Source organism: Pinus tabuliformis, chromosome 4_2, assembly GCF_031772625.1.
Source record: "Pinus tabuliformis cultivar Carrire ecotype Pingquan chromosome 4_2, CPIR1, whole genome shotgun sequence".
Classification (NCBI taxonomy): domain Eukaryota; kingdom Viridiplantae; phylum Streptophyta; class Pinopsida; order Pinales; family Pinaceae; genus Pinus; species Pinus tabuliformis.
Window position 1 is genome coordinate 406,518,342 of NC_142304.1, and position 72,089 is coordinate 406,590,430.

Genomic DNA, 72,089 nt, shown 5'->3' on the forward strand with positions numbered 1-72,089 from the left:
TCTAATCTGCATAACTTTTGATCCTATCCTATGCTACCTTAAGAATCTTCTAGATTACCTGCATTTCTTGTTCCATCTCTGCCAACATATTTGGTCCAATCAACACCCTGCTAATTGGATCACTCTAACTGTTGGGAGATTAAAATATGTTGGAAATAATACTGAGAGGGGGGGTGAATCAGTATTATCAAATTCTTTTCAATATATCTTCTTTATTTATACTTTGAATAATTCTTCAAATATTGATCATTACTTTGTATGTCAGTATCATAAAATAATGAGCAGGAACAAGAAAAGCAAATAGTCACACAAAAGAACACCAGATATAAGGTGGAAACCCAATGTGGGTGAAAACCACCTGCTGTAATATGTCTCTATCTTCTTTTAATAAGAAACTCCTTTTACAATGATTTTGTACTAGTGCAGTCCTTTACCAGTACACAAGCTACAACCTGCAGAGAGCTACAACTCTCTCTCTTGTTTTCCAGTCTCTCCTAGAAGGGAGCTACAACCCCCTACTTCTTTTCTTTCAAGGACCACTTTTCATTAATTTTCAGACTGGATCCAAGAGCATCAAAAACCCATCAACTACACTTGCATCATCAATCTCTGATTTCACCAAAGCCAACCCGCATACAGATCTGCAAATATTTCCTTATAACTTTGCAGTTGTTCCATACATCAGACATACCCAGATCATAACATGTGTACAATAAAACATGCATCAATAATTCAGACCCAGATTATTAGATTTATAGATCAAGCGTGTGCCACATACCACTATTCCAGCCTTAAGATTTTGACCCATCAATATAACTTATCCTTCTCCTTACGCTCAGGTTCCTTCTTCATTCAAATCCAGATCTGCACCATAACCCAATCACCATATTCTAGATCTAGCACTTTATCAGATATTCAATAATTCAGAAGATACTTTGCCAAATGATCTCCTTCCTCTTTTATAGCCTTAGTCCTTTCTCAATACCACGGTCCAAAACCATAGGATCAAAAAATTGTTGGACTAATACCATGAACCAACCATGAAAGTACGTGAGATCAACACTTTTGGATGCAATACCACAGACCAAAACCATAGGATCAAAAACTGTCAGACTAATACCATGAACCAACCATGAAAGTGCGTGAGATCAACACTTTTGGATGAAATACCACAGACCAAAACCATAGGATCAAAAACTGTCGGACTAATACCATGAACCAACCATGAAAGTGCGTGAGATCAACACTTTTGGATGCAATACCACGGACCAAAACCATAGGATCAAAAACTGTCGGACTAATACCATGAACCAACCATGAAAGTGCGTGAGATTTTTCTCTACATGAAATAAACTTTTCTCTGCATAAAAGTGCGTGAACATTTCTCTACATGAAATAAACTCTTCTCTGCATAAAAGTGCGTGAACTTTTCTCTACATGAAATAAACTTTTCTATGCATAAAAGTGCGTGAAATTTTCTCTACATGGAATAAACTTTTCTCTGCATAAAAGTGCGTGAACTTTTCTCTACATGGAATAAACTTTTCTCTGCATAAAAGTGCGTGAACTTTTCTCTACATGGAATAAACTTTTCTCTGCATAAAAGTGCGTGAAATTTTCTCTACATGAAGGAAACTTTGTTGCACTATAATTTATCAAATAAATTTGCTGCACTATAATTTATCATTTGTGTGATTTTCCATCAAGGACAACACTTGTCTCATAATGCCAACAATCTCCCCCTTTGGACTTGATGGCAACAATACCAAATCACTCTCCCCCGTTGACATCAAGGGCAAAGGGCGAACCAAGATATTCTCTTTCCTAGAAAGGCATTCCGATGTTCATACTCCCCCTGAGTACCTGTTGAAATCTCTGAATGAGCTCCCCCTTTGTATATGCCAAGGTGTACCAATCTGTTCATGCTACATGCTGAAAGCTCTGCTCTTTCTGAAATGTGTTGTTCATGCTCCCCCTGACTGTAGGAAAGATCTGCAAAAGATGTTCTTCAAGAAGAACCAAGACTTATACATCATGAAAGAGATAGAGGCGTATTGCAGCAATATTCAGACCAGCATCCATGATCTCCTTCTGTACTTCCTCCATAATGCCAACAATGCATGATATGCTCCCCCTGAACCTGTGCCATTCGATCTTCGACCAATGTACGCATATACTTCAGATGAACCTTGCGTACAACCAACAATCATAAGAGATTCAACAACAAGATGATACATCAACAACCCCCAACTTTTGCCTGAGGTATTCAAAGGTCTCCCTAGGCAATGGTTTGGTGAGTATATCAGCAACCTGTTCCTTAGAAGGAACATACTCCAACTTGACCTTTTGTTCAAGCACTTGTTCCTGGAGAAAGTGATACTTGATTGGTATGTGCTTGGTTTTTGAGTGCATGACTGGGTTCTTTGAAATGCTGATTGCACTTGTATTATCACATAAGATGGAGATAGGTGGTGTACAAGTGATTTGAAAATCCTGCAGGGTCTGCATCATCCAAAGGAGTTGAGTGCAGCAAGATGCAGCAGCAACATATTCTGCTTCAGCTGTAGACAAGGCAATCGAACTCTGTTTCTTGCTGAACCAAGATACTAATCTGGAACCCATAAAGAATGCACCACCACTTGTGCTCTTCCTGTCATCCACGCTTCCGGCCCAATCTGCATCAGTATAAGCATGAAGTGTGAGATCTGTATCTCTAGGATACCATAAGCCATAATTTTGAGTCCCTTGAAGATATTTGAAGATTCTCTTTACTGCCTGAAGATGAGTTTCCTTTGGATTTGCCTGAAATCTTCCAACTATTCCCACTGCATGCATGATTTCTAGTCGGGTACCTGTCAAATAAAGTAGACTTCCAATCATAGATCTGTAGGTTGGTTGATGTACTGCTGCTGATTCATCATTTGCACTGAGGCTACATCATGTGACCATGGGTGTACATACTGGTTTTGCATCTTCCATGCCATATTTCTTCAAAATCTGCTTGAGATACTTGGTTTGAGACAAGAAGATCCCTCCTTCCTTTTGTTGGATTTGCAGGCCAAGAAAATATGTCAATTCTCCAAGCAAGGACATTTCGAATTCTTTCTGCATCACCAAGGCAAAGCTTTGACTCATAGATTCTTCATTGCTGCCAAAGATAATGTCATCTACATACACAACAAGTATTAGCAATTTGTCATTTTCCATTTTTATATAAAGATTGCTATCTGCTGATCCTTTTGAAAAACCTTGTTGATGAAGATATTTGTCCAAACAATAGTACCAAGCCCTTGGAGCTTGTTTAAGACCATAGAGAGCCTTTTTCAGTCTGCATACAAGATTTGGATCATTTCCAAGAATGAACCCATCTAGCTGCTCAATGTATACTTCTTCTTCTAAGTCTCCATTCAGAAAGGCTGATTTCACGTCCATTTGAAATACTTTGAACTTTTGAAAGCTTGAGAGAGCAAGGAACATTTGGATGGCCTCAAGTCTTCCAACAGGAGCAAAAGTTTCCTCAAAATCTATTCCTTCTTGTTGCGCATACCCTTTACAAACAAGTCTTGCCTTGTTTCTAATTACTTCCCCATTTTCATTCAACTTATTTTTGAAGACCCATTTTGTCCCTATAACATTCTTATCCTTTGGTCTAGGAACCAACTCCCAAGTGTTGTTCTTTTCAATCTGCTCAAGTTATTCATCCATTGCTTTGACCCAACATTCATCTTTGCATGCCTCTTTTACATTTTGTGGTTCAGTGGAGGAGAGTAATGCCAAATAGCTTGAAGCTTCTGCAATTGTTCTTCTTGTTTGTACACCTGCTTCTTTTTGCCCCAAAATCTGAGATTCTGGATGATTCTTCTGAACGTACCGGGATGGAGTCTTCTCTTCTATTCTTATATGTTCCTCTGGTGCTCCTCGAGGTTCTTCTTCTTCATCATTTTGTCTTTGAGGGTAGTCTTCATCTTCTTCGATATTTTCATGATTTACTTGCCTAGGAATGTATCCCTTTTCATCAACCACTACATCAATGCTGTCAACAATTCTTCCAAGTCTTTTATTGTAGCACTTATAGGCTTTGCTGTGTGGAGAATAACCAAGAAGAATGCCTTCATCTGCTCTAGGTTCAAGTTTGCCAAGTTGCTCATCAGTGTTCTTAATATAGCATTTGCTCACAAATATTTTGAAGTGCTTTACCGAAGGAGTCTCACCATACCATAGCTCATGAGGAGTTTGAGTGCTGTTCACTCGGACATTTGTTTTGTTGAGAATAACAACCGCAGCATGTGCGGCTTCACCCCAGAAAGTTGCGGGAGTTCCAGACTCATCCAGCATAGCACGAGCCATTTGTTGGACTGTTCTATTCATCCTTTCCACCACTCCATTTTGCTGAGGAGTTCTAGCTGTAGAGAATTCTCTTCTTATCCCATGTTCTTCACAGAAATTGAAAAATTCATTTGAGGTAAACTCCCCACCTCTGTCAGACCTGAGGCACTTAATTTTGTAACCTGATTCATTTTCAACCAAGGCTTTGAAGGATTTGAATTTCTCGAATGCTTCGTCTTTGTGCTTCATAAGTCCTAACCAAACAAACCTGGAGAAATCGTCAATGAATAATATCAAGTATTCTTCTCCTCGAGGTGTCCTTTTCCTAAATGGACCACATACATCTGTATGGACTAGCTCAAGAGGCATGCTAGCTGATCCTTCCTTCTTTGGAAATTTAGTTTTGGTTTGCTTTCCAAACTGACATGATTTGCATATGGTGTTGTCTGGAATTTTGATATCTGGAAGACCACGAACTGCCTAATATTTGCATGCTTTCCTTATTTGTGAAAAGCTTAGATGCCCCAACCTCCGGTGCCATAACCAGTGTTCATCATCCTTGCTCAAATAGCATTGTTGTTGTCCTTCTTCAAATATGTATAGATTATTTGGAGTTCTTCTACCTTTGGTCACTGTTTCACCTGTATCAAGATCACGAACACAACATCCGTTTGATCTAAATATCACCTCGGTTCCTTGATCACACATCTGGCTGACACTTAGAAGATTATGCTTCAATCCATCAACATACAAAACATTTCCAGCTTTGACCTTTTCTTTTAACTGAGCAGTGCCTTTTCCTTTTATAGCTGCAGGAGTATCATTTCCAAAAGAAACTTTCTTTCCCTTTTCTAAAGCAGAATATGATTCAAGTTTTTCTTTATCACCTGTCATATGTTTCGAACATCCACTGTCAATGTACCATAGATTTTCTTGTCCTTCTACATAAAATGCTATCCCACATCTTTCTGTTTGTGGTTCCTTTATTCTCCATGTTCTGGTGCTTGAGGCTTGTTCCTTTGTCTGCTGAAACCTGCTCCTGCATTCAGAATCTTCATGACCAAAGTTATTGCAAATAGAACATTCAACTTCATTTTCAAGAGCCGAAAAGTTGTTATAGGTCCTTTTTGTAATCCCCATCATACTTCTTTGTTTTTGAGCTTCTCTAGTCATGATTGTTTTATATGCAACACATTGAGCTGCTTTGTGACCGAAGTTATGGCAAGAGAAACATTGCCCATTGAAGAAACTTCTGCGATTATCAAATCTACTGGCCAAATGATTGTAATTTCTATTGTCATCCATTCTTGAAGCAAATTGAGAAGATTTTACCTGTGGCTGGTTGTAGCTTTTGTTCATCCTTAAGACAGATTGCCCCTGGTTTACCTGATAGTCTTTGTTCATTCTTGATGTAATTCGTCCCTGCTTTACCTGGTGATCTCCATTGTGCTTTTGCTCATTCCTTCTTGCTGCATCAAGATAACTCTTTGAGGTGGATGCTTGAGATGTTTCTCCATTATACCCCAGACCAGTCTTGTTTAGCGGAGAATGTTGTACATTGATGATCTCATCTAGAGTTTCAGATCCTTTGACAAACTTAAGATTAATATCCTTTGTTTTCTCAATTTCTTTTCTAAGGTCAACAATTTCACCTTCTAACTTTTCAAGATATTTTTCCTTTTCATCAATTTGAAATTGTAGAGTATCAATGATCATATTCTTTTCTTCTATACATGTCTTAAGTCTAGAAATCTCTTCATAAAAACTATCCACATCTATAGCATCCATGTAATCATCATCTTCAAATGCCATTAAAAGTTTATAGTCATTACCTCATTCATCTTCATCGCTATTTGATAGACCATCACTGTCTTCATGAGTGTAGTAGCTTTTCTTATTTGCATTTTGTTTCTTGTTCCATCTAGCAGGTTCCTTTCCTTTGTCAATCTTATCCTTATGAGGACATTTGGCAGCATAATGACCTACTCTTCCACAAGCAAAACATTTAAAAGGTAGCTTACCTCTGAACCTTACATTACCCCGTTGAAGATTTCTGACAAAATTTGATTCTTCTTCTTCTTCTGGCACGTGACTTGATTCATAGTAGTCTCCTTTGCCTGAAGCCTTAAAAGTAGCTTCTCTCCTGTCTGATGGACCTCCTTTTCTCATTTCATAAGCAATTAGAATTCCGTGTAGCTGAGACATAGTAAGAGTTCGTAGATTTTCCTTTTCTTCTATTGCAAATACTTTAGATTCAAACTTGGGGGACAATGATCTTAGGACTTTTTCAACCACAACAACCTCTTTTATTTCTTCACCCAAGTTTTTCATACAATTAACAATCTCATCTACCCGAAGGAAATAGTTAGCCACACTTTCATCATTATACATTCTGAGATTCTCATACTGAATCCTGAGGGTTTGAAGTTTTGCACGTTTTACCTGTTCATCTCCTTCGTAGCTCAAAACAATCTTGTCCCATATTTCTTTTGCGGATTTATATTGCATAACCTTCACGAATTCAGATTGAGATAGACATCCTAGAAGAGTATTAACTGCCTTTGCATTTGTTTCATATTTCTTCTTCTCAGCTGAATATGTAGGAGTAGCTGATGGAAAAGTATACCCTGTTTCTATAATGTCCCATACTTCTGTACCCAAAGATTGAAGATAGGCAGTAACTCTTACCTTCCAATATACGAAGTTTGTCCCATCAAAAATCAGTGGCCTGATTGATGCTTCCCTCTCGTAGTTGCTCATGATGTTAGATCTTCCTTCAAGCGATCAAGCTTCTTCAGAAGGACCTGCTCTGATACCAATTATTGGAAATAATACTGAGAGGGGGGGTGAATCAGTATTATCAAATTCTTTTCAATATATCTTCTTTATTTATACTTTGAATAATTCTTCAAATATTGATCATTACTTTGTATGTCAGTATCATAAAATAATGAGCAGGAACAAGAAAAGCAAATAGTCACACAAAAGAACACCAGTTATAAGGTGGAAACCCAATGTGGGTGAAAACCACCTGCTGTAATATGTCTCTATCTTCTTTTAATAAGAAACTGCTTTTACAATGATTTTGTATTGGTGCAGTCCTTTACCAGTACGCAGGCTACAACCTGCAGAGAGCTACAACTCTCTCTCTCGTTTTCTAGTCTCTCCTGGAAGGGAGCTACAACCCCCTACTTCTTTTCTTTCAAGGACCACTTTTCATTAATTTTCAGACTGGATCCAAGAACATCAAAAACCCATCAACTACACTTGCATCATCAATCTCTGATTTCACCAAAGCCAACCCGCATACAGATCTGCAAATATTTCCTTATAACTTTGCAGTTGTTCCATACATCAGACATACCCAGATCATAACATGTGTACAATAAAACATGCATCAATAATTCAAACCCAGATTATTAGATTTATAGATCAAGCGTGTGCCACATACCACTATTCCAGCCTTAATATTTTGACCCATCAATAGAACTTATCCTTCTCCTTACGCTCAGGTTCCTTCTTCATTCAGATCCAGATCTGCACCATAACCCAATCACCATATTCCAGATCTAGCACTTTATCAAATATTCAATAATTCAGAAGATACTTTGCCAAATGATCTCCTTCCTCTTTTATATCCTTAGTCCTTTCTCAATACCACGGGCCAAAACCATAGGATCAAAAAACTGTTGGACTAATACCATGAACCAACCATGAAAGTGCGTGAGATCAACACTTTTGGATGCAAGACCACGGACCAAAACCATAGGATCAAAAACTGTCGGACTAATACCATGAACCAACCATGAAAGTGCGTGAGATCAACACTTTTGGATGCAATACCACTGACCAAAACCATAGGATCAAAAACTGTCGGACTAATGCCATGAACCAACCATGAAAGTGCATGAGATCAACACTTTTGGATGTAATACCACGGACCAAAACCATAGGATCAAAAACTGTCGGACTAATACCATGAACCAACCATGAAAGTGCATGAGATTTTTCTCTACATGAAATAAACTTTTCTATGCATAAAAGTGCGTGAACATTTCTCTACATGAAATAAACTCTTCTCTGCATAAAAGTGCGTGAACTTTTCTCTACATGAAATAAACTTTTCTCTGCATAAAAGTGCGTGAACTTTTCTCTACATGGAATAAACTTTTCTCTGCATAAAAGTGCGTGAACTTTTCTCTACATGGAATAAACTTTTCTCTGCATAAAAGTGAGTGAACTTTTATCTACATGGAATAAACTTTTCTCTGCATAAAAGTGCGTGAACTTTTCTCTACATGAAGGAAACTTTGTTGCACTATAATTTATCAAATAAATTTGCTGCACTATAATTTATCATTTGTGTGATTTTCCATCAAGGACAACACTTGTCTCATAATGCCAACAAAATCTACCCATTCAATGCCTCAAACAGAATAAACTTCAAAGATTAGTAATACCCATTATTGTAAGTGAACTCAACCAATGGAAGATACTCTTCCCACTTGCATTGTTGATGCATCACTTACATCCTCAACATGTCCTCCAATATCCTATTGACCCTCTCTATCTATCCATCTGTTTGCGGACAATAAGTTGTACTAAAGGCCAACTCTTTCCCTAAACCTAGAAACAACTCCTTCCAAAACTTGGAAGTAAACTTAGAATCCCTAACTCACACAATCTTGTTCAGAACACCATGCAGTCTCACTACATCTCTGATGAATACCTGTGCTACATCACTAACTAAATAAGTAGACTTCACTAGAATGAAGTGTGCTACCTTTGTCAACCTGTCCACCACAACCATAATGGAATCATCTTGTTTATATGTCCTCAGAAAACCTGTGATGAAATCCATGTAAATGACCTCCCACTTCCACTCTGGAATCGAAATTGGCTATAGTAATCCACTTGGATGCTTACGCTCTTCCTTTACCTACAGGAAATCTGAACACCTAGCCACAAACTCTGTCACTTCCTTCTTTAAATCTTTCCAATATTAAAACTTCTTCACCATTGTCAATGTCTTTTGATATCCTAGGTGACCTTATTACAGTTTTGCATGAAACTCTCTCAATATAGTCTTCTTGAGCTCAATACTGCCTAGCACATATATCTTGTCCCAAAATATGATCAAGCCATTTTTTGTAAGATTATAGTCCACATCCTAACCACTTGTACCCTGTTGTAACCTGTGCATAAGCTCCATGTACCTATCATCCTATTGACCTGCCTCTAAGATCCAATCATGTAAGTTTGTCCCATAAGAGATCATAATTGCTATATGATTCACCTGTATCTGCCATCTAAGAGAATCTGCAACCCTGCTCTCTTTACCCTTGATGTACATGATCTCAAAGTCAAACTCACTAATTGGGGCCAACTATCTAGCTTACCTGGCATTCAAGTTCTATTGATCGAACAATTATCTCAACCCACTATGATCACTCATCAATACAAACCTCCTGCCAAGAAGATAGTGCCTCCACATCTTCAACAAATGGATGATCGATGCCATCTCAAGATCATGTGTCGGATAATTCTGCTCGTGCTCATTCAATTTCATGACTCATAACACACTACCTATCCTTCTTGAATAAGGACTCCACCAATTCCTCTCTTCCAAGCATATGTGCATACCACAAATTATTTTTCCGGATCTGCAATCTTTAACACTAAAGCATTTGTCAACAATTGCTTCAATTGCTCAAAACTAGTTGCACATTTCTCTATCCATTCAAATTTCTTACCTTTCCTTTGCAATGACGTAATAGGATATGCAATGTGAGAGAAGTTATTTATGAACCTCCTATAGTAACCTACTAACCCCATGAATGATCTTACCTCATCCACATTTCTAGGAGTTTCCCACTCCATGATAGCCCTTATCTTCTTTGGATCCACTGTTATGCCTTCCTTGGAAACAATATATCCCAAGTAATGTTCCTTTGTCTCAAAGAAACTGCATTTGTTAAGCTTGGCATACATATAATGCTCTGTTATCAATCTCAACATTTTTTCTAAATGCTCAGTGTGTTCTTCCTCATTATTAGAAAATATGAAGATGTCATGAGTGAATACAATAACAAACTTGTTCAAATAAGAACGCAAAAAACTATTCATCAAGCACATAAAGGTAGCTGGAGCATTAGTCAAACCAAATAGAACTAAAAAAAGATCATAATGCTCATACCTAGTCTGGAAAGTTGTCTTGTAAATGTTCTCTTCTTTAATGCATACATGATGATATCTTGATCTTAGATCAATCTTCGGGAACACTGTTGCTCCCTTCAGTTGATCGAACAAGTTGCCAATCCTCGGAAATGAATACCTATTCTTGATAGTCACTTTGTTCAACTACATGTAATCTGTAGGTTTTAACCCCATACAGAAATTACCTGCATACGAATTCTAAAACACAGAAAATAAACAATGCAAGAGCATAACACATAAAACACATATACACAGATATTTCCCCTGGATCCCAAAACCAAGACTACCAGCTTGATTTTTCATTATGCTCCTTTCAATGTTACAATACATATTTATACATGCCAAAGCATTCAATACCATGGAACGAAAACCATCGTGTCCAAAACCATGGACCAAAAACCATAGGTAGGTTCACCCAACCTAATATAGGGTCCAAAAAAAAATTTCCTGTGGTGCTACCTCAGACCCCGTAGAGGGTGGCTACCCGCCCCCCTCAAACCCCCTAGTTCACTACGTAGGTTAGTCGTGGAAAGAATATAACACAACCCAACAATCTCCCACTTGTTTTCTTTCCACATGAGAGCTTAGTCATTTTTCCAACCTTGAAATGCCCATTGTTTCTCTACACCAAGAGAACTTCTCAGAGCTCACAAATTGTGTCAATGCATCTGCAGTATTCTTCAAAGTGTCCACCTTTACCAGCAACACCTTTTTGTCTTCTATTATATCCCTCACAAAATGATACTGAACATCAATGTGCTTTGTCTTTGAATGATAAGCAGGGTTCTTTGCCAAGAAAATTGCACTTTGGCTGTCACAGTCTATCCGTATAGCTCCATGTACTAACCCCATACTTAAACACAATCTCTGCAACCAACTGCTTCCTTGCTTACATGAGTGGCTGCCATGTATTCTGCCTCTGTAGTTGATAGTGCCACTACAGATTGTTTCTTAGTCATCCAACTAACTACACCTCCAAATAGGTTAAACACATACCCACTTATAGATCTTCTCTGATCCAGATCTCCAACTCAGTCTGCATCAACAAAGCCACGAATATCCAACACTCTGTCTAATCCTGGTCTTCCTTGGTAGCACAAACCATAATCACTAGTGCCACACAAATACATGAAAACCCGCTTCACTACTGTCCAATGATCCTTCCCTGGTTTTGACATAAACCTGCTCAATATTCCCACTGCATGTGCAATGTCTAGTCTAGTACAGACCATCGCATACATCAAGCTACCAACTGCAACTTGCATATAGAACACGGGACATGTCCTCTTCCTCTTCTTGTGTCTTGGGACACTATTCAGCAGATAGCTTTACACCTACACGAATAGGAACCTTCATCGGTTTACCATCCTGCATATTAAACCTCTACAGTATTGTCTCAACATACTTTCTCTGGTTTAACTAGAGCTTCCTCTTTGCCCAATCTTTCTTAATTTCCATGCCCAAAATATAGTTTGCAGCACCAAGATCTTTCATGTCGAATTTGGAGGACAATTGGGTCTTCAAATCCTGGATAATTTCTTTGTCATTTCCAACCAACAACATATCATCCACATACAAGACCAGATAAATAACATGGTCACCAATTAATTTAAAATACACACAGTGATCTGCTTTGCTTCTGGTAAAGCCAAGTCCCCATATAAATGTATCAAATTTCTGATACCATATCCTTGGTGACTGTTTTAACCCACACAGAGACTTCTTTAACTTGCATACCAGTTCTTTCTTACCCTTCACCACAAAGCCTTCAGGTTGCTTCATGTAGATCTCCTCTTCCAGATCCCAATGAAGAAATTTTGTCTTCACATCCATATGTTCTACCTCAAAATCAAAAGCAACAGCAACAGATAGAAGTAATATAATAGAAGTTACCTTGGCAACAGGAGAAAAAATATCACCAAAATCAATTCTTGGCACCTGGGAATAACCTTTTGCTACCAACCGAGCTTTGTATTTCTCCACCTTTCCTTCTACATTTGTCTTCTTCTTGAACACCCATTTGCTGCCAATGGGCTTCCTTCCAGCAGGCAACTCCACCAAATCCCAAGCCTCATTTTTGTGCAAAGATGCCATTTCATCAACCATGGCCTCTTTCCAGAGTTTTCCATCCTCTGAATCTACTGCTTCCTTCACAGTTTTGGGATCATCATCAGTAATAGATAAAGCAAAATTTGAACAGAAAGCAGATGGACTATACCTTTCTGGCTACCTTCTTTCTCGAATTGAACTTCTCACACCTAGAGTTTGTGGCTCTTTATCTTCTAATTCCTCCTCTGCTATAGAGTCTGATTCTTCCTCCTTTAGCTCAAACTCTATCTTCTCAAGTTCCTTTGGTTGGACTTCATGTTTAATAACATCTTTCACCTCTCTGAACACCACATCTCGGCTGTACACAACCTTCCTTGTTGTTGGGTTCCAAAGCTTATAACCCTTTAAACCATCCTTACACCCAATAAAGATGCACTTTTTAGATTTACTATCTAGCTTGGTTCATTTCTCCTTTGGAACATGTACATATGCATCACATCCAAATACCCTCAGATGTGAAAGAAAGGGTTTCTTACCAGTCCATACCTCTTGTGGAGTTTTATCCTCCAATGTTGATGAAGGTGATCTATTGACCAGGTAACAGGCTGTCTCCACCGCCTCTACCCAGAATTCTTGTCCTAACTTGGCACCACTAAGCATGATTCTTGCCCTTTCCATCAACATCTTGTTCATTCTTTGTGCAACTCCATTTTGCTGAGGTGCATATGGAGTAGTCTTGTGCCATGCTATACCACACTTCTTACAAAATTCTTCAAATTCCTTATTGCAAAACTCTCCACCGTTATCTGTCCTCAATACCTTTATCATCTTCTCTGTTTGGTTTTCCACCAGAGACTTAAATTCTTTAAACCTATCAAAGACTTCATATTTCTTCTTAAGGAAATATATCCATGTATTCCTTGAGAAGTCATCTATAAATGATACATAGTACATAGACTTACCTAGTGATGGAACCTTCACAGGTCCAAACACATCACTGTGCACAAGCTCTAATATCTGTTTCGCCCTCTTACCACCAGAGGGGAAACTCACCCGATTCTGCTTCCCATATACACAATTTTCACAGAAATCAAAATCTAGAGAGCTATTACTCATACCTTCTACCATACCTTTACCATAAAGTATTCGAAGGCCCTTCTCTCCAATATGTCCAAGCCTTTGATGCCACATCATGGTCTTCTCTCCAAAGACCACTAGATTTTCTGCTCCACTTTCAGGAACCACAGAACTATTGTACCCATCAACAACAGTGCTACCTTGCAGCTTGTACAGAGTTCTAGTCTGAACTCCCCACATCAATACCAGTGCTCCTCGAACCATCTTGCAGGTATCCTTCTCGAACATTGTTTTTACACTTGAATCATCCAACTTGCTTACAAAAATCAGATTTCTAGCTAATGCAAGTATATGCAAAACACCCACAAGTGTTCTAACCCTTCCACCTTGCAACTTCAACTTTACTTTTCCATGACCAATGATTCTAGCCTTCCTATCATCCCCTAAGAAGACATCACCACCATCGTATTTATCATACTCACAGAACCAATCTCTATGGGGAGTGAAGTGAAAGGATGCACCTAAGTCAATCAACCATGCCTCATGATCTACATGTGTACTTGAAGAAGCCAAGTACACATCCCCACCTTCTTCTGAGGTGGTTTTCGCCTCTGTAGAAGAAACATTGTCAGATTCCTTTCCTTTTTCAAGAGCTTTAGATTTACAGTGCCTTTTGTAGTGCCCTTCCTTTCTGCATTTCTAGCACACCACCTTTAGAGGTTTTCCTAGAGATTTAGATCTCCCTCTAGATTTATATCTCCCACTCGATGACTTATTTTTCTTTCTGTTCTGGGACCGTCCTCGTATATACAAGGCATCACCATTCTGGCTCTCCATATTTTTCCATCTCATCTCCTCCGTCAGCAAGGATGAGACTATTTCATCAAACTACAAGGTAGTTGCATTGCTACCTATTGCAATAACCAGACTATCCCATGAATCTGGTAGAGAACACAACAAATTGATGCACTTATCTTCATCTGAAATTTTAATATCAACGGATGCTAACTGACTTACCACAATATTAAATGCGTTCAGATGGTCTGTCACCGAGTCTCCATCTTTCATCCTCAGGTTATACAGCGTTTTCCGCAGGAACCGTTTATTCACCAGAGACTTATATTGGTACAAAGTCCCTAACCTGTCCCACAAAGCCTTTGTTGTAGCTTCCCCTGATACATTCAGCAATATTGAATCTGAGACACACAATCGTATTGTTCTCTTTGCCTTCCGATCCAACTTATTCCATTCTTCATCAGACACTCCTGTTGGTTTAGTACCCGGATCTACCACAATCCACTGATCTTTATCCACCAATAGATCCTCCATATTGAGTTTCCACAACTCAAAACTCTGACCATTAAATTTCTCGATCTCTATCTTTCCACTGCCAACGATCTTCTTTCACCACCAGAATCGATCTCGTAGATCTCCCACTGAACACGGTCTACCACAGGCCCGAGCGAAACCCCTCAGCAACAAAGGCATCCCCTTGAAGCCAAAACAACTCTGATACAAAATGTAGGTTTTAACCCCGTACAGAAATTACCTACATACAAGTTCTAAAACACAGAAAATAAACAATGTCAGAGCATAACACATAAAACACATATACACAGAGATTTGCCCCTGGATCCCAAAACTTTCAATGTTACAATACATATTTATACATGCCGAAGCATCCAATACCATGAACCGAAAACCATCATGTCCAAAACCATGGACCGAAAACCATAGGTAGGTTCGCCCAACCTAATATAGGGTCCAAAAAAATTTCCCGGGGCGCTACCCTGGACCCCGTAGAGGAGGGCTACTTGCCTCCCTCAAACCCCCCGGATAGGGGGGTGCTGCCACCCATGCTGTGCAATCAGCGCAACGAAGGGGGGGCTCCACCCCCCCTCTAACCCCCCGATTCACTACGTAGGTTAGTCATGGAAAGAATATAACACAACCCAACATAATCAATGCATAGCCTAAGAGTAGCATCCTTCTTCTTCATAAACAATATTGGTGCACCCCAAGGTGATACACTTGGCCTAATGTATCCCTTGTCAATAATTTCCTTCAATTGCAATGTTAGCTCTACTAACTCTGGTGTGCTCATCGTTTAAGTTGCCTTCAATGTCGGTGTTGCCCCTGGTACCAACTCATTAGAAAATTCCACTTATATGTGAAGCGAAACTCGTAAATATCTACTAGAAACACATCCTGAAACTACTACAAGATCGGGTACCTTCTCAATACCTCTGTGTCCTCAAAATCCTTACCTTTATCACTAACTAATGTTTCCTTCTTCTTAATCTATAGGATTCTATGTTCTCCATTGGCATCCAAGAACTCAATGGATTTGTCATAACAATCTACCTTGCTCCTATCAAGATATATCCAGTCCATAACCAATAGCATGCTATATGATCCCAACAGAAATACATTCAAATTTGATGAGGTAGGCATACCATTCAACTCGAAAGCACAAGCTCTTACCCAGTGATACACTCTCTTCTTTGTACCTATATCCAATTGCACTAACTAGGATTCTGCATGCACTTATTTATTTGAACCACACTTATCAACTAGGCCAATATTGACATAACTATAATTAGATCCACAGTCAATCAAAATGGAAACAACTTGGTCACAAAGCTTACCATCCATCTCAATAACAGTTAGTCGGTGCTATGTCAGCTTGTTATCCAATGCTGCATAAGTTCATAGAATTATCTGCCCAACATTCCAAACTGTTTGCGCCTCGTGTTCTTGTAAACCTAAGACCTACCACCCTAATTATGTGAACAATCCCTCTTAGGATGTTCCTTAACACATGTCCAACACTTCAACCATCTTGTACCATCACCTCTATTCTATTGTTGTGACCCATGTCCCTGCCTAGCTATGTTGAACTTCTTGTATGGTGCAACATTTTCTTTCTCTTATGCATTCTGAGGCCTTGTTCTTTTTGGCTTTCATTTACCTTTAGCTTTATATTTCCCTTTCCATCCTTGTTGAGATTCATTCTTATGCTTTGACTACTCATAACAATGTTTCAATTTCCCAATAACTTCCTCAAGTGACTGAGGCTCATCATACTCAATCCAATCTCTAAATGATAATGGAAATCCACTCACAAATCTCTGAGCTTTATCCTTCTCATACTTAAGATATGGTACATACCTAAATAGCTCCAGGAGCTTAGTCGTATACTCCTCATATGTCATCAATCCCATCTTTAGCTTGAAAAATTCTTTGGCCTTAATGTCGTGGTACCTTTCTAACAAGTACTTCTTCCTAAAAAGTAATTTTAATTCATAACTCAACTCTTTTTCCTGATGTCTCTGACCTGTTTTACATCTTCCCACCATATGTTTGCTTTCCCTTTGAGGTTGAAGATAGCTATTCTAGCCTTCATGTTATTTGTGTATTCATGCAATTCAAAGAACTTCTTCATCCCAAGTAACCAAGCCTTTGCATCCTCCTTCTTCTTTAAATCTCCATCAAATGTAGATGGATTTTCTTTCTTGAACTCATCCGAAAAATATCCCATGTCACTCGTCCTGTAAGGATGATAACGATGACAATCATAGACAATCATAGTGGTTGTTAGAACTAGAAATAGAATAGTACCTATGTCCATAACCTACCCTATCAGAAGTTTCCAAGAACCTGCCATCTCGTATCATATCATCCCTATCCGACCTATGACCACCATGATACCTACTGCCATATGCCCCATTAGTTTTTTCCTCCTTTCCATGGATAATCTGAAGTGGTCCATGTCTCTACAATTATGACAAACTCTAAAGGATTACGACATTGACTTCTGCATGTTTCTCCTGTGCCTGCATTATTCTATCATTGTCTGCTTCCTTCAAGCTTCTCAATGTATTTGCTAAGTCAAAAGAGTGCCCAACACCATGCTGCTCATTTGATCTAGGGAGAGTCTCGTGAACTGTAGTCTACCATATTGCTAGTCATCTTTGATATTCTTCCTGCCAAGCATACCATGTCAGCTAAACCAAAATATAAATGTAATCAACATACCTCAGCACAATTCGGTGACAATATCTCATCTACTAGATCAATCAGATCAGCACAATACATGTATAAACATAATAATAATAACAATATATAGATATCATCCTAACCATAATCCAGTCATCAATGCATGACCATATCAACCACACCTGACGACCCCATGCATGAAAATTACAACCATGTCAATGCATGCATAATCAACATATGTATGACATGCATGCATACACAATACATATAAACACTAACATGCATAAATTGTGCATAACCAACTTATACTCATGATAAACACCTCCAACAACACACTATCCATTTTCACATGGTGACACAAATGCAACCATGACCAACACCATGCATACCCAACCAGTACATAAACCACGAGCATAGAGAACACATATGCAACTGACATGAATGCATGACCAACACACAGGGCCCATCTAGTCTAAGGGGTGAACCATGCTCTAGTACCACTCTGTAACACCCTCCTCCCACACTTACCCAAGTTAACCGATCCACTGGCATAAACATGTGATGAGAGGATACTTGATCTGATTCAACTCACCATGTACAATTAAAGAAGTAAAAATGGAAAAACAAAACAAAACTGACCTTCCACACATGCTACAAAACCTCCAAGAGCCAACCAATCTTTCCAGGTGACCAACCCCTATGGAAACTTAACACTTTACGTACCTAAAGCCTTAGTCGCTCCCATAACATTAGCATGCATGCGACTAGGACCGTCTAGTCACTCCCACAGCAAGGGAATGTCAGTGACTAGGGTATTTTTCAGCTAGTTCTAAGCCGGCGACCCCAAATTTTGTGCCACCTTTTTAGGGTTAGGACTCAAGCTACTTGCCAGAACTTCATGAAACTTTTAAAAATGAAAAATAACATTGAAACAATGATTCTAATGCAAATACTTGAATAAAGACTTCATCTGACCCCTACTAGCCATGCCAGACATTTCATCAAACATGTCACAAATATACAATCTATAGGTCATAAAAACATATATGAGCATAGGGGTCTCATACTTATATGAGAATCGCTAAGAAGCATTGATGCCTTATCAAAATAGCTACATTATCATCTATCAAGTCATATATTCATTGATCATCCATTTACAAATCGAAACAGTATGAGATCCATACATCATCACTATCATAAAACATACTAATAACAAACATATAAACAATAGAAATAAAAGGATACAACAACCATAAAATCCACATATAAACCAGTATATTCACACATGGAATACCAAGCAGAAGAAATTCTTATTAATGAATGAATAAGCAACTAGGTATGGCACTTCCAAAAACCACCTGACCATATATTGGCTAAACCAAATTTTTCTTTCATCCAATCACCCCTGTGCCATATTCCAAGCATGAATGTAGGACTCATAACCAAAACTAAAATAGGGCAACCTGAGGCTAAACTGCCTCACCCTCATCAATAGAACCAAGATTTACCACAATCCACACTAGGTCACTACACCCTAAACAATCACGGATGCCACTGTATTTCTCCACCTACACCATGAGGAATTTTCTTGTCTCCTAGTCTCTAGGATTTACTGCAATCCACACTGGATCACTAGGCTCTAACTGAGAATCCACCCTCCAGGATTTAACGTATATCCTAACATTCACCAGCCAAGGATTCCTAGGCCTGATTGATCTGAAAATGGGGCACTTAGGCTCCTTGTCTAACTTACAAGGACCTCTCCCACTTCCAAATATTCAATATTCCCAAGTCCTTATGATTAACCAATGCTGAATTAATAATGTGCTTCAAAATAAGGTGCATGCTTCGGGTTGTTTTAAGCTATTTATGTGCTATAAATTGATTTTCTTAGACTGATATAAAACCTATAACAGTGAAATAGTGCAACAAATGACAAACACAAATAAGACAACAATTTAGTTAGGAGTTCACCCAAAACTCTTGGGGTATGTCTCCATGAGCTCTAGTCAACTCGACTAGGCTCTCTAGGATTATGGTCTAAGTTCTTTTTACAATCTCTTGGCTCAACTCCACTATTTTACATAGAAACAATGGGCTTAGACACCATTTTATCCCTGGATCTTGAATCTCTTGGCTTTCTGGCTCTTGGCTCTCGCTCTCACTCTCAGCTCTAGCTCTGACTCTTGGCTCTCGCTTTGTCTCTTCGGCTCTGGCTCTGGCTCTAGCTCTTTAGATCTAGCTTATTTCTTTGCCTCTGCTTCCTACTTTGGCTTAGCCTTCTATGCTCCCATCTCAGCACTGCCCTCTGTACTGCCTTCCCCATCTCTGTCATTCTGTCAGTCTGTGGCTTTAAAGCCAATCAGCATTGTCTGTTCATTTCTCCTTCTCGAGCTCTCTGGCTTCCAACCTCTATCTGCTCAAATCCCCCTCTGAGCATTAGAAATCATTACTAAATGCCTTCAGGGATGGTGGCCACCTGTTCTGTAACGAAAGGAACCATCGGCACTTGAAATCCCCCAGAAACAGTTGTTCCCTATTTACACAGAAAAACACTGTAAAACACAGGAAAATCTGCCAAAAAGTGGTCTATCAGACTTCAAATTATATCGCATTGGGCCCACCTTTGGCTGCTATCATGCTCTCCATCATCGATCTACAGGATCTCTGATCCAAGTGTCACCATGCATTTTCAGGTGGCTTAGGAGTACGAGGGTTACCCGACCGAAAAGGCGGTTTCCATGTTCCTCTACCAAACCATGCGTCGTTCATTGTGTGGGATCGAGTGGAGCCATCCCAAAAATATTTACCGCTTGAGGCCTACCCAAAATCCATCTTTACGGAACTCAAACTATACATATCGCGCCTTAATTCCCCTTTGGGTCTAGTTTTATTGCTTTCAGGAATTTTCCTTTGTATTTGTAAGAATATATTAAAACACTGAAATACCAACGAATGGCTTCATGGCAGACTTCAAACAATATAAATTTTCATTTTAAACCCTTTCAGGTCTGGATTTATCGCTTATCACATCGCATATGTGTTTTGGGTAAAATCCCAAATACATGGGAAACACGTGAAAATCCGAATTCCCGAACCTGAAATTTTATATAGTCGGGCTTTGAAAACTTATCAAGTCTCGCATTTTTATTGGCATCAGGGGTCGTCGATCACTGATAGCCAATATCGGTGATCACAATGTTTCTCAGCTCGAGGTTCTGTGCATCGTCGATGCCGATTCACTGATCCGATCATCGGCGATCGGCGTATCGCATGATCGCAATTGGCAAATCCAGGGTCCCGATATTGCATATGTGTCTACCTCTGATCTGATACATCGAGCCGGTGGATCAGAGGTTTCTCCCCTTTCCGCTTAAGTCCACTCTTTTTCCCTGGTTTGATGCGATTTCCCTTTATAAGGGTTTTTTGCCCACTTTAGAGGATTTTTCCTCTTTTTCTAAAGAACATAGGGCATCTTCTTTTGGTGATAACTTCTGCATCCTAAGTCCATTTTTTCTCGTTTAAGTTGCATTAGATTCAAAATGAAAAGATCTCTGTAATGGAGCTATGTCTAGGAACTTCCTTGGACTTTCATTTTCCTCTATGAGGAACACTTAGACTTAGGAGTCTATCTAAAATCCATTTTGGATCACGCCTTCCCACTAAAAGAACTTTTGGTCTCCAAAAGACTGGCATACTGATTTGAACAGTACATGAGAGTAACAACACCCTCTTCTTTCAGTCTCCATACACTTGCCTTGCATAGTGCCTCTGAACCAAAGTCTCTAACCACTTTCCTTTCTGGATGTGCTGGTTCTCCTGGGAAGAACTATCTTCCTCCTTGCCTTCCTGTAGAACTTCTGCTAAAATGGTCATAGAAGGTGGTTTGAACTTCTTTTCCTTGATCATTGACCCAAGGTGGCTCAAACAAATGTGAAGTTCATCTGCTCCACAAAACTTTCATTTGTACTTGTTTGACATGCTGTCAACAACAACTGTTAACAACAACAGAGATACAGAAAACAACTGGATGGCCTAAACTCCTGCTTCAACAAAAGGAACAGATTTCACAGCTTGTGAATACCTCCATGTCTTACATCTACATGCAAATGATGGACTAGATAACAAGCCCACAAAACATGCCTTTCAACAAATGACCCTTCAAGTCAAGCATGTGGAAAAAGACCATTAGGACTCTTTTTCAAAAGATGAAACACTTCATCATTATCTCCATTGGAGACCGAGTTAACTTCTCCCAAGTTCAACATGGCATCACATGCATGTCAAAGCAATCAAACCTACAATTTAATTACACATACATGTTCAAAAACAAGGAAATCATCAACATCCCTGTGTTCATGCATCTCCTGCTCATGCACGCATTCATCCTTCAACTTTCACTTAAGCACATTGTACTTTCGAAGCTGATATGAAATATAATGTAGATGCATCAATAGACATGCAATCTTAATCGGATAAGAACTCTACCGTTTCTTACCAATCCTTTTCAAAGGTACTACCTTTGTCTGCACATCAACATCATCATGTGAATCATCCTGAGACACGTCATTCATGGAATCTTCCTTTCCATTTTTGCCATCTTCTCTTTCCACATTCTTCAGCTTTTGTGGAAGCATTGCTGGATTCAAAGTCCAACATTTTGCAGCAAGATGTCCTTGCTTATGGTAGTAAGTGCAACACGTGTGCATCCTCTTGACAACATGATTTGCCTTGTCCAATGGACCTTTGGTTTCTTGCTTCTTTTCCTTCAAAAGTTTCTTGTATGTGGCCATTCTCTTCCAACATCTAGAAACATTATGGTTATCCAACCCACAAAAGGAACATGCAATTATTTTCCCATTCATATGGGGAAATTTATCATGCTTTGCACAATCAAAAGGAAAATGTTTAGAACCAAATTTATACCTTTCTCTTTCACCTTTATTGCCTTCATGAGGAGGTGAATCAAATGAAGAAGTGGCTCCCTTTGGAACACCATCAATTTCTTCAAGGCTATTAGAGTCTCCCCAACTCTCTGGTTCAAGTGTGTTCTTCTGAACACTTGCATCCTACAAATGATGTTTCAAGCTATTGCATTCCTCCTGAATACAACCTTCACACTCTTGAAGACCTGCAATGTAACTACTTCTTGGAGTTGTTTTAATGGTCTTCATGGAAGCTTTGGAACTCTCTCCATAAGACTATCCATAGCCAAGACCCAAATATTTAGGCATTTTCTCAACCATTATTGGCTCAACAATACCTTGTGCATGCTTTCCCAAGCCCTTTCCTTCATAGCCCATCTTGGACATTAGCTTGGAACCTATGCCTCTAGTATTTTTTTCAAAAGAACCTATATAAGCATTCTCATAGGAATTTGAAGACAACTGGAATGGTTTACCTCTTATTCAAGCTAATACTTGATTAAGGCTTCTTTGGCAACAAAGCACTATGTCTCCAACTCATGTATCCTTCTCAGGTTTCACATTTGCAATATGAAGTTGCCTCTCCATTTCCTGCAGTCTATCAGAAAGCAACTGCTTCTCTTCCTTCATGGAATTCAACTGCTCTCTAAGTATGCTGCTCTTCCTTCCATCCTCATACATTTCTCTCACCTTGTCCATCATGATGAACAAGTCTTGCTTCAAGTCTTCCTCATAGAGTCTTGTGATGAAGGAGGAATTTGAGGATTCACTTGTAGAAGTTGTCATTATACCAATGAACAAAATAACTTCAAACAAGATTAATAAAGGGCTTTATTAAGCAACCTTTTGCAAAAAACCTCTTGTGCTTCAAGGATTGCTTTGAGGTCCTTTGGAATAGAAGAATGCCTTCGACCCTTATTCCTTCTTGTCCTTCCTGGGCTAAGCTTTCAATAGCTTTCCCTTCACCTCTGCAACTCAAACAATAGTCAGTCTGCAACAAGCATACAATCAACCTTTGATTGTTTAAACACCTTTCAGACAAGCAATCTTTGCTCTATCAATCAAGCATTCTGATATAACCTTCTTTGAAGGTGAGGTTAACCAATCTCAAGCTCCGATACCACCTGATCTGAAAATGGGGCACTTAGGCTCCTTGTCTAACTTACAAGGACCTCTCCCACTTCCAAAGCTTAAATATTCCCAAGTCCTTATGATTAACCAATGCAGAATTAATAATGTGCTTCAAAATAAGGTGCATACTTATGACTTTTTCGTTTTTTCCACAAGAAGCCGCATAAGGTTTTCCCCATTGACTGTTGGCTGTCATTTATACCTTGGAACGGCCCGTAACCATGGTTAATCCCGCCGAACTTGTAGACCTGGACCCAGAACTGGAAGATATCCTCTCTATTTGGGGGAAGGATACCACCGCTCAGAACGTGGAACATTATTTTGGGGCTTACGAACTGTCAAGGTTGGAGTCATTACCTCAGGCGGAAATTCCACTGTTTCTGCTTCAAGACAAGGATACGGGCAGTGAGGTTTACAACACCAGTTTATCGGCCGTCCCCAAGCAGGTGGGAAGAGCATTTGTGGCGGATGGGACAAATGTGGAAGGGTTGTTCACTGATCCAAAGGATAAAGCAGCGCCAACCCGGTTTGCGCCTTCTAAGGGTTTCGAAGATATAACCCATCTAGGGCTTTATGCTGGCTCTGGTCAATCAAGGGTCCCAGGGGGTTTCTCCACGCTTTCTAGGGTATCTCTGCCAAGAGAATCCCCCTATCTAAAAGGAGTTTCAGCAAGTGGTCTCGGTGATCTTCCAGTTGGGGAGCGGGAAGGCTCCGATGGATTGGCGTTTGGTCATTTACCCCCAGGGAACCTCGACGCTGGTTTTTCTGGCCAGATTCCGTCACAGCCGGAGACAGAACCACATGTGGGCATAGTGCAGACAAACCCAGAACGGACTGATGGACGCAGGGGAATTAGGTCACCCGTGGAAGAGTTAGGAAACAAAGGTGCGAAAAGGAAACCGCAAAGACCCATTGGATCTCAGGAGATTGAAGGCAATTTGGTCCTTGGGATGGAGGTTTCTATTGAAGAAACCCTAGCTGTTGCAGATTGTACCCTGGTCGGTAGAGCTAGAGGTAAGAAATACACTTCTGAATTTCTTCAAGTATGGGGTGAGAATTGTTTCGCATCTGATAGACCATTACAGTTTGAAGCCCAATGTTTAGCGAAAGGATGGTTTAAGCTCAGCTTTTTAGACAAAGAATCGGCAGATTGGGTCTTCCATCGAAATTGGCACATTGGGAACATTCCTGTTTTGCTAAAGAAATGGACCCCCCTTTTTGATGCAATCAAGGAGAGAACGGATGAGTTCCCTGTGTGGGTGAGAGCTCCGGGTCTACCATCTTTCCTTTGGACAGAAGCCGTTTTCAAATCAATTGGGAATAGGCTGGGGGTTTTTTTGGAAGCAGATATGACCTTCCTGGAGACGAAAAACAGAGCGATGGCTCGTATACTGGTTCTCCTCAACCCGAGCAGAGGTTTGGCACAAAAAATCAATTTACAATACAAAGACTACGTGTTCGAGCAGCTATTAGACTACGAACACTTGCCGTTCAGGTGCCATCGTTGCCATGAGTATGGGCACTTGGCAAAAGACTGTCCACAGCTTAGAAGAAGGAGACGCTTCCGGAGGACTACAGTTTACAGAGAAACTGTTCCAACCACTGCTCAGATGCCCAAGGAGCACGAAAATCCGGAGACGCAAGGAACAGAGGAAATGGAGATAGAGGAGACACTAAAGGATCCTTTGGTTGAAGCTGTACAAATTCAAGAGGATGCTCAGGCAAACGACTATCATCCGGCGGTAGCTGTGGAGGAAATTGCTGAAGAAGCGGAAGCTGTGGAAGAGATCGTCAAGGAAGCTACTGCAAATCAAACCCCTCGCGACGAAGATGTAAAGGGTATGTGCTCAGGGACCCCTCTTTCTTCTCTTAACTCTCCTGAGCATGTTTCTGTTCCATTGCATGTTTCGTCTCCAAATAGTCCAATGCAAGAAAATAATAATGTAGAAAATATGGAACATGTATCGATTTCCCCGAATGTAGACACTATAGCTGCGGCTTTACCGTCCCTTGATATAAACTGTGAAGATCAATGGCCCCCTCTTTCACAACCAGCATCTCGCTCCCTTTTCCCTTACAACCTGAGATCATTGGGAGGGAAGCATGGTACTCCGGGGGCTTTTGGTGGGTTAGGACAGCCCCCCTCTCAGAGCTGTACCAAAAACAAGAGAGGTAGGAAATCGGACATGTCCAAGGCAAAACTTAAAGCTAAACTGGATGTTGCAGATGGTAAACAATATTCTATCCCGGGGGTTCTTAGAGCAGTGCATCCCCCTGAAGGTGTTTTTAAATGATCCTGACATCCTGGAATTGCATAGGTTTGGCCAGCAAACCTAAAAAACTGGCCTTGAAAGAGTGGATTCTTAATTCAAATTTAGATGTTATCTTTCTGCAAGAAACCCTGGGGAAGGCTTCTGAGATTGAGTCTATGCTTAAAACCCTTTTGCCTGGTTGGAACTTTACTGCTATAGATTCCTTTGGTCACTCGGGGGGCCTTGTTATTGGATTCAAGGAAGGGCGAGTAAAGGTCATCAACCAATGGGGGATGAAACAAGTTATGGGCATGGAGGTTTTCTCTCCAGATTTCACCTTCCCCATCTCCTTAGTAAATATTTATGGGCCCTGTCAGGGCAGGGAATCCTTTTGGGAAGATTTGATGGCAAAATCTGTGCTGAAATCCCCATTGCTGATTATGGGGGGTGATTTAAATTTCTCCATTGGCAGGGCAGAAGCATGGGGTCCATCAGCTAGAGAAGATCCCCTCTCAGATTTCTTCTTTAATCTCTTAACGGAAAGTAACCTCATAGATCCTTCCCCGATCAAACTAAAGCCCACTTGGAGGAACCGAAGGATAGGAGAGGACCGGATCGCCAAAAGACTAGATCGCTTTCTGGTATCTGAGTCTTTATCTTCCAAAGCTCCTGTTATCACAAAATCATGTAATGATGGCTGCTACCAGTTAGATTTTATGTAACTACTTCAGACCAGGCTTTAGACTAAGGTTAGCCTCCTTAGTCAGAGAGGGCTCTCTCACAGATTTGTGATAGGAATTATTAACAAGAAAAGATGGCTAACTCTTCAAACATTTTATGAAAACAAGCTGGTTGGAACAACAAAATAACATCTCTTCCATTGGGCTCATGGAGTCAAATACTTCTGCAGTAAACTATAAACCACTCAATCATAGAAGCCAAGGCATATAATGTTTAACACTCAAAACATCTCTCAAAAAGAACCTCAACTCATAAATATACACAGGAAGTCTGAGCACTAGGTGAATTCAGAGTGATTGCATATTTAGTGAGCTGTAAAATATATAAAGGATAATGACAAAACCACACATATTCTGAGCATTGAACACATGATGAATCTTGGGAAGAAAAAGTAATCCTTATATTACTGTCAAAAAGTCTTTTTACATAAGCTGATAAAAACTCTGTTTTTTCATAAATCTCCAACCCCTCTTACATCAGAGTTTCTCCTATATATAGGAAAACAAAACTAAAACTACTTGAGTCTCCTCCTCCAGCATGAGGGGAGCTCGATGGCCTATCATTAACTAACCCTATCTATTTTTAAACAAACTTATTAAATACATAAAGTATTGTGCTGTAAATACATAGAGTCCTAATCACATTGAAACTTTAACTCCATCTCCTCGTATGCATGTTGCCTTTCTTGAGCTTTGACACCTGTACACTTTCTGTTGTGGCCGAGATATGTTGGAGGAGCATTCACTGAACAAGCTGGCCTTGGATACTAGCTGTGTGGATGGCTCATTAATTAGTAAAGATGAGTGCCCTGTTTTCACGGTCCCTGTCTTCCAACATTCTCCGAAAATGTAGCAGCATGTTCCCAATTCTTTAATAACTCAAAGTATGGAACGCTGCTACCAAACACCATGTCTCCAGATGAGCTGTAGGCTGTATTGATGTACAAGTGTCTCTCTTCTAACATTCCCGGTCAAACTGTTTATTCTGCATTGAAAAACATCACCTACAGCAGTTTCGTAGCGCGCTACGAAACTGCTGTGTGATTTAAAAAACACAGTCTTCCTCTAAACTCCTCACAAAATTGAATAGCTGCTGTTTGCTAGGCTTCACGGTTCACCATTTGAACTATTCATACTTGAAAAAAAACCAGCCTATAAATAACCAACTGCTCATATTCATCCTTGAAGACCGACAACCCCGCAAGCAAGTCTGCCACCAACATTTCCTGTGCTCTTACTCAGTTCATGGCCACCTTTGCCAAGATCATGTCTGAGCATAGCATATACGAACAACTTTTTTCTCACAACTCCCACTAATAATGTAATCCCTCCCATTCATATAATATGCCCGATTATAGTTCTGAGCACTTCCTGTAGGAGCAATGTCAAATTTCATATGTAGCCTTCCATCCACAGCTAAGTGTTGCTTGACCTCATTATCCACAGCTGAGGAAAGGATATAATGATCATCACGAGAAAAGCACACCATCACATTCCCTCTTAAGCTGGTCATTGTATACAAAGGATGTGTAGGCTTTTGTCGTAAGTCCCACGTTTTGATTTCCTGATCAAATGATGAAGTCGCAAACAAGTATGGGGAATGATGAGCAAACTTTACCACATTTATATGTTCACGGTGGAGATCTTCGAAAACTTGTAACCGTTTTCCACTGCACACATCATACAGAGCAACATGTTTTGAATATCCACTAGCAAGGAAATAATTATCTGTTGCATTAATATGGACAGATGTTAATTTCTCAAACTCTTCATATGTGTAAGTGGCAGGGTTTCTACTGCTGCTGCCTGCACCATATCTGGAAGGAAGAACAGTTGAGCGCATTCGGTTCACATCATACAGTTGTAATGTGCCATTGTCAGAGCCAGCAATAAGCTTGGAAGGGTCCTTGTTGAACCAACAAAGACCAAGAATACTATGATTTGCTCCAACTGACTGAACATGGCCGAGAATTTTACCACTTTCATGGTTGATCACAACCACTTCCCCATCCAAAGTCCCGAAGACCATCAAACTAGCATCAGATGGATGATACTCAAATTGTCTGGGCCGAAACTTCTTGTTAATTTCTGTAGAATTTTCAGTAGAGTTCCTTTTCAATTTGGAAATAGGGTAAATGGCTGGCCATGCACAAATAAATCTGGAAAATGAAATAGCATTACCATTGCTTGTGCCTAGTCGCTTTCGCTTGCATGGCAAAAGTATTCCAGAGCCTATTCCAGTTTCACGCCCTTTTAAAATGTTGAAAACACTTTCTTTCTCTCTTCTATTATATGGAAGAGATTCAAAATATTGTTCAAATACCGTTCGTGCTCTCTCTCTCTCTTCAACTGAGTGACAGGTAAATTGTCAAGAACTTTTAAACCAGGTAACGAGGCTATCATGAACTCTCATTATTTTATTCATAGCTTGGGCCCAAAGAGGCTTTGAACCAGGAAATCAATTACCAAATGCAGAATGTAAATTGTAAACAAGATCGATTGCAATCATAACACCAGTGGGTGATGGATAAATTGACATATCTGTTGTTTAGTCTAGGAATTTAGCTCTCGTATACCGTTCAAGGTCATGAGAATCATAATCTCCCCACCGAAGTTTCACATCAATCCAATATCTATTACTTGCCTTCTGATCAAAAATATCCTTAGACTCTGCCACAAAGAGGAACCAATCCATCAAGATACCGACTATGTGGATGCATATAGATCAACCAAATGGGCAAACCTATCTCCTCGAGCGCCATTTGTATTATCACTTATGTTGGTGCCAGACAAACGACCTGGAATTGTGGTTCCTATTGAAAGTGCATTATGTCCACCTCATAACCACCGCAACTTTTGCTTGTACAACTGTCAACCGTCTCTTTTGCAAGCACCCATATTATGACATGTTGCATTACCGCCAACTTGGAACATGAGTGATACAGAAGGGCAGCTCATTTCCATTCCTTACACATAATGATATTCCCCCGGTACCTTTAGCAGAAAATGTTAGCTGAATGCTCTTCTTTTCCTGGAATGTCTTGCTAAAAATCTTGATCTTGGGAGTACTTTCTCGAACTGCATATTCTCCATCTGAGGCCTAAACAAATTGGAGTGCAGATCCAAAGGATCTATTCCTCCATGCCAGTGTTGTTTAAATTATGTATTCACTATCACCACATACAACAACAAATCTTCCATTTGGATTAATGTTACCAAAGGGATCTAAATTTTCCCATAAAGACCCTTCAAACAAGAACTGAATTTGAAGGACAACAGTCAGTCTGGAGCGGAGTTCTTTGAGAGAGACATTTGATATATCCACATTATCAATAAGTATTTTCCCATCCGAGATTGGAGTGAGGCAAAATATGGCATTAAGGACACTAGACCTGTTCTTCCAGCTATTCCAACCTGCTCACATGCATTTATAGTAAATGACACTGCTCGCAGGGCTGGTGGCAAAAATGGCATATATCTCAACATAACTTGGTTGAACTCAATGAATCCTTCCATTGGCCATTTTGGATCAACAGCCCTGCTAGGATTTTGACCTCTACTGAAAACTCGAACAAATCCCCAATTTCGTAGCGCGCTACGAAAACACCTAAACATGTAGCGCTGCGAAACTGTTAAAAAAGAATTCAGGCGCTGCGAAAACACCTTGTCTTTAAGCTAGGCTAAAAAAATTTGGCAACAGCATTTTCAGTGATAACAGCTCCTATGCTCAGACAGTGGGTTGAGGAAATAGGGAACTCGGATCACTTCCCTGTTTTTTTGGACATTACTTTTCCTCCTCCCAAACCTTCTGCCCCTTTTAAGTTCAATCCATCTTGGCTCCAAGACCCCTCTTACTGTAACCTGTTTAAAGAAACATGGATTCACCCTGCTCACAATACAGGTGAGGATAAGTGTTTTTTGTTCATGGAGAATCTCAAAAGATTGAAGAAAGCTACAATCTCCTGGGCAAAGGATAGAAAACTGAAACAAAATGAGGATCTGGACAGAATTAGGGAGGAGCTGAAGCAGATGGAAAGTATTGAGGCAGATGGATACTCCTCGCAGGCCTCAAAGGACAGAATCCTTCATTTGGAGAAGCAGCAAAACAAAATCCTCTTGGATAAGGAAGAAGAATGGAGGATCAAGAGTAGGGCAATTTGGCTAAAATCTGGGGATGAAAACACTAGGTTCTTCCATAACTTTGCAAAAGGCAGGAAATCTGCAAATACTATTTGGCGCCTTAAAGATGAAGAAGGGAGGGAAGTCAGTTCCTTTCCAGAGCTTTCTGGTTTAGGACAAAGACATTTCCAGAATATTTTCGCAGATCCGGGAGAGGCTACCATTGCAGAAGTCATTCGAACAGCGCAATGCTTTCCTAGATTCATTGAGGAAGATGAAGCAGAAGAACTTACAATTCCGGTATCTAAGGAGGAGGTTGAAGCAGCCATGAAGCTCATGGGCAAGGATAAAAGTCCAAGCCCAGATGGCTGGACTATAAAACTGTTTCTCCATTTTTATGATCAAATAGGATCCGAAATAACTGAGGTAGTTGAAGAGTCAAGACAGAAAGGAGAAGTCTACAGACCTTTCAATTCAACCTTTATTGCTCTTATTCCAAAGAAGGATGATCCGGAAAGTTTTGAAGACTTCAGACCAATCTCACTGTGTAATTGCATCTACAAGATTATTGCAAAGGTTATTGCTCTCAGAATTGCTCCAATCCTGTCAAGAAATATATCAATGGAACAATTTGGTTTCCTGGATGGAAGACAAATTCATGAAGCCATTGGTGTAGCCCAGGAGGTTATTCATAGTGTCAGACTGAAGAAAAAGAAGGGAGCAGTACTCAAAATCGACCTCTCTAAAGCATATGACCGAATAAGCTGGCTCTACCTCCGGATGCTGCTAACTCATGTGGGTTTCAGCTATTCTTTTATTAGCTGGATCATGGGCTGCATCACAAATGTCAGCTTTGCAGTACTGGTCAATGGAGCAGCTTCCTCATTTTTTAACAGCCAGAGAGGCCTCAGGCAAGGTTGTCTGTTATCCCCTCTCCTGTTTCTTCTCGTGGCAGAAGGGCTAAGTAGATTGATTCACAAAGCCAGAAGAGAGGAGAAGGTAAAAGGTATTGAGGTAGCAATCAATCTTTTCATCACTCATCTTCTTTTTGTTGATGATATTTTGATTTTCACCAATGGATCTTTCAGTGAACTAAAGGAGTTAAAATGCATTTTCGATCTATTTCTGAAAGCAACTGGAATGCAGATAAACTCTAGGAAATCCCAAGCATGTGTGGCAGATTTTGAAAGAAGAGAAAGGAATAGAATGGCTAATCTATTCCCTTTCCCCATTCAGCCACTGGACTCCCCCTTCAAATACCTGGGTTTTTGGTTAAAGCCAGCAGCATATAAAAAAGAGGATTGGAACTGGCTCATTGCAAAGATAGAAGCCAGAATTTCCCACTGGAGTTTCAGGTGGCTATCCAGAGCTGGCAGATTGACTCTTATCAAATCTGTCATGTTAGCCATTCCAGTATACTGGGCTGCTTTGACTTGGATCCCCAAAGGAGTGATGGAGAAAATCAGAAGAATTTGTTGCAGATTTCTATGGGCAGGATCAAAGGAGTCCTCGGTGTTACCCTGGGTAGCCTGGGACAAAGTGGCCAGACCAAAAGATTGGGGAGGATGGGGAATTAAAAGACTCCCTGAGTTCAGCCTCTCTTTAGCAGCTAAATCAGGTTGGAGGCTAATAACTATGGAAAATCTATGGACAAGGGTGGTGAAAAGGAAGTACATCGATCCAGTCCCTTTGGAAGATTGGATTCGGAGTCAAAATAAGAAGATAAAGAATATTTCAGCCATCTGGAAGGCCACGGTGGAAGCCTTTTCAGTGATTGAGCAAGGATTAGCTTGGAAAGTGGGAGATGGAAGACAGATCAGGATTGGCAGAGATCCCTGGGTAGGATGCAATGAAGCTTTTGCCTTATCACCAGGGCTTCTTAGACACCTTGACAGTAAAGGTATTACATCATTAAATCAGGTGGAGAAAGTTGGCCAGTCTACTATCTGGGGACAGGCTTGGAAGAATGATGTAGAATTAGGAATAAATGTCAGATGGAAGAACGAGTGGGAGGTGTTCATCAAAGAATTGCAACGCTCAAATGTCAGGATAAAAGATGAACCAGATTGCTTGATGTGGGCTCAAAGTAAAACTGGGGACTATTCCCCAAAAGATGGATACTCTTTCTTAATGGGAAAGAAGGGATGGGGAGTACCAGATTGGTGGGCAAAAAACATTTGGAAACTCAAATGTCCAGTAAAGGCCAGGCTCTTTCTCTGGTGCATTTTAAAAAGGAAGGTCCCAACATGGGAAATTTTACAAGCCAGGTTTCTAGTTGGGCCTGGGCGATGCCCTTTATGCAAGTCTGAAGAGGAAACCATCAGTCATCTTTTCACAACTTGTGCAGTCTCTAAAAAGATATGGGAGGAGGTCACTGTTCTGCTCAAGGTTAAAGCTCAGTGGGGTCATGATCCTCTGGAAGCAGCCTGGAGGAAATGGTGGCAAAACTTTCCGGAGGGGAACATGAGAAACCTGCCCCTTATCTTCTGTTGGGGTGTTTGGCTTGCTAGAAACAAAAGTCTGTTTCAAGACAAGGACACCCCTACTTCCGTCATTGCCATCAATATTGCTGCCATATACTCTGCCATACCGCCCCCTGAAGACAAAAATCCTAAAATAAATCAAAAGCCAATCAATATACAGGAGGGCATACCATGTGGTTTTTTTGATGGGGCTTCCCAAAACAATAGGGCTGGAGCGGGCTTGTGCATACACATCAATCCGGAACACTCTTTAAAAGCTTCTGTTGGGCTGGGTACAGGCACAAATAACTATGCTGAATTATCTGCTTTGCGCTATCTCTTATGCTGGCTTCTTCACAGAAATATCAACACAATACAGATTTTTGGGGACTCACTAAATGTCATAAAATGGGTCAATGGAAATGCATCTTGTCAAAATCAGATTTTGAAGACACTTGTTGAAGAAATTTCTTTTTTAAAGGCATCTTTTAATAAGTTTTCTATCTGCCACATTTACAGGGATAAGAATGAGGAAGCAGACCAGCTTTCTAAGGCTGGTCTACAACAGGATCTGGGCAGCTGGACAGTAGAAGAGATCAGACAGGGGCAGTCATACATAACAAACCAGCCCCCTTATGCTCAGCCACTATGATCACAGCTCTTATTTCATTTTTGACAGCAGTCTTCTCGGATTTTTATGTTTTTTTTTATGTTTATACAGTCTCTCCATATCATACCTCGGTCCCTTTATATTTTCTCAGATGCAAAAGCTACAGCAACAGACTTATATATATGTTGTTTTATGTTCTTCATATGTTATAGACACTTAAAATTTTTGTAAGGGGTTGTTTTCCTTCGTCGAAGGAGACCCCAGTTTTTGATTGACTTCTCAATGTGAGTTTATATATGCCTCCAGCAGGGAGGAAGACTGTACAGGTTTTTTCAAACAGCAGAACAGCTCCTAAATGTAGAGCAGATCAGCAAACAAATGAGCCAGTTGTGTGGCTTAAGACATCATCAGCATGTAAAACTTTTTATAGTTTCATAATAAAAAGTTTTGATTTTTTCCTCGGAAAAAAAAGGTGCATACTTATGGATGTTTTAAGTTGTTTATGTGTTGTAAATTGTTTCTTAGACTGATATAAAACCTATAACAGTGAAACAATGCAGCAAATAATAAAACACATAAGACAACAATTTAATTAGGAGTTCACCCAAAACTCTTGGGGTACGTCTCCATGATCTCTATTCAACTTGATTAGGCTCTCTGGGATTATGGTCTAAGTTCTTTTTACAAGCTCTTGGCTCAACTCCACTGTTTTACATAGAAACAATGGGTTTAGACACCATTTTTTCCCTGGCTCTTGAAGCTCTCGGCTCTCGCTCTGGCTCTTAGATCTAGCTCTAGCTCTTGGCTCTGGTTCTTGGTTCTAGCTCTGGCTCTTCAGCTCTAGTTCTGGCACTGGCTCTTTGGCTCTGGCTTCCTTCTTTGCCTCTGCTTCCTGCTTTGGATTAGCATTCTGCGCTCCTGTCTCAGCACTGCCCTCTACACTGCCTTCTCCATCTCTGTCATTTTGTTAGTATGTGGCTTTAAAGCCAATCGGCGTTGTCTGTTCGTTTCCCCTTCTCAGGCTCTCTGGCTTCCGGCCTTTGTCTACTCAAATCCCCCTATGAGCATTAGCAATCATTGCTAAACACCTTCAGGGATGGTGGCCACCTGTTCTGTAATGGAAGGAACCATCAGTGCTTGAAATCCCCCAAAAACAGTTGTTCCCTATTTACACAGAAAACACTGTAAACACGAGAAAATCTACCAAAACGTAGTCTATCAGACTTCAAATTATATCGCATCCACCCTAATATCGCATTAGGTCCATCTTTGGCTACTATCACACTCTCCACCATTGATCTATGGGATCTCTGATCCAATGGTCACCATGCATTTTCAGGTGGCTTAGGAGTATGGGGGTTACCCGCTTGAAAAGGCGATTTCCCTGTTCCTCTGCCAAGCCATGTGTCATTCATTGTGTGGGATCGGGTGGAGCTAGCCCAAAAATATTTACCGCTTGAGGCCCACCCAAAATCCGTCTTTACGGAACTCAAACTATATAGATCGTGCCTAAATTCCCCTTCAAGTCCGGTTTTATTGCTTTCGGGCATTTTCCTTTGTATTTGTAAGAATAAATTAAAACACTGAAATACCGTCGAATGGCTTCATGGCGAACTTCAAACAATATAAGTTTGCATTTATAAACCCTTTCGGGTCTAGATTCATCGCTTATCGCATCACATATGTGTTTTGGGTAAAATCCCAAATATACGTGAAAATCGAAATTCCTCGACCTGAAATTTTATATAATCAGGGTTTGAAAACTTATCGGGTCCGAACTTTTTATCGGCATCGGGGGTCGTTGATCGCTGATATCAGCGATCACAATGTCGCTCGACTCGGGGTTATGTGCATCGCTGATGTTGATTCGTCGATCCGATCATCGGTGATCAGCGTATCGCGTGATCACAATCGCCAGATCCAGTGTCCCAATATCACATATGTGTCTGCCTCCAATCTAATACATTGGGTCAGTGGATTGGAGGTTTCTCCCCTTTCCTCTTAAGTCTGCTCTTTTTCCCTGGTCCGATGCAATTTCCCTTTATAAGGGTTTTTTGCCCATTTTGGAGGATTTTTCCTCTTTTTCTAAAGAACATAGGGCATCTTCTTTTGGTGATAACTTCTGCATCCCAAGTCCATTTTTGCTCGTTCAAGTTGCAGTAGATTCAGAATGAAAATATCTCTGAATGGGGCCATGTCTAGGAACTTCCTTGGACTTTCATTTTCCTCTATGAGGAACACTTAGACTTATGAGTCTATCCAAAATTTATTTTGGATCATTGATTAAGGGCAACCACCTCTAGGATTTACTGTATATCCCACCATTCACTAGTTAAGGATTCCTAGGTCGACCGAGGTAACAACAAATCCAACTTTACCGCAACCCAAAATCTGGTTCAGGCGTTACTAGGCCAAGGCTTTACCGCAATCCAAAATTTGATTCAGGGATCACTAGGTCATGTGTTCTTTCTTTCAGAGACCACCTCACTTATTTTCGAATCCATATGGCAATCCAAATCAACTAAAAACATGAGAACCCATTACACCGTGGTTATCTAGAAATGGTAAGGCAAGGTTGAAGAACATTATTGCACCTGACAAAACCCATGCCAATGAAAACAATAGAACTAAGAACACACATGCATAACCATGCATGCCAAAACTAGCGAGGAAATCACACATGCAAATCAATACTTGCAAGTAATTCCATAGTAGCTCCTTGATCCTACTCTTCCTTGCTTGATCTTTGCTTCCTCTTACCTTCTTTGCTTTCCTTGATCCAAAGATGAAGTGCTCCAATAAAAATCTAAGTGTACAAGAGTGTGTGAGAGAGAGAATAGAGAGACAGCTCCAAAACTGAACTAACAAAAGGTACCAAATGGTCCTCATAAGCCTTTTTATTAATTAGGCCTCTATTTTCTTCATTTTCCATTAGTTTCCTTCATTTTCCTCCTCACATGCAACTTGTGACCTTTCACCTTCCTTTTCTACTAATTTATTTTATTTTCATAAATAAAATTCCAATTAATGCCTCATTCCTTTCCAAAGTCTTTGCCATTGCCTTTTCTAGTTTCCTTTATCCATAATAAACCAATTGAACACCCACACTAGGATGTCTTTCCCAACATTCAGCTTGGACTAAGTGTCCCATGACTGTGGTTATTATTTTTCCTTTATTAACTTTTATTACATGGAATTTTCACCGGGGTTGTTACAAAAAAGTTGGAACCGTGCTTTGAAACCAGGAACACAGGCCCCCTAGGGCCATCAATGGGACCGCAAGGCCACATAGATTAATGACATGCATAGGGGGTGATGTGGCGCTCTGATGTGATCTGTGGCACCACAATTCAATCTTTTAGCAAGTCCAAGGGGCCAAAATTAACTGACATAAGTCACTCCCATAGGAGGCCACATGGGTCATGTGATGTCAGCATGACGTATCATGGTCTTGAAAGTCTGGCAATGGATGGAAACTGAAAAACAAAAATGTATGTGGAATTCTTTGGGAAATCACTAAGAATCAAGAGCAGGGTGTGTGACATTGGAGGTAGTTTTGAAATAATATACGGAAGTCATAATGGATATTGTCTACAACAAGTGATGGTAAGGTTGTCATCTTCAGACATTAGGTCAATGGTGAAAACCTTGAAAGTGCACAAGAGTTGGAAAACGTTTTCTAAGGCTTGCAAATAGGAGGAGTGGTGACAGAGGACATGGATTCATCAATTCACTATCCACTGGGTGGATTCAAAGCTATGTTAAGTTGCATAGGGTCAAGTTTCAAGAGGTGATAGAACTCGATAGATGAAACACCCTCTTGTATGTTAACGTAAAAGAAATTTTTATCCCGCCTCCCAGGCATCAGAGGAATTGGATAGAGGCACTAAGAGGGATGCCCAAGGTTTAAGTCAGGGTTACATGGCAAGGAAAAGGTGGCTGCCACTTACGTATGATGGGGCACTTGTCTAGATAGTCACACAGGGACCACATGGGTTCCATGTGGTAAGCTGGGAGGTCATGGTAGACTCTGAAAGGACAAAATTTAAAGGCCATAACTCTCAATCTAGGAAGCCAATCAAGGCATATCTTATATCGTTGGAAAGGTATTAACGAGATGAACATAATGGCATCATTGGTTTTGAGTTTGAAAAGGTTGGAAAAGAGATAAAATTTTAGATCTCGCCCCCATAATTGTACCTTGGAGGTTGGATCATCGTAATAACTCCCTCCTTCTACCCTTAGTAGGGGCTATGGATAGTAGGGGGTATGTTAAAATTCTAAATACACACTTGGTTGTGTGTATGAAAGTTGTAATTTTGTTTAAATCATCAATGGAGTTATTTCTTTTTCCTTGGATTAATAAAAAGAATAAGTTGCATTACTCAAGAAGAAATGAGAAAAACATTAACCCTTACATGAATAATGACAATTTCCCTTCAAGTGGACGGACTATAATTCCATTACCTTTAAATACCAATCATAGTGCTCCCTCAATCTAAAAGAATAATGAAGTTGTTTTAACTGTTGATTTGGGTAATGCACTTGGTAAAGTGAATATGTATATGCCTATTATTGAATTGATTAAAATTTTTCTTCAAAGAAACCAAGTCAAAAGATTCTTTAACATTAACAAAGTATCTAAATACCCTCTTTTTATTCTACAAAATATGCACTATGAAATAAGAAATGGAGGGCATATACCTTTCTTCCTCACATTAGTAGTTAAAAAATTGTTACTTCATAACTATATGCTTGATTATAGTGCTTCCTCGAAGTTAATGAATCAACTTCAATTGTATATTACTAGGCCTCATAGAAATGTTTGTGATTTTGATTCTAAATAAATCAAGGTCCATGTTCTTATTAAAGACTTAGAGGTTTTTCTTGCTGCTTGTTCTAATATAACCATGCTTATGGATGTTTTGGTGGTAGATATCCCTAATGCATTGGGCATGCTCCTGTAAAAAGTGGCCATTACCTTAGGAGGGAATTTGCAAATGGATTTATCATATGAAACTATTCTCACTCCTAATGGTAAACCATTATTAATTAGAGACTCTACTTCGAGGTACTATGTAGAGGACCTAAGTGATACTATCTAATAAGCTTCCTATCCTAGTAGAGAATTATGAATCCATCATGATTCCACTATGAAACCAACTAAGGACAATCCTTAGGATTTGTTTATATTCCCTTTTGCTTCAAGAGAGAATATTAATGACGAAGCTAGGGAAATTAGGGACAAAGAATATCAACATGTAGAACCTTTGAGCCTTGATATTCCTTAGAAACATTTTGACATTCATACTCCTTTTGGAAATAGTAATTCAGAAGAAAGGAGTAGCATAGGGAATGACACATACCATTTGAATGATGATATGAGGAATCATGTATGTTATTTTGTTAATATCTATATGCTAGTACAATTTCAAGAAAAATAAGAATGTTGGGATTCTTTGTTGGATCTTATGGATTCCATTTTTTTCTCTAATTATAGCTTTAGATGATATTTTAATACAAATTTACTTCAGCGGAAAAATAAATGGGGATCTTGGGTTAGAGAATAGTTTCAGGAAAATTTGAAAGATCTCATCGAGAAAATAAATTTCTTGGAAATAACAAATTCCTCCAACAAATTTACGTGGAGCAACAAACAATATGGACCGGACCATATTGATGTTCGTTTAGATAAATTCTTAATAGAAAAATCATTCTTGTCTCAAAATATATTGGTCTATTTTCGAATACTTTCTTTGAATAGTTTGGATTACAAATTAATTGTTCTTAAAATCACTAAAAGTAACAATTGTGTGCCCCTTCCCTTCCATTATTGTCTAATAGGCAAGAAGGTTGAGTTTCAATGATCTTATAAAGGAATTCTAGAGTGAATGGGTCATGGGAAGCCCAATGACAATCTAGGAACAAAAGATTAAGTGATTAAAAAGTGAATTAAAAAAATGGGCTCAACAACAACAAACAGAGAGACAATCAATGATACAGCTACATGAAAAGAGAATGGAAATTATACAATCCGAAACAGAGGATAGCCCTAGGACAAATGGCCTACATAAGGAAGAAAGGGAATAATTTTCATCTTATCATAAAGCATTAAAAGAGGAAGAGGAAATTGGCATTTAAAGTCCCAGAGTATTTGGTTAAGGGAAGTATATATGAATGCAATTGTTTTCATAAACAGAAAATAACCGAGTCTGGAAAAATAACATCAAAGAGATAATAGCAAGAGGTACTAAAATCGTGGAATTTTCTCAACTTAAAGAGGAGGTGATCTATCACTTTATTAATTTGTATAGCAACAAGGCCCCAATAAGCTCTGAAGCGGAATTATCAATGTTGGAACAAATTCCTGAATATGTATCTCAGGAGGATAACCTTGCTTAGATAAAAGATCCCACTAAGAGGAAATCCATCAGGTAGTATTCTCCTTTAACTTGGACAAAGCTCCAAGACCTGATGGATTTTATTCCCACTTCTATCATCAGTTTTTGGAGATAATAAAAATAGATTTTTGTAGAATGGCGGGTTACAATTTTAAGAATAATCACATGAGGGGTGGAATTAATTCTTCATTTTTAGTGTTGATTCCATAAGAATTAATCATTGTTTATTTTTCAATATTCAAGCCCATTTCGCTTTGTAATGTTTCACATAAAGTGATTTCAAAGATTTTGTCCATAAGACTTAACCCCATTCTTTCAAAAATAATATCAAAAAATCAAAGAGTGTTTGTGCATCAACATAAAATATTTGATATCATCTTTCTTATTTAAGAGGCTATTAATTCTAGTCAAAATCAAGGAGGCAAAGGCATGATTATCAAACTTCAAATGGAAAATTCCTTTGACAGAGTGATTCATTAATTCTTATTAAGTGGTGACAAAATTTAACTTTGATTCTAAATTCATTCATTGAATTTCTCTTTTCACAAAATTTATTTGGATTTCCCCCTAGTTAACGGAAGAGTGGTTGGGTTTTTCCATGCCTCATGGGGCCTTCCCCAAGACTATCCCTTATCTCCCTTCTTGTATATCATTATGGAATATTCCCTCGACCACATATTGGAATTTGAAACAAGATTTGAACACCTCCCAGGAGTCAGGTTTGTCAGAGGCAACAAGAGCATCAATCACTCTCAATTTATTCATGATATAATTTTGATGGGTGGAGCTTCCTCAATAATATAAATAATATTAAAATGGGTTCTAAATAATTTTCTTGAAGCTTTGGAAGGTCAAAAAAATTATAGGAAATCTCATGTCTATACATGGAATATTTCATTTAGAAAGAAAAGAAAAATTGGAAGAATAATGGGGTTTCAATCAGTGGAAACATGTAAAGAATTTAAATATTTAGGCATTCCAATTTGCCTAAAATCACACTCAACCCAAGCTTGGGAAGGTGTTCTTTCAAAATTCAAAGGAAAGTTTGTTTCATGGGGGGCTAGATGGCTTAATCTTGCAAGACATGTTGTTATGATTAAATCAGTCATCCTCTGCTTTACCACTTTATCAATTTTAGCGCTTCTTGCTCCACAAAGAATTCTCTTTTTCCTGGCAAAATAAATTCACAATTTCTATGGAAAGGATGTAAAACAACTACAAATAAATTCCATATGATTAAATGGGCTACTGTGAAGCATCGTAAAAATCATGAAGGGATTGGAATTAGGGACTCTATGCTAATGAATAAAGCAATAGGGGGGAAATTGGTTTAGAGATTCATCACCCAAGAAGAAGACTGATGGAAGGCAATTCTCAAGGAAAAATAACTTCAAGGAAAGAGAATAAAAAGTATAAATTCAATTCAATCCTAAATAGGGTGCTCCCCAATCAAGAAATTATATTTGTATCAATAGCCCCTCTCCTTCGCAGGTCTATATTGGAAGCCAGGAAATGGGGAAAACATAAAATTATGGATTAATAAAATAATGGATCGGTAGCCACTAGAAAATTTATAGGATTTTCTTCCTCTAAGAGAATTCTTATGTGCTCAAATAAAATTCATACTAGCTGATATTTCTAGTTGGGACGAGGAAGTTAATTGGGTTGGATGGAAATTTAGAAATATTCCACATAATCTTCGGCACTTGGCCTTCAAGCTTCGTGATCAACTAGTGGAATGCACGCCATGAAGATCAGAGGAATAAAATCAAGTAGGATGGAATGCCTTGGTTTATTTGGTGAAGGACAGATTTTTTACTCTTCTCTTCCAATCTCAAGTTCCTCCAAATCTCAACACTTGGAAAAATATGGAAAGCTAACATTAATCCAAAGGTAAACTATTTTTGTTGGCTTCTTTCTCATAGAAAAATTTTGATAGCTGAGAATTTAAGAAAGGGAGGCATTCATCGCCCCTCTCAGTGTCCTTTTTTCTTGCCTCAAGTGGAACACATCTCCCATATGAGCTTGGATGTAAGCAATTGCCCCACTCTCTAGTAGAGTAAAATGTCCCTCTACGTTTCAAGAATTCTTCTCTTCATAGACAACAAATTATGTTGGAATCTATTCAAGGAAACCTCTCTTTCAAATTTATTGGGAAGCTCTCCTAAATGTTGGAAAGTATGCTTAGCAAGGAACAATCTTCAATAACATGAATACTCCTCCCCATAGCACAATGATGAAATCAATCTCATTGTTTGCTAAGTTTGGAGCTCAAAAGATAGACTAAAACTCTTCTCAACAAACCTTAGACCAAATGGAATGGGATTGGCTCAAAATTTTTATAGTTTTAGACAACTGCATAGGATGGAACAAGCCTAAAATAGATAAAAGTTGGAAGCTAAGACTGGCACAGGTAGAATTAAGAGAATGGAAGAGCTTGTGACAAGGTTGGATTCTCTATTTCGATGAGGCATCCAAATGAAACCTAGGGGTGGAAAGAGAGGGAGGGGTACTCTATAGTCTAGAGGAGGACAAATTGTTCAAGTACTAATGGGATCTTGGTCATATGAAAAATAATCAAGTAGAGATATATGGTCTCTACCAAAGACTTTTTTTAACCAAAAAAACATCAGGTGGACACACTTATGATTATGGGATATTCTCTCCTAATCACGCATCATCTGGTCAAAGGCTCCCTCCCAAGGGATAAAACTATGGAAAACATCATGAAAAGAATCAAGAAAATTGTGGGAGATATCCCATCCAAAGCATATTTCAAAGTCCTAAGATAAATCAACAAAGAAGCAAATGAGTATGCTAACAAAGGGTGTAAATTGAACGTAGGTGAATTAAAGATTAATGGAAAGATCGGGCCTGCTATAGTTCCCTAGTGGTGGACGAAGTATATTAAAAAAATATCTAGTAGCGTTATTTGTTGTAAATTGTTTATTCTAATGGGGTATTTTTTCAACGTATTCACCTACAAAACCCCTTTTTTTTATTGCTCGGATATACTCTCCCTAGGAAAATTATGTATTCCTATTGGAAAGGAGAAAACAGTTGGAGAATTTTGGTAAATTAGATTTATAATTCCTGATGTATTTTTTGTGAACCAAATGCAGAATTAAATAATACAAATATGCTTTCTGGTTAAAAGAAAGAAGTTATCTCTGAAGGTACACTACAAACCACTTTATCAACTTTAGGAGCACACTTCGAGATTTGATATCAAAGGAAAGTATAATGGACATTGTAGTCAATATATGAAATACATTAGAATATAAACCTCTCTAATTGAAATACCCTCTTATAGAGATTGTGCACTACACTAATGTATAAATAATAACAAAAATATTGTACAGGCACCTCAAAAATCCCAGGTCAAGCATTTCTCACAATGATTTGGAACCAAAATATGTTCAAAATGATGAATCTTTCATCTTAACCATGCACAGTATATGTTGTTGCAAAGGTGATTTTATTTCTAAAAAAACCCATCAAGACAATGTTTCAAGGGTAGAACAAGATGCATTCCATGGATGAAAATTCAAGATTAATTGTATTCCATTCTTTGGAATCAAATTTCACTATAGAATTAGACAAATAAATGAAAACAAAAGAGCTCTTTTTATTGTGAAATTTGAAACCTTTGATGTATCTTAGAATGCAAGGTACCAAAATGTGGTCATTACCTATAAGAACCTTGTATGACTAGAAGAAAAACTTTAGAAAGGTGACTTTAAGGCAATGAATGGTAATATTGAATTATAAAAATAAATATCAAATACTATTCGAATAGTCTCTAATGTTAGTATGATTGTTAACCAAAATTCAAATAAAGCTATGCATCTAACTTGTTCAATATCTAGATGCAACAAATTTTCCCGTCAAATAATTGTCTTCAAATATAACCTAACATTTACTTCCCAAAGAATCCAATAAGAACCTTGATAAATTAAATATTTTTCAAGTTTCACATTCCCATTTCAACCAGATAATAAAAAGTGTCTCCCATATGTTGAAATCACAAAGAATAATTTCTTTTCAAGGTGTGATTAGTGTGTCTCCATTGCTAGTAAATCAAATGCTTGTAAATTATATTTCACTTTAGACTTATATTTGTAAAAATAGGTTCAAACTTCATTGTGAATAATTATCTAAAATCCTTAAGGTGCTTAACAAACCTATAGTGGATATATTTGGGGCATTTTTGTACAATAATGCTACATTAAAGTACTTACCAAATGATAATTGTCTAGTAAGCATGCATATCATTTGGGAACTTACCACCAATTTTATTATTGTAAATGGATAATTTTCTAAGTTGGATCAAAAATCATTACTTGATTTCATTTTCATCCCTTTTCAAGATGAGGGTTTATTGTAGCAACTGCAACACCCTCCAAAATTTTGGCATGTACTCAAATTTCGGAACCTACTGTGGATCCTGTGATTGATCATCCCTTAGTCACTTATTTGGTAAGCTTATGATCTCAAGCTTCCCTCTTCTATCTTAAGAGTCATTCATGATTTTATCTTTATATAGTATGTGTCATATTTGGGCATGGGCATTATAGCTTTTCATGCAAAGGGAAGCTTTTTTTGCTTCAATGGGAAATATTTGTGAGAATGGGTTGTCCTCACCACATAGACATGTTTAACAGTCATTTCACACACTCTTGCACAAGTGTCGCCTTTATCCTCTAAAAGTCTATGATTGGGGTTGCATTTGTCATATGTTGCCACAAAGGTTGTTACATTAAGTGAAGTATGTGGTATATGTTCTGGATGGTGTATGTTGTATCACTAAGTGTTCAAGTGTGTGATCATAGTCAAGTTATATCCCTGTTCACATCAGTTCCATTGAACCCACACTTAACCAAATTCTGGAGTTTCCCCAACAACCTGGCCTCATCCAGCTTTCATGAACTACGCACTTCGCATCTGCAACCCTCAAGCTTTTCCCTTGCCTACTAGAACATCACAATGCACAGAAATCCTAGCCTCCCTTAGCATTCAAAACTACGCAGTGGTTTCCTCCAGTGTCCTCCCTCATCCGAAAGCCATTGTCTCTAGAAACTACGAAGTTTTATCCCTCAACTACCCAGTCTGCCTTGCATCCTAAAACTGTACAGATGTGTCCACCCAGGCCCTCATCTCACAATAGTGCCTTGTATCCTGAAATTATGTAGGTGTGTCCTCCCAGGCCCTCATCCTGCAGCAGTGCCTTGCATCCTAAAACTGCGCAATTTTGTCCCTTAGCTGCCCAGTCTACCTTGGATCCCAAAACTACACAAATGTGTCCTCCCAAAGCCTCATCCCACAACAGTCACTGCCCACTGAAACTGCGCAATTGTGTCTCTCAGGGGCCATGAATAAGGATGACATGCTATATGACTCTCAAGGAGTTGAGGAGAAAGATAAGCAGACCAAGGAAGTACGATAGAAGATCGGGACCGCATGAAGACTCTATCGGGTGCATAACCCTTTAGAGGTTAGGTATGCAAAACAAAGAACATATTCAAAATACACCTCTTATTGTAGCTTTAAGGACTTCTCATCATTTTCATATCATTATGTCTTCAATAACATGCATGGTTTCAAGCACTGAAATTAATTCCATGTGTTTCCTCTACATGTCTTACTCCCTTTCTCTTCTTGGATCAATTGTCATGTTTTGACATGTTTGGTTGTTATGTCATGTTTGTGAATCGTTCTGGTGAACTTGAAGGTTGGTCTTTTCGTATACAAGTTTTCATAGCCATGTAAATACCTATCGCACTCATACACAAAGTTGTAATCATTGTCATACAAGTGTCATCACGGTCGTCCAAAGGTTTATCCCAAGTCTCACCCATGTCGCTTTTACCTCTAGACATTCGCGCACTGGGAAATGTTTTGTCTTGTTGTCCCAGTGGTCTATGTTTTCATGTTGTTGAAGTATGCTAAGTGTGTGATTATAATGTCAAGTCCTCACTAGTTCACTTACCTCCCACACTTAGCCATTTTTCTGAAAATCCTTCTGACCGGACAACACCCTCTCACCAGATGCCGACTAAGCTGCACTACATAGTCTTAGCCCTCAGTGGTGTTTCTCTGCTTCCTGGAACTGTGCAGTGCTTGAGATTTTCCTCTGGGTCAGTTGCACTATGCAATCCCAGAGGTGAGTAGCCTATCCTCCTTCCCAGAACTACGTAGAAACTGCCTCAAAGCCCGATCTGAACTGTGCACTTTGCAAGATCAGTGATCAAGCCTCCTTCCTTCTTATTGGAACCCCACAATGTGAAGAGACCTTGGCCTGCACTACTCCAAGAAACGTGTAGAGGTGTCCTCCAAGTGACCTCCCTCAGCCGAGAATCATTTCTCTCATAAAGTGTAGAGAGCTATCCTCTGGTCCCTCTGTTATTCGGCCTTGTCTTCCCTTAGGAAACTACAGAGAGGTGCCCCTCAGGGTCCCACCTTGCAACGGCCATTGGTTTCCTCAACTACACAATCCTACATCCCAATGGCCAATACACATTTTTCCCTCACAGTGAAGATTGTGCCCCGGAGTTCCTCATCTAAGCCCAAGCTATGCTCTGTGCAGTCTCAGTGACGAGTCTCCCTCTCTGTTACCTAGAACTGCACAGTGCGCAATTACTGGGCCCTCTTCCCATATTGACATTTTTCCTAGGACCATACCATGGAAAACAATCCATCATCCTAAACTAGGAGGTTTTGGATTTGATGTCATCCCGTCAAGAGTGAATTGCAGGAACAGGTACACTAATGGATCATGGCGAGATGATGAACGAGATGAAGAAGTAGCGAACATGCTAGGAGATTTACTTGCAGTTAGATGTACAAAAAAAGCTAAAGTGAAAGGAACACATGCATGTAACCATCTTACAAGACCAAGACCATTAAAGACCCCGCAGTGCCAAGCCGTATAGAGGTGAAAACAAATCACATCCAAGAACACATCCATCACTCAGCAACAACAACATCTTGACATTGCCACCATAGTGAGCTAGTACATGTCAGCAATGTCATGTCAAGTTGTGTCATGAGTTATCAAGGCCACATCACTCCTATGTGCCATATATGTTGTAACCGAATGTAATGTAAAGTGAAATTCCAACAGGCACAAATGAAGATGAAGAGTCATGTTAGTTAAAAAGTCATATGACATTGAATGGTAATGAGGGTAGTCCAAGAGTCACAAGGCTCAAACATCACCCTTTACCCCTCCCATTGTATGTGCAAGGAATTTTCACCTTGGCTCCTCCCACGAAGCATGGAGATTTTTCAGTCAGTTCTTTGAGGAGCGAGGAGTGGCTCCAATGTCCCACTACTGGGACTAGTGATGTATGGTGTACAAATGTGTCTTGGGACTTTTTCTTAATTCAGAAGCTTGTTAAGGCTAGCACATTTTCACACATGTTTTATAGATGTTTGTAAGTCTACTCTTTAGGCATTTGTAATGCATGTTTGCTTAACCTGTACTAAGATAGTTGAACTACTTTAGTTGTTTCGGTACGTACATTGTTGAGAATGTGTTGTATTGGTTATCGCTAATGTCTCATCCTTGCGAACTACTCTGAGGGATATTAGACAAACCTATCTTGTTTACTAATGATTGTCACATTTGTGTGGACTACTCTAATGGATGGTGTACGTGTTTTCCCTTGCATTTCGATTTTAACGACTACTGCATCCACTAGAAACTATTCCACTGGATGTTGGATAGACCCTTTCTAGTTTGTGTGTGCCTCTTCCTGGGTGGTACTACTACCTCTCACTTAGAGGCTCACTTTACTCTCCCCCTTTACAATAAGAGAACCTAGAAATATGTTACATTACTCACTCACCAGGCACACTTACCTTGTTGTTTGAATATACCAACATAACACTCTCATGTGCTGATAGCTAAAGCCAAGGCAGATCTCTAAGTATATGGAAACTGGTCCTTTTTATCAGATGGGACTCCTACACCAAATGGTGTGAGGTCTAGTTGGTACTTCATATCAGGGATATACCATTGGTTGATGGATTTCCATCACCGTCAATAAAATGGCACTAGAAGGAGGGCCCGATGAAAGGTTGCACCCATAGATTCTGGTTTGAATCCCTTATTTTAAATGGCTCTTCCTAAAATCATAATCCCGGGATGTTTTTCTAAAAATCCTAACCGTACCATCCCTGTGGAAGTTATTCATGACCTGTCCAAGTTGAAGTTCAATGGTGAGGGTGAATTGTCTTTTGATGTGCATATGCTTCAAGTTATGACTCTTTTCCATTGTCACTAAATAAAGTCTGAATATGTCTAGGCTATACTACTCCCCCTCACATTCAAAGGTCATGTTGAATGTTGGTGTCATACATTACCCACTGCTTCTATCGATTCATTAGGCCAGCTTGGTGAGATTATGATGAAATATTTCGATAAGTATAGCCATGGGGATGTCTGTGAAAAAATATGTCGTTCAAGAATGGAGCATGATGAATCAGTTGAGGACTTTACTGGACAGTTCCTTCACCTCTATTACGAAATTCCTGACAAACTTTTGAACCCGGATTTCTTGAGACAAGAGTTTAAATGTTTGATTCATGTTTCCTAATACAATGAACCTCTGTTAGGTCCCTATAATACTAGTGATCCCCCATTACTATTGTCGTTGTATCCCTTATTGTTATTATTGCACCCCTATTGTCCCCATATTGTTATTATTGTGCCCCATAGAATCCCTCTATTGTTATTTTTATGCCTTTATATTATTATTGTTAGGTCAACTTGGTTATATTGTGACCCCGTAAACTCCTATATATAGAAAGGAGGTTTTGTCATTTGAATCATCTAAGAATTGTTCATTTGTGTAATGTAAAGGAGGTTTCCCCCTTGAAAAGGCTTATTTCTAAGGCGTTGATCTATCTTTTCTATCCTTTTATGAGTTGGTTCCTTAACATTTGGTATCAGAGCTTTGGATTCTAGGGTTTCGCTACTCCAAACAGGTCATCGTGCCATTTTCACTATAACTTTTTTCTGCGACGTTTCAAAAGCTAAAAAAACCCCATTTGGGTCGAAATAGTTCTGAACTTTAGGTCCAAATTTCAGAGCTTTTCTCACTATATTTGCAAAGATATGATCTGAGGAAGTTGGAATTTTCGCAGACTCCCAAATTACATTCCAAACAGGTGACCTGGGGAGAATTGCCATAACTTTTGTTTTGAGCATCAGATTGAAATCTCGTCAGAAGTTTCAGAAAGAGGACAACCTCTAGTTTTCTATGTATCAATTTTAGGTACTAATGTCGAAACAATGAATGTGGCATGTCGTATAAGTTCGCTCTACTGAACTTGTCTATAATTAGGTCACCGTGGGAGATTTGGCATAACTCTTCCTTGGAGAATCCAATTTTGATCAGACTAGTGGCATTGGAAAGAGGACGCAGAGGGCTATGGTAGGTCACGATTTCAGAACTGGGAGATCCAAAATTACAGAGGTACATCAGATTCAATATCGAGCTCCTACAAGTGAAAATAGTGTGTATTTTTTAAATTTTTGCATAAGCTTGGTTTGAAAAATTAGTTTGAAGGAATTCAAAGGGCATAGTGAAGCATCATTATTGGTAATTGATGCCCCAAAGAAAGAAAATGGAAACACCTAGTAAGCAACCTAAAAGCTCTAGCATGACTCATGAAGAAGAGGAAGAAATGCAACATGATATATCAATATTACAAAACCAAGTGCAACAAGTTTAACTCGCACAAAAGGTAACAGAAAATAAGATGGATGGTTTAAAGAAAGATGTAGAATCTAAGATGGATGGTTTCAAGAAAGGCGTAGAAGCTAAAATGAATGACCTGGAAGCTAATATGGACGGCATAGAAACTAAGATGGATGGCGTGGAAGCTAAGATGGATGGCATGGATGCTAAGATGGATGCTAAGATGAATATCATGGATGATAAGATGGAAGAATTGAAGATAAATTTGAATAAGTTGCTACAAGAAATGGTCACTAATGGTGAAAGGGTAGTAAAGGAAACTCATGATTAGAAAAAAATAAATGTTAATCATGATTTCATAGACTCTAATGTTGGATTGAAGACCCACCATGTTCCAAAAATCGATATGAGGAAGTTTGATGGCAAGGATCCCGAAACATGGATACTACAGATGGAGCAATTTTTCGATCTGCATAATATGCAAAACACACAAAGGGTACGTATTGCAACTTTATATTTGGAACCAAATCAGTTTGTATGATATCGATGGCTTTGCTCTTGTAAAAAATTGTCACTTGGGAAATTTTTATGGAAGAAATAATATCACATTATGAGGATACAAAAAGCAACACCTTTTTTAGCCAATTGATAAATATCAAACAAAAGGGTTCAATGATGGAGCACATTGAGGACTTCCAAAAATTGAACATAAGGTTAAGAGATATTCCAAAGGAGCATATGGTTGATGTGTTCATAGGGACTTTAAAGGATAATATCCAACATGAGGTTTGCCTTTGGGAACCTGATTCATTAGAGAAGGCATTCAGGTTAGCAAGAAAAATGGAAAGCAAAATTATGGCAACCAGGAAGCCTACCACTCACAACTATAAAGATGGAAGTGTTGCTACCCCTAGCCTTCCACAACCTACAAGGTTTACACCACAACAATTCGAAGAAAAAAGAGAAAAAGGGCTTTGTTATAGTTGTGATAGAAAATACACTAAAGGTCATAAGTGTGCTGAGAAGAAATTATTCTACATAGATTGTGAAGAGGAGGAAGAAAAGGAACAAGAAATGTCAAAAGAAGAGGATATACTCCAAGAACAAACCCTAGATAAAGAAGAAATGAATCTGAACATATCTTGTAATGCATTGGCTGGAATTACTAGTTCTCAAACTATCAATATGGAAGGACATATCAAGAAGAAAAAGGTAATAGTGTTGATTGATTCGGGAAGTACCCATAATTTTATTCATTGTAAGATAGCAAAGGAATTGAATTACTTCCTATATGTAGCACCAGAGTGTCAAGTGATGGTTGCAAGTGAAGGAACCATAAATTGCTCAAGAAAGTGCCATAATATCAAGTTATCCATGGGAGAATATGTATTGAATAGCCCAATGCTTTCCATTACAATGGGTGGTGTTGATGTTGTACTAGGAGTCCAATGGCTACAATCCTTAGGTACAAAAGCTTTTAATTTTCAAGAACTTTTCATGAAATTTTCTGCAGAAGGAAGGAAGTTGAATTAAGGGGTATTGCAAGGAAACCAGGAAAGGTAATCAACTCTAACAGTATGACAAAGCTTCTAAAGAAGGAACAACGAGGTGTAATTGCACAATTATGTTCATTAGAGGTTCCCACATCGAAATCATCTATTTCTCCATATCTCCAAAAAGTCTTTGACAATCATTCTAGGGTATTTGAGACTCCCAAAGGTCTCCCACCTATTCATGATCATGATCATGCTATTCATTTGATTCCAAGAAGTGTTCCTCCAAACATCAGGCCGTACAGATATCCCTATTCCCAAAAGAGTGAAATTGAACGTATGGTTGCAGAAATGCTAGAGGCTGCTATAATTCAACCTAGTCAATGTTCTTTCTCTACTCCAGTAGTATTAATTCACAGGAAGGATGGATCATGGCGCATGTGTCCAGATTATAGGGAGCTCAACAAGCTCACTATTAAATATAAATTTTCCATTCCTATCATTGATGAATTATTGGATGAATTGCATGGATCAATTTACTTCATCAAGTTGGATCTTCGTTTAGGATATCATCAAATCAGAATGAAGACTGAAGACATTCCAAAAACAGCATTTAGCACTTATGAGGGTCATTATGAATTTTTGGTCGTGCCTTTTGGCCTTACTAATGCACCTTCTACATTTAAAGGTTTGATGAATTCCATTTCCAAACCCTTCCTTAGAAAATTTGTGTTAGTATTTTTTTATGATATACTACTCTATATCAAGTCTTGGAAGGATCGTGTCCAACATGTTGACATGGTGCTCAAACTATTGGAGGAGAAACAATTACATGCAAAAATATCCAAATGTTTCATTGGAGTACAAGAGGTGGAATATCTAGGTCATATTGCATCTCATGAAGGTGTTAAGGTAGACCCTAGCAAAATTAAAACCATTAAGGAATGGAAAATCCCCACATCCATAAAGCATCTACGAGGATTTCTCGAGTTGACAGGGTATTATCGCAAGTTTGTTAAGAATTATGGGAGAATAAGAGCGCCTCTAACAACATTATTGGAGAAAGATGCATTTTCATGGACTCCAGAAGCAACGAAGGCCTTTGAACATCTTAAAGAGGCAATGTGCCAAGCACCAGTCTTAGCTACACCATACTTCACAAAAACCTTTATTGTGGAATGTGATGCCTCATGAAATGGAATCAGTGTTGTTTTAATGCAAGAAGAAAGACCCATTGCTTTCAAAAGTCGTCCAATCGGAGGAAAGTATTTACACAAAGCTATTTATGAGAAGGAAATGTTGGCAATACTACATGCACTTAAGAAATGGCGACCCTACCTAATGGGAAGACACTTCAAGGTAAAAATAGATCATGATAGTCTTAAATACTTTTTAGAACAAATATTATCTTCAGAAGAGCAGCAAAAATGGGTCACAAAGATGTTGGGTTATGACTTTGAAATCAACTACAAAAAAGGGAAGCAAAATGTTGTGGCAGATGCACTCTCAAGAAAGGATGAGGATGTGGAAGCATTTCTTTGTGCCATTTCTATTATCCAACCAGATTGGATAAATGAAGCAAGGGATGAATGGAAGAATGGCGAGGAAGTGTGGGCACTCATTCAAAAGATACAACAAGATCCCAGTACATCTAATACATTTATCTGGAAAAATTATTCGTTATGGTACAAGGATCGGGTATAGCTATGTAAGAATTCCCAACTCAAACAAAATATTCTTAGGGAATTGCACACCTCTCCCTTAGGAGGGCACTCAGGATTTCTAAAAGCCTACCACAAGGTTAAGAAGGATTTTTTTTGGGATGGCCTTAAATCATATATTCAAAAGTTTGTGGCGGAATGGTTGGTTTGCCAACAAAATAAAGTTGAAACAACTAAGACTCCAGGATATTACAACCTTTATCCATTCCAAGCCAACACTGGGAGGAGGTTTCAATGGATTTTATCATAGGTTTACCCAAGTCAAGGAAAGAGTTTTATCATGGTGGTAATGGACAGAATTACCAAGTATGCACACTTTTGTGCATTATCTCATCCATTTAAAGCGAGTACAATTTCTACTGCATTTATGGAAACAATTCAAAAGCTACATGGAAACCCAAAGATTATTCTAAGTGACAGAGATCCCATTTTCACTGGAAATTTTTGGATAGAATTATTTTCTTGTCTTGGTACTCAGTTAGCTCATAACTCATCTTATCATCCTCAATCTGATGGGCAAACTGAGATAGTAAACAAATGTTTGGAAGGATATCTTCATTTCTTTGTATCTGATAAACAGACACAATGGGTCAAATGGTTGCCTCTGGCTGAATGGTGGTATAACACTTCCTTCCATACTGCAACAAAAACAACCCCTTTTATGGCACTTTATGGATATCATACACCATTCATCACATCATATTTAAGAGAAAATTTTAAGGTTCAAGCAGTGGAAGATCACATCGAGCATCACCAACAAGTTCTCCAGCTCTTAAAGGATAACCTCACCTTGGCACAGAATAGAATGAAACAGCAGGAAGATCATCATCGCAGCGAAAGAAGTTTTGATGTAGGAGATTAGGTATTCCTATGGCTACAACCATATAAACAAATGTCCCTCAAGCAAGTTAAGAAGGATAAAAAATTATCACCAAAGTATTATGGTTCGTACAAGGTGTTGCAAAAGATAGGTACTATGGCATACAAATTGGAGCTTCCTGCAGCTTCTCGAGTGCACCCAGGTTTCCATGTTTCATGCTTAAAGAAGGTTATAGGTGACAAACTTCCAGTTCAGACAATATTTCCAGAACTTGATGAGGAAGGAAAAATCATATTGGAACCTGAAGCAGTCAAAGAAACAAGAACTCGACAGCTACGAAATAGATCAATTTCAGAGTATCTCATCAAGTGGAAGAACTTACCCATTTAAGATTCCACATGGGAGGATGAGAATTTTATATAGAAGCATCTAGAACTACTCAAGAATTGAGGACAACACTCTTTTGAAGGAGAGGGGCATGTTAGGTTCCTAAAATATTAGTGATACACCCATTACTATTGTCGTTGTATCCCTTATTGTTATTATTGTGCCCCTATTGTCCACATATTGTTATTATTGTGCCCCATAGAATCCCTCTATTGTTATTTTTGTGCCTTTATATTATTATTGTTAGGTCGGCTTGGTTATATTGTGACCCCGTAGACTCCTATATATAGAAAGGAAGTTTTGTCATTTGAATCATCTAAGAATTGCCCATTTGTGTAATGTAAAGGAGGTTGCCCCCTTGAAGAGGCTTATTTCTAAGGCGTTGAGCTATCGTTTCTATCTTTTTTTGAGCTGGTTTCATAACAACCTCCTGATTTCCCTTCCTCCCCAACTCTTGCGAATCATGAGGCACCTCAGATTGTAGGGAGGAGCCCACCACCCCGTTTGTTCCTTGTCCTCCTCCTTTATCATTCCCAATGTGGGTGCCCCCCTATGGTGATCATGAAGTTGAGAAATATGTGCATCAAGTCCCCAACCCATCTTCTCATTCATCTCCTGCTTCAATGGAGGAAATTCCATAATGGCTCAGGAAGCCTACAGTGAAGACTTACTCCTCCATTTCACAAAAGGACGTCAATATTCATAACTCAAGTCTCTAATATGATCTTCATCTCTGCCACACTCTATCATCTATAAGTAATGACTCCTTGTACCATGAATCACTTGCAGGGAAAATTTTAGGGGCTAATATTTGTCGATGGGCTAATTTTCTATACTTTTTCCAAAAAAAATATTCACCAATTTCCATTTTTTTTCTAAAAATAATTCGCCCAAGTTTTATAGTTTGAAATTATTTTACCTTAAAAATCACCAAGATCTTATATATACTAATATAATATAATAAAAAATTCATATATTTTTATAAAAATATCATCAAAAAATTAATAATTTGTCTATTATAGATTGCTAAGATTCGCCAAGGTTTCTAAACTTTCAAATAGATATCCATCCTTAAAATTATCCCTGCTCGCTTGATCAATCCGCTTCACCAGCTAGTTGTTTGCATTCTCTTTCTTCTCAATCTGCTAGCTCAAATTGTGATCAGGCACAGGTAGTCACATTACACAGGCAAAGGAGCAGAAAGGTGAGGACACTATCAATCTTCCCTCTTTGTTTCAAAATTGTCTACATCAAAACAATGAGCTTCCACTGTTGAATGATTCTTAATATGCTAATATCGGTGGAACATCTTGTACAATCAATTATTTTGATCAACCCCAGACTTGGATAGTCATCACTCCCATGCTTCCATATGTCATGATGAATACCCAAACACATCATGTGATCTTCTGGTTTCTCATGAAGATTCTAATTCAGATCTAGAATATGCTTCAATCAAAGAAGATGCCCATATCGAAACTTCCTCTTCACCTCACTGTCCCTTGCGTCCTACCATTCACAACGCATCTACATATGTCAAAGATACTCCATGTTCTCTTGATTCTTCATCTGATGAGTTATCTCATCAATTGACATAAGGCAGTGAGGTTGTCCATGATGAAATTGAAAATAGTCAAATCATAGGGTATGCTTCCCATTCCCCATCATCTCTTCTTTTACATGAAGACAACTCTTCAAATTAGCTTTCTCATGGGATGTCACCAATGCATTTATCGTTGAATGTACTATTAGAAGAGCCTCTTCAACTGAGTAATATGATTTTTGTTGAATCTGAAAAATCTGGTGAAATATGTGATAGAGATGGTTGTTGTTTGGAGAGAAGTTTTGAAATTAGTAAAAACAACCACCCTCAACCCATGCATGATCTGGTTCAAGCTTCAAAATGTGATTCTGAAATTGTGGAAAGTTCTGGGACGTGCCAGGGAGTCAAGGCACTTCAATGTCTGTTGATGCTTATGTCAGGACTTCGTGACGGTGGTAAGCCCCCCAAACCAAATCAGATCTGGTATCTCACGCACAATCGGTCTATCTACATGGTTTCATTCAGTGTGAATTTCTGTGTAAAAAATGTTTAGTATTCCGAGTGTGATCTCTCAAATTTTCAAAAATTTCACTTATGACTAAATTCACAGATCTATTATAGTGCATCCATCTTCATGCAAATATCTCATGTCATACTTGGGTTGGGAATGTCTGTCTCTCATGAAGCCATGGAATTGTGAAGTTGATCATCTCAAAGACTATCTTTTCCCGCAATCATACTTATCGAATTTCCCACTTCATGGTCAGCTCCTCGATCTTCTTTTGAATCTTTTATTGCAAATATGTCCTCTCATCACAATAGAAATCTCCTTGTCTAATGATGAACACAGAATCTGTCACACAAATCAAGTTCCTCTCCATTCACCTCGCCTCAACTGATTTCATAGATTCACAGTGATAGAATCCTTCTTAAACTCTTGTGATGACTATGATGCTTGCGCAATTGGTCACTAGTTACAGGAAGGTGATCCAGCATATCTAGCTCACAAAGAACTTGGTTTGATTTTTCAAAGAGTTCGCAAGGTTGTTCAAATGTATTTTTCTTTGTTCATTACAAACCGAGAATCTGACGTCCCAACTAGCTCATCTGATCATTTCTCTATCTTTGGTGACTATCATTCGGCTTATCATTTTCCCATCAACACATCTGATGATAGTTGCTTCACGCTCTCAGATCTCCATTGCTTAACATCTCTCTCTTCATATTTCTGTCAAGCAGGTGAGGTACTTCAACCTTCGCTGATGGTTATGGCAGGTCTGCATTGTCTTGGCATGACCACCGAGGATGATCAGATCTATTTTTCTTTACAATATTCCCATTGTGATCCTACTTCTCGAATCGAAAATCCATCTTTTCAGATATCATGAGGCTTTCAAGACAGCGATTACGAATTTTACGATCCATCGTTGAATGGCTGGAACAATCTTACTTGGCAAGCTCTATTGCAGGCAGCAAGTTTCAATCCTTCCTCGTGCTTTCTAAGAAGCTCAGTGAAGAAGAGGATGCAACCACAAGAAGCTTCCGAGGTTTGTTGAAAAGTGGTATCCATCATGGAGGTAAGCATGTGGATTGGGTAAAAGTAGTTGTTGTGACACGTATTTATGTCTAGAGGTAAGGCCTTCCTTCCTGTGTGCAAGTTTTTGTATTTTCTGTTGCACATAACTTTTTATCTATTTTAACTGTTCATATCTTTATGGATGCAGGTCCGAAACAACTACGATGGCTTCACTAGAAATTTCATTACACGTAACCCCGACCATCTAGCTATTAGGATAGGAGTATGGATAGGAGTAGGATTAGTTGCATCTTAGTTTTCCTTTCCTTACACTCATCTTGCACTCATTCTCGGTAGTTAGTTTTGCTTTTCTTATTATGCTTTCACATCATGTTGGTTTTAGTCATGTTGTTCTCTTGTCTTTTGATTTTTTTTCCTGGTTTTGTGTCTTCTTTCTTTTTTCTTTGTTTTCTTCCTTGTTGAGTTTTGCTTTTTTCTTCACTACGTGAATAAGTGTTGTGCCTAGACTTGAATCCTGGCTTTTGAATGTGTATGTCGCTGAAGTTCAAAGAGTCTTGTGACACTGTATCCCTTTGCTAGTCCTATGTTCATCTTATTTATGTTTGGTTGTAACTTTTGTCCGATGATATCTTGACGGAATATAAAATCGTCTGTAAGGAGAGTTTTGGTCCAACCATGAACTCGTGTCTAATATGGGAACCTCATGCCTATACTCTATTTTCTTCTTTGGTGTTTTCAAGCTTATCCAACTAGTAGAAATGGAGAAGGGGAAAATCTAAACGAGAAACCTAAATCATATATATTTATATGCTTCTCTAAAGGAACAACGTCTCCTTCTCTCAAAAAGTCAGGATCCCTCTTCTGCCCTAAAATAAATAAGTGCCTATGCATAGTTCTCTTTAAAAAATAACAAAGGTGAAAGAAGAGAAAGGCTTCCTATGCAGAGAGGTGAAGCATGCAACTCCTCCGAGGTACTACTCAGGCTCACTCGCAGTGGAGAAATGCTTGTGTTCATGCATGACTCTGTCAGGGTACTACCAAGGCCTATTGGCAGCGGAGCAACACCACAGATGAAAAACTATACTCTAAAAATCTTAAGGTCGTGAGCTAAACCACCCTTCCCAATTCGAAACATTGTGATCTGGCTAAATCTTATGTTGTGTTCAACTGAGAAGGTACAAACGGGACCATGTCTACCCATGGGGCAAGTGGAGAAGCCAAATTAATCTACACGATGAATCAATGCTCCCTGAAGGACCAAGGTCCTACACTAAAATGAACCAAGACAGAGAAGTTGGTATTCAACCAGTGTGTCGCTAAGTGTTGTAGCGACTACAACACCCTCCAAAATTTTGGCATGTACTCAAATTTCGGAGCTTACTATGGATCCTATTATCGATCATCCCTTAGTCACTTATTTGGTAAGCTGATGATCTCAAGCTTCCCTCTTCGATATTAAGATTCGTTCACGCTTTTATCTTTATATAGTATGTGTCATCATTGGGCATGGGGATTATCGCTTATCATGCAAAGGGTAGTTCTTTTTTCTTCAAGGGGAAATCTTTGTGAGAATGGGTTGTCCTCACCACATAGACATGTTTCACACTCATTTCACGCACTCTTGCAAAAGTGTCACGTTTATCCTCTCAAATTCTATCATCGGAGCCACACTTGTCATAAGATGTGACAAAGGTTGTTGCATTAAGCGAAGTATGTGTTATATGTTTTGGATGGTCTATGTTGTATCACTAAGTGTTCAAATGTGTGATCATAGTCAAGTTATATCACTGTTCACTTCAGTTCTACTAATGCCACACTTAACCAAATTTCATAGTTTCCCCAACAACCTAGCCTCATCCAGCTTTCCTAAACTATGCACTTCGCATTTGCAACCCTCAAGATTTTCCCTTGCCTGCTGGAACTGCAAAATGCATGGAAATACTAACCTCCCTTATCATTCAAAACTATGTAGTGGTTTCCTCCAATGCCCTTCCCTCAGCTAGAACCCACTATCTCCAAAAACTACGCAATTTTTTCCCTCAACTACCCAATCTGCCTTGCATCTTGAAATTGCACAGATGTTTCCTCGAAAGGCCTCATCTCGAAGCAGTGCCTTACATCTTAAAACTACGCATTTTTTTCCCCCAGCTGCCTAGTCTGCCTTGCATCCCGAAACTACGCAGATGTGTCCTCCCATGACCTCATCTCACAGCAGTCACTGCCCGTTAAATCTACGCAATTGTGTCTCTCAGGGGCCACGAAGAAGGATGACATGCTAGATGACTCTCAAGGAGCTGAGGAGAAAGATAAGCAGACCAAGGAAGTATGATAGAAGATTTGGGTTGCATGAAGACTCCATCTGATGCATAACCCTTTGGAGGGTACGTATGGATCAAACAAAGCACATATTTGAAAATACACCTCTTAGTGTAGCTTGAAGGACTGCTCATCATTGTCATATCATTTTGTCTTCAATAATATGTATGGTTATAGGCACTGAAATTCATTCCATGTGTTTCCTCTATGTGACTTGTCCCTTTCGGTCGTTGGATCAATTGTCATCTTTTGACATGTTTGGATGTTATATCATGTTTGCGAACCATTCTAGTGACCTTTAAGGTTGGTATTTGTGTATACAAGTTGTCCTAGCCATGTAAACACCTATCGCACTAATACACAAAGTTTTAAGCATTGTCACACAAGTGTCATCATGGTTGTCCAAAGGTTTATCCCAAGTGTCGCACTTAGCGTTTTGAACTCAAGACAGTCACACATAGGGAAATGCTTTGTCTTGTTGTCCTAATGGTCTATGTTGTCATGTTTTCAAAGTATTATTAGTGTGTGATCACAATGTCGAGTCCTCATAATTTCACTTGCCTCTAACATTTAGCCATTTTTCTGAAAATCCTTCCGACCGGACAACCCCCTCTCACCGAACCCTGACCTAGCTGCACTGCACAATCTCAGCCCTTAGTGGTTTTGATCTACTGCCTCGAACTGCATATTTCTTGAGGCTATCCTCCGAGTCAATTGCACTGCGCAATCCAAGAGGTGAGCATCATGTTTTCCTTCCTAGAACTACATAGAAACTGCCTCAAAGCCCAACCTGAACTGTGCACTTCGCAAGATTAATCATCAAGCCTCCTTCCTACCTACTGGAACCCCACAATGCACATATACTTGAGCCTACACTACTCCCAAAAACTACGCAGAGGCATCCTCCCAATGACCTCCCTAAGTTGGGACTCACTACTCTCACAAACTGCGTAGAGTTGTCCTTTGGTCCCGCTGTTATTCGACCTTGTCTTCCCTCATAAAATTGTGCAGAGGTGCCCCTCAGGGTCCCACCTTATAGTAGCTACTGGTGTCCTCAACTGTGTAATCCTACCTCCCAATGGACACTATGTAGTTTTCCCTTACTGTGAATATTGTGCCCTAAAGTTCCTCATCCAAGTCTGAGATGCACTCTACGCAGTCTCAGTGACTAGTCTCCCTCCCTATCACCTGAAACTGCGCAGTGTGTAATTATTGGGCCCTCTTCCCATCATGTCATCTGTCACGGGTACGAACCATGGAAAACAATGCATCATCTTATACTAGGAGGTTTTGTATTTGATGTTGTCCCGTCATGACTGAATTACAGGAATAGGTATATTGATGGATCATGGTGAGATGACGAATGAGATGAAGGAGGAGAGAAAATGCTAGAAGACTTACTTGCAATTGGATGGATGAAAGAATCTAAAGTGAAAGGAACACATGTATGTAACCATCTTACAAGACCAAGACCATTGAATACCCCGCAGCATCAAGTCATTTGGACGTGAAGACAAAGCACATCCAAGAACACATCCATCACTTACCAGCAACAACAGCTTGACATTGCCACCACAACTAGCTAGTAAATGTTATCAGTGTCATGTCAAGTTATGTCATGAGTTTTTGAGGCCACATCACTACTATGGGCCATATCGGTTGTAACCTAATGTAATGTAAAGTGAAATTCCAATGGACACACAATGAACATGAAGATTAATTTCAATTGAAAATTCATAGGAAGTTGAATGGTCATGAGGGTAGTCCAAGAGTCACAAGGCTCAAGCATCACCCTTGGTTACATATACCCCTCCCCTTGTATGAGTAAGGATTTTTCACCATGACTCCTCCCACGAAGCATAGAGAGTTTTCAGTCAGTTCTTTGAGGAGCGAGGAGTGGCTCCAATGTCTCACTATTGGGACTAGTGATGTACGGTGTATAGATGTGTCTTGGGAATTTTTCTTAATTCGGAAGCTTGTTAAGGCTAGCACGTTTTCACACATGTTTTGTATATGTTTTTAATACTGCTCTTTATACATTTGTAATGCATGTTTTCTTAACTTGTACTAAGATAGTTGAACTACTTTGTTTGTTTTAGTACTTACATTGTTGAGAATGTGTTGTATTGGTTATCATTGTTGTCTCGTCCTTGCGAACTAATCCACAGGATATTAGACAGGCATGTCTTTTTTACTAGGTATAATGACCTTCACATCTGTGTGGACTACTCTACTAGATGGTGTAAGTGTTTTCCTTTGCACTTTGGTTTTAACGACTGTCGCATCCGCTGTGCACTATTCCGCTAGATGCTGGATAGACTCTTTCTAGTTTGCGTGTGTCTCTTCCTAGGTGGTACTACTACCTCTCACTTAAAGGCTCACTTTACTCTCCCCCTTTGTCGTAAGAGAACCTAGACATGAGTTACATTATGCACTCACCAAGCACACTGACCTTGATGTTTGAAGATACCAGTGTAACACTCTCATGTGTTGATAACTAGATCCAAGGCAAATATCTATGTATATGGCAACCGGGCCTTTATACTGAATGGGACTCCTACACGAAACAATGTGAGGTCTAGTTGGGACTTTATATCGGGGAGATCCCCTTTGTTGATGGATTTCTAGCAGTGTCAACAAGGTCTTTAAAACTGTTGAGTTATCTTTCCTCCTAATGGGTCACACACATAAATACATGCAAATAACATATGGAATGTTATCATCTATGTTAGAATTAACATTGATATAACATACAAGGACCAAAGTTCCTTCTTCCCATATCTAATTAAGGAGTTTCTTTTGGATTAGAATTACAATATAGTTGCTATCAAAGGATGCCAATACTTCGAATTCCAATTTTACTACAAAACATCAATTATGCAGTGAGAACCTCAATCAAGGATGAAAAATGGCCACAACTTATCAATGTGTGGCATTTGTTTCCCAATGTCTATTTGAACTTGCCTATCACCTAAAAATGGAAAGAAACCATTGGATATGAATGAAATGAAAGGAACAAATGCATATAGGAGCATGTGGAGAAAAGGGATTAATAAGGGAGGGAGGAAATTTTGGCTTTCAAAGACAAGTTATTGGGATAATGTATTAAATGATTTGAATGATCCCTTGCTTGCTAAACATATTAAATTTTCCAGTGACAATTAAAGAATCATTCAAGATTTATATCAATAAACAAGAAAAAAATGTATTAAAGGAATCATATAGCAAGTATATGCAAGAATAGTCAATATATCTATGTGGAATTAAATGTCTTAAACATATGATCATTTTTTTCTAAATTTTGTAGCATTGACCTCAACTTTCTATATTCCAATAAAAAAATATCAATAAGAATTAATACACCATAGAAGGCACAACAATAAAAGGTCTATTCAACATTTGTCAATATATGTTGCTCCATGACTAACCTATGCACTTGTGGGTGCCCACTTCACTGGCCTAAGATATAACCTACAAACATGTTGCCATTAAATCTATCACTCCAAGAATTCTAGAATAGCACCAACAATTTTCATTTCCTATATGACACACATAGAAAATAACATCATGCTAAATGGATCAAGAAGAAAATTTATCCATTATCTTTTATACCACACACAACAATTTTTCATTCCTTTCACTATCTACAAAGAATCTGGACTAGCTCTAATACAATGTAGAGAATCTCGGACACACACAAGAATTCCTTTGAAACTAGTATTGATTCCAATCCCATGAGATCTTATGGAATCTAAAATAAAGTCCTTAAACAAATCAAAAATATGAAATAATGTGAATTAAAGAGAATATGCACATAACACAATATGAAGTGGTTTTCATTAATATTGATGAGCACATGTATACACATAATGTGACTTAGTTAGAATATGTATTAACATAACATGTGAACAATACCAAAAACTAATGTGTGACTACTTTTATTGCTTGCTTCCATATGTTTTTTAGTTCCTTTTTTCATTGTCACATTGCATGCATGCAATACATTTCCATTTGAAATGGGGCATCCACTTAGGTATGCATTGATTTTTGTGTATATATCACCCTACTTTATTATGACCATATGTTTAATTGCACACTTTGGAATTAGTTTTCTTGTAACATGAGTTCCTACCTCCTATCTTGATTGTTTCACCATTTAAAAAAGAAAATTACAAAAAATCATAAAACAAAAAAATTTGGGCGAAAAGAGAAATCATTTTTTATCATTGGGTTTGAGAAACTTATCCGAAATTTTTTTGTGAACACTTTCAAACAAAACTATTCTTTATGCAAGACCTTCTTCTGACACTTGTATTTGCATGTGAAACATGAGCAAGCACATTCTCTAAACAATACTTCAACAATCATAAACATGAAGAAAATAACCATGAAGCAATAATAACACAACACATGATAATGGAGTTCATCCAGTGTGGACTACGTCTTCGGGCCCTGGGTCAAGAGTGGGGAGGTTGATTCATTAGTATATTCAAGAAGATGATGAGTACATACTAAAATCTATGTCAACGTTATAGAAATTATGGTGTATATTGCAACTACACATGAAGTTTTAATCAAAACCACAACTAACAAACCTATTCTACTGCTATGTGGACATTAATTCACAATTTAGAATAAAAATCTCAGACATGTAATAAGAAATCACACACGCGAAAATAGTGTTTTTTTTTTCAAGGAAAGAAAACTGCTAAATTCCCCAATGCATGCTTGCATTAATTTGATGAATACAAATGTATTACAATTGCTTTGCTTAATTTATCACAATATGTAAGTGCATAACCTATCTCTTTTCTCACTAAGAAGCTTTGACCCAGACTTAGTCATTTTCAACCTCTTCTTGATCCCTTATTGTATTGCGCCATTCCTAAATAATTGAGCCCCTATTAAATAGGAAATTCCTCTGATTCATTGTGCAATTCCAAAATATGGTCCACCTGACCTCATGCAACACCTGTACACTCAATTAGTTTACAACTATTGGTTAACTACCTTGGAAACTCCACCACAACTGGACAACTCATATTCTTTGCATGCATGAGCTAATTATTAGCTTATTGATTAGTTAACTAGATTATCTATGTCTTAGACTGATGTCCCACTACTTAAATGACCACCAACTAGTTCTATTAATATTTAGAACTAGTTTAACTGATTACAACTAAAATTAACTCAACCTAGGCTCCTAAAATTTACGAATCACTACATACAACTAAAATTCATGCCCTTAACTCGAATTAACTAAGCTAGACTCCTATAAAATAAGAATCAACACATGAAAACTAAACTTCAACTCATTAACTCAAATTGAGTTCTCTTAACTTGGTGAAAAGACCCATGTCACCTTGTTAGCTCCTCCAAGTTGTCTATTGATGTGGAATTTCGAATTTCTAAAATTTAATCAAGCCTAAAATCAAATTGAGAATTTCTTGTTGCATTTTTCAACACTCTCTCTCAGCCAAAAAGGGATTATCAACCACCCCTATCCTACACCTGTGGAATATACTACATGCAACATCTCTCACTGTTTTTACTGCTACTACAACATCTACAACTGGGAAGCATCCAAAAAAAAATAATCAACTATCTATAACTGTCTACTGGGAAAACTGTGTTGTTGATGACTCTACTACTAAGCCTCCTGCTTTGCTCGCAAAACTCCTTTGCACTCCTCAGTATCTAACTAACATTGATCCTCCTACTGCTAAATATTGTGGGCCACCATAGCAAGGTAATGATCCATTAGGAGAATGCCTCAATGGACCCTACCCAAATTTATGAAACTCTTGGACTAGGGCTCTGGTGAGCTAATTTGTGGACCTAAATTAACACAATTATTTCTTATCAATCCGGGTTGTTTATGCTTTGAGGAAAGTTCACTATATGTGAAGATCAGATATAATCAAACCTTGAAAGATAAGTTATTCAAAAGCTAAAAGTAATACATTCTATAACTCTAATTCAATTAGCTTAAAAAGAGAAAAATATTGAAAGGGTTCTTGACCTCAAGAAGTCCACCTTCACCTCAATTATCACTTAATGAATCATAGATTGAAACCAAAAGCTTAAGATGGATAAATTATTAATGAAAGAAGCTCTTAACTTAAGAGACACATAAGATATTCCATCATAATTCATTCATCTCAATATCCAAATCTCAATGAAAAAAAATACTTGCATGCAAACAAGAGAAACTAGTTTTGATTCATCATTTTAGCAGAAGGGATGCCCAACTTGAACACATGTTTTTCCAACTCAATAAAGTGATGAATAAGCTATTAACTAATGAAATCAATCACTATGCATAAGCCATAAAGCAAAACTGAAATAAAGCTTTGAAAAACTAGTGCTACAATCAACCAGATTACAAGGAAATGAAACTAGTTAACAAGGAAGTGTACTTAGCTTGGAATGGGGGCCCTCCACCCTTGCCTTGCACACTTTGAGAGGTGATATCAGAAGCTTAAATTCAGTCACACATCCATAGCACTGAACAGCAAAATAATAATGACACAAGTCTTCAAATTAACTCCTCAATCCAAAGATGTCACAGCATAAAAGTATATCACAAAATCAATACATAAGCCATCAAAGTTTTGGCTTCTAATAAGAAGTCTCATGAACAAACTGATCTATATTCACTCAAACAAACCCATCTACTCTCATCCACCTATCTAAGTCGAATTCATTACCCCCATCCCAAGAAAGATGACCATTCCTATGAAATCTCAAAACTGCCATATTTCTATGGGATTCCTGCATGATTAGTCATGGTTGACTAGCACCAAATGGGCCTAATAAAGCTTGTTCTGTTCGAACTAAGCATTGCTGGCTTAGTCCTAGTTCCCAAGTTGTCCATCCATGCATTCCATTCGTGCCCAAGTGTCCTGCAACCATATCAACCATAGAGCTATTACGGGAATTTCTGAATCTGCCAATTTTGCACTAAAAACCAAATTTTCATAAAAACTTTAGAAATTGAAAAATTAAAATTAAATACCTGAATGGATATCAAATATACATCAAAATGGGATAAATGAAGGGAAAATGGATGGAAAATAGATGGATAAGTAAGTTTCTTTGAGCAAAAATAAGACCAAAACTAAGGCCCAACATCTCTCCCTTGCTTATCATCAAGCATGTCCCCATGCTTGCTTACTCCTCTTTGACCTTCATCTTTCTATAGTAGATGATGTACCTGTAGATGCTTCCTGTTGTGCTGCCCTGGCCAAACAATCCAGACCTGTATCATGTCTCTCCCTAAACAAAGTTGCCTTGACCTTTTGTTTTTCATATTTTGCCTGCCACATGTTCTTTTCCTTCAGCCATTTAAATGCTTGCTTAGAAAGTAGATCATTTTTCCTTTTCAGCCTCCCCAATTCTTCATTCAATTTTTCATTTGCCTTAACCAATTTAGCATTATCTTTCTTATTTGCCTTGTTTTCTTCTTTTAATTGTTTCTCCAAGATTTTGCTAATTTCGAATTGGTCAGTTAAATCCCTGATTCTTCCCAAATTGATTTCTCTCTCAAAATCTTGTGTTGTTTTCATTAGTGATGCTGCTGCTGCATCATCATATGAAGAATCCTTCTCAAATACCTCTTGTGCAATATCATTCTCTACTTGTTGTCTTGGGGAATATGTTTCTACTTCCTTGTCTAAATCAATGGGACTCTTATTCCTAAATCGTCTAGGAATAGACATAACAGATGTTTCATTTTCTTGCATGGCCATGCTGTTCTGTTGTTTGGCTCTTCTTCTAGGATACAAGGGTGAGTTCATCAATCCTCTGTTTTCCTGCTCTGTTTTATCCTGTACCTCATTAACCTGTTCAATGAATTGATTTTTAGACATGAATTCTCGCCACACTATGCCCTGTGATCTCACCTGATACTCAACTAGGATTTTGATTAATCCTTGGTGGTATATCTGTCCTGCTTTAGGCCTGTGCTCATGTTTGACTGTTTCAATCATTCTCAAAAGGGTCCTATATAGAAAATAAGGCAAGTTAATCCTATCCTCCCCTTTTATATGCTGCAGAAGTCTGGCATGATACAAGTGAGCCACGTTATACCCTCTATCACAGGTCAAAAACTTTTGGATAACCAAAACCAACTCACCCCATGGTTCATTAAACCATTCCCTGGGTATCCCTTTTGTTCTATCAAATGTCCCTTTCTGGTTCTTCTCAAGAAAGAAACTCCAAGCTTTCTCCTTGAAGTGCAGGCCTTTGTAATACTTCTCACCTATCATGGGTAGATCTAAAGCTTGGGAAAGATATTCCTGGGTTACAGGAATAATGACATCTCCCACCCGTGTTTGATCTTGACTAAAATTGTTTATAAAATCCCTGGTTATTTGTTCAGAGTGGCCATCAAATTTTTGTAGGAAACTTATCATCCCTGCCTGGTAAAGTTTTTCTATAGTTTCCTTCCCCCAGCTCTCTATCTGGAATTTTGGCTCTACTCTGACTGACATTGCTTCTGTAAACCAATGAATGAATTCCTCTGCTGTTACTAATTTCATTTTGAAAAAAAGATATAATTATTTGTTTGATTTCAAAATGAAATTTTTGAAGGCAAAGAACCTTACCTTCCTCCTTTCAATCAACTTAATTCTAACTTTGTTAACCTCTGTTTGACTCTGCTCTCAGCAACAACACTGTTTTAATTCCCTGTTCAATACAAACAAATGCTTGTATACCCCTGTCAATATGCTGCTCTCTGTTTTTGAAAACAAAAATACATATATAAACATTGTTCACGTATGCTCATCGCCTTATTTCATTGCCAAAATTCAAATCATTATTTTACTGTGTGTGTGTTCGACCAAGAAAACTTAAGGAGTGTTTATATGGCACTCGGTCTCATCATAAAATAAAACAATTTCCAACATGCTCTCGGCCTCATCAAGAATATTTGCAAAAACTGCTCTCGGCTATGTCATAAAAACTTAAAATTCTCGACCTCAAAACACAGATAAAAACAAATGACAACGCATTTAAATTAGATTTTAAATGGCTCGGCAATCAATCCCTCTTTTTGTTTTGGCAATCAAAAATTTCACATGGCATTATTCGTTTCAATCCTCAAGCATTTCAATCCTCTGTTTTGGTGCAAATGAAAACAATAGTGCACAGCAAGGGCATGGACGCATGTTGTTTCATGTTTAAAATGGCGCACAATCAAACAAGGTGTGACAACAACAAAACACGGTGCGCATTCTACAACACTTCACATTACCATTCACCGCCATAACAATTTAAGTTTTGTGTCTCCTTTGTTCATAGAGTTCATTGTTAACACGGCATACCATAACAATTCCTCATAATAATGCCAAATCCTAACATGTTAACCATGCACTGCATTCGCATTTAAGTGAAGCGTGATCCACTAAGGGTTCATACCAAGATTCACGCAGCAAATCAATGGGTTGGAGGCTATAGTTTCGGCTTACCTTAGATCAACGAGCGCTTTGAGGAATATCTGGCGCTCCAAATCTTTGTTCAACTACGCAATTGACTGGTGGCAAGGCAGAGCAATCGTTATCATTAATAACTGATAGTTCATAACCGTGATTCACTGTATGCCGAGCTTTAAACAACACCTTACCTGATCGAATCCCCAAAACTTTGCTATCTCTGAACGTCAAACACGGGACGATTTTCTTCTTTAAATTCACCCAACTCAGTTCACTCTTCTTTTCACCAGGCTGCGGCTTCAAACACCATTTCTCTGAGCTATTCAGCGATGAGGATTATTGGTTGAACAACGCAGGATTATTGTTTAAACAGCGATGAGGATTATTGTTTGAACAGCGATGAGCTTAGTCGGTTCATGACCGTTTCAGGGGTTGTACTGCACTTTGTGTCCATTGGTGTTTGCAATGTGTGGTTTACATGGCCGTCCTGTTTGACCAGTCGCCCGACTGTGTCATGAGGATGGCCGAATCATTTTTCTCATACGCATGACCCCCTGCACAGTATATTGTCCAATGACCATAAGTTATCGGGCCATCGTGTTAAGCTCATACCTGTGTGCTGGCCGGTGGTGGTTTGTTTTATTTATTACGGTTGTTTTACCATTATGCCCACTGTCATGTGCTTGCAATGATATATAACCATTGCTTGTGTTGCAATGAGTCGCATGCAATGATATTTCAACCACCCGCCGTAATGTTTCAATGTTGGTTTGCATGCGGTCGTTAATGTTGCAATGTTGGTTTGTATGCGGTCGTCCACCATATCATACCATACGCATTGTTATATAACCCTTCTCATATCATACCATTGTTATATATCATACCATGTGGTCGTCTCATAACTATATTATATACCATATGTTGTGCATACCTTAAACCTTATATCATATGCGCGTTGGGTGATATGACTTTAGCGCATTCACATTTTTGAACTATGGTATATGTTGGTATGATATATAATAACTTTTGATTTCCATATAGCGCATGGGGTTTGTTTGACTTGTATAACATAGCTTTATAATTTTAAAATGACCATTGGGGTCATATTTAAAATTATCACCACCACTAATGCTTGAAGTTGTATGTGCAGGTTGAAAGTTGTCCCAGTTTGGTCTTTCTAAGCTCTTAAAGAAAAATACTTAGGGGTAATAGGGTTAATGAAAATAGGGAATATGTATGGAAATGAAAGGGAATAGGGTTATGATGTATAAGGGTTATAGGAATATAGGATATAAATGATAATGAATATCCCCAGGTACTAATTTCAACTTAACAAAAACTAAAAATTTCTAAGAAAAATTTGAATTTTTAAAGCACAAAATGACTACATATACTCCCCTGGATGATGGTTGTACAAGTGAGATGAAATCAATTGATCAGATGTTGTAGATGGATCCAAATGTAGACTTTATTGCTGCTCCTTGTTCTTCATGTTCTAATTCTTGAATTGATAATCAGGTCCCTCTGTAATGATTCGTTGTTTCAGGTCCCTTTTACTACTTACAAAATATGCACATGTTGTGTTGACATTGGCAGGTCTTTCAGGTCCCTTGGAAATGATTTGTTATGTGAGGTCCCTCTATTGACAATACAAGTCCTGTCTATACTCCAGCGTTCCAACTCGTTCCAGCTAAAGAGCTGATGTTTGCAACTTCAGCTGTCCACATAAAGAGCGAATGCAAGTCTCCCCCCTTGTTGAAGATATGACTTGTCCTCAAGTCATTGGTTGGTGGAGTGTACCTGCATTAAATGTATCTGAGAACAATAGAACAAGTAGAAAGAATTCATAGAGTCCAAGTTGCCCTGGTTTTCCCCTATGAATTCGTGCTTGCAATGTGCCAGTTGCCTGGTTTTCACTTGCAAACAATTTATTTGTTTTTTTATTTTTTTAATATGGTTTTGTATATATATATATATATATATATATATATATATTTATTCAACTAGTAGACTGGAAGATGGCTGATCCTGTGCCATGAGTTCCAGTTCTGTGTCTTCAATCAGTTGTTTCATAAATGCTTCTTTACTGATAGGCCTATTGTAAACTTTGAGCCTATGTCCATTCACTATAAATGAGGTGGAATCCTGGTCGATTGTCTTGATCCTTACCGCTCCATTATCAAAGATTTCGTCAATTTCATATGGGCCTAGCCAGTGTGTTGTGAACTTTTCTTTGAAGTCTTTGAATTTGGAGTCGAAAAGCATTGCCCAGTCTCCCTTGTGAAATATCTTTGTTTTGATATATCTGTCGTGCCACTTCATTCTTTGTTGTTGCACTAATGTAGTATGTTCCATAGCTTGCTAACGATGCTCATCTAACTGATTCAGTTCCATGATCCGCTGCTGTTGTGCTTCTGTCAAGTCGAGTCCTAGTTCAGCTGCTAGTCTGTATGTATGTATCTGAAACTCTATAGGCAATAGGGCCTCCTTCCCATATACTAACTAGTATGGACTGAAACCAGTTGTAGTTTTCCAAGTTATCCTGTAGGCCCAGAGTGCATCTTTTAATTTTTCAGACCAGTCTTTTCTGTTCATCTGTACTGTTTTTGTCATAATATTTTCTAGGACTTTATTTGTTGATTCGACTTGCCCATTTGCTTGTGGATGATATGGTGTAGATTTCCGATGTTTGATCTTGTATTTCTCCATTAGATCTCGTACCAGCTTTGATGTAAATTGTGTGCCCTGATCTGTTACAATTTGTCTAGGTACTCCAAATCTGACAAAGATTTCTTCAAAAATAAAGGTGATCATTGTATCT

The 72,089-nt window shown here is 38.7% G+C and overlaps 1 protein-coding gene and 1 pseudogene across 1 annotated transcript; one reads left to right on the top strand and one right to left on the bottom strand.

Moving 5' to 3' along the window:
- Positions 1-27,979: 27,979 nt before the first annotated feature.
- On the bottom strand, positions 27,980-29,118 carry LOC149169694 (protein DWD HYPERSENSITIVE TO UV-B 1 pseudogene; annotated as a pseudogene).
- Positions 29,119-30,744: 1,626 nt separating this feature from the next.
- Positions 30,745-57,810, top strand: LOC149169695 (uncharacterized). Its single transcript, XM_089425295.1, has 5 exons — positions 30,745-31,468; positions 31,641-31,750; positions 31,981-33,589; positions 57,358-57,572; positions 57,703-57,810. Exons 1-5 carry the CDS (start codon positions 30,745-30,747, stop codon positions 57,808-57,810), a joined length of 2,766 nt encoding a protein of 921 aa, XP_089281421.1.
- Positions 57,811-72,089: the final 14,279 nt, after the last annotated feature.

Coding starts and splice junctions, on each gene's coding strand:
- LOC149169695 (XM_089425295.1), top strand. CDS start 30,745: ATGGAAAGTATTGAGGCAGATGGATACTCCTCGCAGGCCTCAAAGGAC. Junction 33,590..57,357: donor AAAAGCTTCTGTTGGGCTGG/GTACAGGCACAA, acceptor CCATCTTTTCAG/ATATCATGAGGCTTTCAAGA. Junction 57,573..57,702: donor GAGGTAAGCATGTGGATTGG/GTAAAAGTAGTT, acceptor TTATGGATGCAG/GTCCGAAACAACTACGATGG.